We start from the raw sequence: 72,089 nt of genomic DNA, 5'->3' as shown, positions 1-72,089 counted from the left end.
AACCTTATATTATTAGATAATCATCCCTCCCTCTGCTATTGTAAAAAGCACACAGTTATAGCAAAGAAATCACTATAGCAGAGAAACTGAAAGTAAGAATCTTATCATTAAAAAATGGGGGAGGGGGCACTATTAACAATAGAGGGTGTGTTCGGTGATATTTTTGAATTAATGTTAAATGTCCTACCTGTAAAGACGGCATGTGTTTAAGCAGGAGAATGTTCTTATTCTTTGTAATACATGCTGAAAGTAACATTTGGGGGGTTATATATAGAGAGAGAGAAAGAGAACAAATGTTGCAAAAATTTAACAATTGGTAAATCTGATTGAGTAGGTGAATGATTCATTGCACTCAGCTCTCAACATTTCTATAGACTTAAAATTTTCAAATGGGGAGAAAATTATAGACTCTGAATTTCTACCCACCTAGGTTTTAATCCCAGTTTCACCATTTATTAGTTGTGTAATGGTTAGTAAATTAACTTCACTGAGCCCATTTTCTTACCAATAAAATAGAGGCAATAATAGTAAATATCTTACGGAACTGTTTTGAGAACGATTATATGGGATAATACATTTAAGAAATTTATCATAGTTCCTATTGTATAATAAGTGCCTTATAAGGTCAGCTATTATGAATATCATTATACATAAATGTTTGTCTATATTTTGCATTATTTAGGCTATTATAATTTTTTTTTTAGGTTAGAATCCCCAAAGTGCAACTACTAAGTCAAAGTGCACAGGCAGTTTTGAGGCTTTCTGACTGATACTAACAAACTGCTTGCTTTCCAAATAGGTTGGATCAGTTTATATTCAGTCAGCACTGTTTCCAGCACTGGGAATTTTTATTTTTTACAAGTAAAGAGAGTAAATAACTAGTTGCATTAATTGACTGCTATCTTAATATGTCTTAATTATGATCAGTGTCAAATAAATATTGTCAAATCTTACTGCCATCCCTAAATTTGAGAAGCAAATTTTGAGAAGGCTGACATTCACTGGACTTGCTTAAAAATAAGAGAGTAGGATGAGGATTGTTGTCAATTCTTAAATATCCTGAATTTAAAAGTTTCTGAGTGTTGTGTATTGTACCCATTTTTTTCTTGATTTTCCTATTTCTGATTATTCTGCTTTGAAATGAACATTACTTATAATCATTAGTAAGAGAAAAAGGGATTCACTTTTCTCAAAGCAATTTTTTTTGTATTTTATTTATTTTTTATACAGCAGGTTCTTATTAGTTATCTATTGTATACATATTAGTGTGTATATGTCAATCCCAATTTCCCAATCCAACCCACCATCACCACCACCCCCGCCACTTCCCCCCATTGGAGTCCATACGTTTATTCTCTACATCTGTGTCTCTATTTCTGCCCTGCAAACTGGTTCACCTGTACCATTTTTCTAGGTTCCACATATATATGTTAATATATGATATTTGTTTTTCTCTTTCTGACTTCCTTCACTCTGTATGACAATCTCTAGATCCATTCAAGTCTCTAAAAATGACCCAACTTTGTTCCTTTTTATGGCTGAGTAGTATTCCATTATATATATGTACCACTTCTTTATCCATTTGTCTGTCAATGGACTTTTAGGTTGCTTCCAAGACCTGGCTATTGTAAATAGTGCTGCAATGAATATTGGGGTGCATGTGTCTTTTTTGAATTATGGTTTTCTCAGGATATATGCCCAGTAGTGGGATTGCTGGGTCATATGGTAATTTTATTTTTAGTTCTTTAAGGAACCTCCATACTGTTCTCCATAGTGGCTGTATCAATTTACATTCCCACCAACAGTGCAAGAGGGTTCCCTTTTCTCCACACCCTCTCCACCATTTGTTGTTTGTAGAGTTTCTGATGATGCCAATTCTAACTGCTGGGAGGTTATACCTCATTGTAGTTTTAATTTGCATTTCTCTAATAATTAGTGATGTTGACAAGCTTTCCTTGTGCTTCTTGGCCATCTGTATGTCTTCTTTGGAGAAATGTCTATGTAGGTCTTCTGCCCATTTTTGGATTGGGTTGTTTGTTTTTTTTAATATTGAGCTGCATGAGCTGTTTATATATTTTGGAGATTAATCCTTTGTCCATTGATTAGTTTGCAAATATTTTCTCCCATTCAGAGGGCTATCTTTTCATCTTGTTTTTAGTTTCCTTTGCTTTGCAAAAGCTTTTAAGTTTCATTAGCTCCCATTTGTTTATTTTTGTTTTTATTTCCAATTCTCTAGGAGGTGGATCAAAAAAGATCTTGCTGTTATTTATGTCAAAGAGTGTTCTGCCTATGATTTCCTCTAAGAGTTTTATAGTGTCTGACCTTACATTTAGGTCTCTAATCCATTTTGAGTTTATTTTTGTGTATGGTGGTAGGAAGTGTTCTAATTTCATTCTTTTACATGTAGCTGTCCAGTTTTCCCAGCACCACTTATTAAAGAGACTGTCTTTTCTCCATTGTATATCCTTGCCTCCTTTGTCATAGATTAGTTGACCATAGGTGTGTGGGTTTATCTCTGGGCTTCTATCCTGTTCCATTAATCTATATTTCTTTTTTTGTGCCAGTACAAAATTGTCTTGATTACTGTAGCTTTGTAGTATAGTCTGAAATCAGGGAGTCTGATTCTTCTAGCTCCGTTTTTTTCCCTCAAGACTGCTTTGGCTATTTGGGGTCTTCTGTGTCCCCATACAAATTTTAAGGTTTTTTGTTCTAGTTCTGTAAAAAATGTCACTGGTAATTTGATAGGGATTGCACTGAATCTGTAGATTGCTTTGGGTAATATAGTCATTTTCACAATATTGATTCTTCCAATCCAAGAACATGGTATATCTTTCCATCTGTTTGTGTCATCTTGGATTTCTTTCATCAGTGTCTTATAGTTTTCTGAGTACAGGTCTTTTACCTCCTTAGGTAGGTTTATACCTGGGTATTTTATTCTTTTTGTTGCAATGGTGAATGGGATTGTTTCCTTAATTTCTCTTTCTGATCTTTCGTTGTTAGTGTATAGGGATGCAAGAGATTTCTGTGCATTCATTTTGTATCCTGCAACTTTACCAAATTCACTGATTAGCTCTAGTAGTTTTCTGGTGGCATCTTTAGAATTCTCTATGTATAGTATCATGTCATCTGCAAACAGTGACAGTTTTACTTCTTTTCCCCAATTTGTATTCCTTTTATTTCTTTTTCTTCTCTGATTGCCATGGGTTGACTTCCTAAACTATGTTGAATAATAGTGGTGAGATTGGACAACCTTGTCTTGTTCCTGATCTTAGAGGAAATGCTTTCTGTTTTTCATCACTGAGAATGATGTTTGCTGTGGGTTTGTTGTATATGGCCTTTATTATGTTGAGGTAGGTTCCATCTATGCCCACTTTCTGGAGAGTTTTTATCATAAATAGGTGTTGAATTTTGTCTAAAGCTTTCTCTGCATCTATTGAGATGATCATATGGTTTTTCTCCTTCAATTTGTTAATATGGTGCATCACATTGATTGATTTGCATATATTGAAGAATCCTTGTATCCTTGGCATAAATCCCACTTGATCATGGTGTATGATCCTTTTAATGTGTTGTTAGATTCTGTTTGCTAGTATTTTGTTGAGAATTTGTGCATCTATATTCATCACTGATATTGGTCTGTAATTTTCGTTTTTTTGTAGTATCTTTCTCTGGTTTTGGTATCAGAGTGGTGGTGGCCTCATAGAATGAGTTTGGGAGTGTTCCTTCCTCTGCAGTTTTTTGGAAGAGTTTGAGAACAATGGGTGTTAGCTCTTCTCTAAATGTTTGGTAGAATTCACCCGTGAAGCCATCTGGTCCTGGACTTTTGTTTGTTGGGAGATTTTTAATCATAGTTTCAATTTCATTACTTGTGAGCGGTCTGTTCCTATTTTCTATTTCTTCCTGGATCAGTCTTGGAAGGCTATACCTTTCTAAGAATATGTCCATTTCTTCCAGGTTGTCCATTTTATTGGCATAGAGTTGCTTGCAGTAGTCTCTTAGGGTGCTTTGTATTTCTGTGGTGTCTGTTGTAACTTCTCCTTTTTCATTTCTAATTTTATTGATTTGAGTCCTCTCCCTCTGTTTCTTGATGAGTCTGGCTACAGGTTTATCAATTTTGTTTATCTTCTCAGAGAACCAGCCTTTAGTTTTATTGATCTTTGCATATAAATTAAATCTATCTGGTCTATTGTGTCATTTAAAGCTTGTGTTTCCTTATTAATATTCTGTCTGGATGACCTGTCCATTGGTGTAAGTGATGTATTAAATTCCCTACTATTATTGTGGTACTGTCGATTTCCTCTTTTATAGTTGTTAGCAGTTGCCTTATGTATTTAGGTGTTCCTATGTGGGGTGCATATATATTTAGAATTGTTATATCTTCTTCTTGGATTGATTATTATGTAGTGTCCTTCCTTGTCTCTTGTAACAATCTTTATTTTAAAGTCTATTTTATCTGATATGAGTATTGCTACTCCAGCTTTCTTTTGATTTCCATTTGCATGGAATATCTTTTTCCATCCCCTCACTTTCAGTCTGTATGTGTCCTTAGGTCTGACGTGGGTCTCTTGTAGATAGCATATATATGGTTCTTGTTTTTCTATCTATTCATCGTGCCTGTGTCTTTTGGTTGGAGCATTTAATCCATTCACATTTAAGGTAATTATCGATATGTATGTTCCTATTACCATTTTCTTAATTGTTATGGGTTTGTTCTTGTAGGTCCTTTTCTTCTCTTGTGTTTCCCACGTAGAAAATTTCCTTTAGCATTTGTTGTAGAGCTGGTTTGGTGGTGCTGAATTCTCTTAGCTTTTGCTTGTCTGTAAAGGTTTTAATTTCTCCATTGAATCTGAATGAGATCCTTGCTGGGTACAGTAATCTTGGTTGTAGGTTCTTCCCTTTCATCACTTTAAGTATATCATGCCACTCCCTTCTGGCTTGTAGAGTTTCTGCTGAGAAATCAGCTGTTAACCTTATGGGAGTTCCCTTGTATGTTATTTTTTGTTTTTCCCTTGCTGCTTTCAATAATTTTTCTTTGCCTTTGATTTTTGCCAATTTGATTACTATGTGTCTCTGTGTGTTTCTTCTTGGGTTTACCCTGTATGGAACTCTCTGCGCTTCCTGGACTTGGGTGGCTGTTTCCTTTCCCATGTTAGGGAAGTTTTCGACTATTATCTCTTCAAATGTTTTCTCGGGTCCTTTCTCTCTATCTTCTCCTCTGGGACCCCTATAATGAGAATGTTGTTGCATTTTATGCTGTCCCAGAAGCCTCTTCATTTCTTTTCATTCTTTTTTCTTTATTCTGTTCTGCAGCAGTGGATTCCACCATTCTGTCTTCCAGGTCACTTATCCGTTCTTCTGTCTCAGTTATTCTGCTATTGATTCCTTCTAGTGTAGTTTTCATTTCAGTTATTGTATTGTTCATTTCTGTTTGTTTGTTCTTTAATTCTTCTAGATCTTTGTTAAACATTTCTTGCATCTTCTCGATCTTTGCCTCCATTCTTTTTCCGAGGTCCCAGATCATCTTCACTATCATTATTCTGAATTCTTTTTCTGGAAGGTTGCCTGTCTCCATTTCATTTAGTTGTTTTTCTGGGGTTTTATCTTGTTCCTTCATCTGGTACATAGTCCTCTGCCTTTTTATCTTGTCTATCTTTCTGTGAATGTGGTTTTTGTTCCACAGGCTGCAGGATTGTAATTCTTCTTGCTTCTGCTGTCTGCCCTCTGGTGGATGAGGCTATGTAAGAGGCTTGTTCAAGTTTCCTGATGGGAGGGACTGGTGGTGGGTAGAGCTAGCTGTTGCTCTGGTGGGCAGAGCTCAGTAAAACTTTAATCCGCTTGACTGTTAATGGGTGGGGCTGGGTGGGGCTGGGTTCCCTCCCTGCTGGTTGTTTGGTCTGAGAAGACCCAAAACTGGAGTCTACCTGGGCTCTTTGGTGGGGCTAATGGCAGACTCTGGGAGGGCTCACACCAAGGAGTAATTCCCAGAACTTCTGCTGCCAGGGTCCTTGTCACTTGGTGAGCCACAGCTGCCCCCCGCCTCTGCAGGAGACCCTCCAACACTAGCAGGTAGGTCTGGTTCAGTCCTATGCGGGTCACTGCTCCTTCCCCTGGGTCCTGATGCACACACTACTTTGTGTGTGCCTTCCAAGAGTGGAGTCTCTGTTTCCCCCAGTCCTGCCGAAGTCCTGCAATCAAATCCCGCTAGCCTTCAAAGTCTAATTCTTTAGGAATTCCTCCTCCTGTTGCCAGACCCTCAGGTTGGGAAGCCTGACATGGGTCTCAGAACCTTCACTCCAGTGGGTGGACTTCTGTGGTATAATTGTTCTCCAGTTTGTGAGTCACCCAACCAGCAGTTATGGGATTTGATTTTATTGTGATAGCGCCCCTCGTACTGTCTCACTGCGGCTTCTCCTTTGTCTTTGCACGTAGGGTATCTTCTTTGGTGAGTTCCAGTGTCTTCCTGTCGATGATTGTTCAGCAGTTAGTTGTGATTCCGGTGTTCTCAAAATATGGAGTGAAAGCATGTCCTTCTACTCTGCCATCTTGAACCAATCTCCTCCCCAAATTTTATATATAAAAATACATGTGATGGGTGGGTACTCAGATTGCAAGAAGACCAATGGGTTTTCTACATAGGAATAAGGGGTCGAAGCCTGTGTGAATATTGAGAGACAAAGCTTAAGGATTGGAAGGGAATCGTGCTTCACAATTCCATGGAAAGCTGAGACCAGGATACACTTTAGTCAATCTGACATCAGGGAGGGCACCCCAGGGGAATGGCAGGTGTGTGTGTGTGTGTGTGTGCATGCACGCATGCACATGCTCTTGCTTTTGTTTGTATATGGCACTGTGCAGCTTGGCTGAAGGACACTCCTTGACTGACCACATGACAGTGGGAGGGAGCATTATCCCTCACTTTGAAAGGGCCTGCAGGGCTGTCCTCAGCAGTTAGCTGGTGCTGATCATGTTCCCATGTAATTATCTCTGAGGCTATTGTTTTGTAGGTCATCCTCAAAGGATATCTAAATTCCTGCTCTCCCAATGAGCACTGAGGGTGACTTGGAATGATTTACAGCCATGGATTCTCATAAATAACTGAAAATGGAAACCTTAAGAAAATACTGGAATTTAGGAAGTCAACCAGAGGATGGGGGAAACGAGATTTCAAAGGACTAATATAAATATGATCTTATTGGTATTAAGCTGATGAAACCTCGGACATACTAATTATGATTACCTTATAGGGTGGTGGTATGTAATATTAACTACCCTGCATAGAACTTTGACACTTCAACTTTCCTACAGGTCATACCTTATGATGACCCACGAGAGCTAACAGAACATTAGGCACAGACCAGCAAACAAAGATGTAAATTCACCAGCATTCCGAGCTCTTTGTAACATTGCAAGTGTGAGGAAGCTAAGATTGACAGGTGATGTAAACTAGCAGAAGTAGTACTTCCCTCTCTGATCCCTGAACTAGGGAGGGGGGGAAATTGCTGGAAGGAAAATGTTAGAAGCAGCTATGAGCAGGCATTCTAACATACCTCCTTCCCCAGCTTCATAAGTAGTGCTGGAATAGAAGGGAGCATGAGATAATTTCCCATGTAATTTGGGGGGTTTCAATGTAGTTTTGACATCTTCGATGGCGGTTTTTCTGCACACACAAAAAATTATCCAGAGGCTTCTTCTTTTTTTAAATTACTTGTGTCATTGATATTTCAAATTAAATCCTAGCTCTCCGTTATACTTTGAAGTCCAAATTTAAAATTTTATAATTTTATTTATTTATATGTTTATTAATGTAGCAAATTTTAACACTGCTTTTTAAAAATCTATTTATTTTTGGCTGTGTTGGGTCTTCATTGCTGCACACGGGCTTTTCTCTAGTTGCAGTGAGATGGGGCTACTCTTCATTTTGGTGCATGGGCTTCTCATTGCGGTGGCTTCTCTTGTTGCGGAGCACGCATTCTAGGCACATGGGCTTCAGTAGTTGTGGCTCCTGGGCTCTAGAGCGCAGGCTCAGTAGTTGTGGCACACAGGCTTAGTTGCTCCTTGGCATATGGGATCTTCCTGGAAAAGGGCTCGAACCTGTGTCCTGTGGATTGGCAGGTGGATTGTTAACCACTGTGCCACCAGGGAAGTCCTTAACATTGCTTTTAAGGGAGATTTTACAACTTGGTTAATTAAATTCTCTTAAGCACTTTAAACTACATTTACAAATTTAATACATTCAAATTTCTCTTTAAGTTCTTTGTCTAACAAGGAAAACTTCCCAAGTACCAAAGCATATCTTGTAAATCTAATGAATGAAACATACACATAGCATAGTAATTATAACAAATAAAAAGTCTCTTAAGTCCGTGCGCCACAACTACTGAGCCTGCGCTCTAGAGCCGGTGCTCTGCAACAAGGGAGGACACCGCAATGAGAAGCCAGTGCACCGCAGCAAAGAGGAGCCCCCGCTCGCCTCAACTAGAGAAAAGCCCGGGTGCAGCAACAGAGACCCAGTGCAGCGAAAAAGAAAACAAACAAACAAAAAAGTCTCTTAAATATTCCAACATTGTTTTCACACTTGGTCACTCTTATACTTTCAACCTAAAACTTTAAGTCTAAATCAATAATTCAATTACATATTTAAATTGGAAGCATGAAGTTGATTTTAGGTGCTCTAATATTCTAAATTCTCTTAAAGATTAAAAGCAATTAAAACAATAAATGTACAGTAGCTACTCCCAAATCTTACACAAAATATTAATATTATAATTTGTAGTTTTACTTCCATTTCTATTTTTAGTTCTCAAATGTGGTCCCAGTAATAGAAGCATCAGCATCACCTAGGAACTTGTTAGAAATCCAAATTCTCAGCCTCTGCCCCAGACCTTCTGAATTTGAAACTCAGTCATGAGGCCCAACAATTTGTGTTTTAATAAGACCTACACGTGATTCTGATGCATGCTAAAGTCTGACAACTGCTATATTTAAACTGAAAGTTCCTCAAGGGTAAGGCATTCACCATAAAAATAATTAAATTATCCTAAGCATCTGGAGTTACCTTCTCAGGTAAGTTTGGGGTTGAATTTTTAGCTGGTGGAAGTTGCATTTTAACGAGAGATTTTTGTTTTGTTTTTTTTTTTGGCCAGACAGGAAATTTGGGACATTAGGTATCTTGGGTGATTTTTCTAATGACAATGGGTTACACATAGGGACCTCATGTAAACTAGCCCATTATCCTTAAACATAGTTATTGCATAGCCCCCATCTGTTGTACTCAAATCACACATTAATTAGTTATCAAATCTGATTTAAGTTTGCAGCTCCTATCCAAGCATCTGTGCCACTTGATTAGATTCAAGTAATCTTTTTCTTGCTTTGTCCTCATCTGGATTCATTTCATGTATTAGTAATTTCTTCACTGGTAAGACTACAATTCCTATAGGTATTTAAGTGATATCCACTTTTTTTTTTTTTCGGTACACGGGCCTCTCACTGTTGTGGCCTCTCCCATTGCGGAGCACAGGCTCCGGACACGCAGGCTCAGCGGCCATGGCTCACGGGCACAGCCGCTCCACGGCATGTGGGATCTTCCCGGACCGGGGCACGAACCCGTGTCCCCTGCATCGGCAGGCGGACTCTCAACCACTGCGCCACCAGGGAAGCCCCTCCACTTTATTTTTTAAGCGATATGCACTTTGCTTCTGTCTAAAGTTTTTGTGTCTCTGGACTCAGCATTAAAATCTGCTAATAACAGAAAGTTTCAAGAGGAAGGAGGTGGCTTGTGTGTGTTGCTTTCATCTGAAATTTTGTAAAGCAGGGCTCTGTAGAGGTACCCCGAACGAAAATTAAGGGAGGGGAAGTGGAGCTGGTGTCATGTCATCCAAAGGCATTATTTATAGTAAAACAAAAATAATGTGGATGCGGGAATTCCCTGGTGGTCCAGTGGTTAGGACTCAGCACTTCCACTGCTGAGGCCCGGTAAGATTCCTGGTTGGGGAACTAAGATCCTGCAAGCCACGCGGCACGGCCAAAAAAAAAACAAAAAAAAAAGTAAATGGTACCCATCAGGGTTGTGCAACAAAGCAGCCCTGTGTCTGAGCAGGAATGGGCAGGAGACCCCAAATTTCCCCTGGCTCCTACTGCATCCCCAGTAGGTGTTAGAATTGTCTAAGAGAATATCCACAGGCCTGCCAGGAAAAGGGTCACCAGGACAGGTGACCATGTTACAGAGGATGAGGGCTAGACTATGCATTGTGTCGTTAGGAAGAGAATGTGGCTCATCTTAGAAGGAATTCCAATTCAGGGAACTGATATCTGGTTGTCATTCCTGGGAGGGTTGGTGTGGCATGTGCTGAATGACACCTGTAGAGAAGAGCTGACAAGATGAGATACATCTGGAATAAATGACCAGCATATGACCAAGCTAGAACAAAACAACAATAAAAGAAGAAGAACAATAAAACAAGATAAAATAAGCAAAACCCATGAAGAAGTGAGGAAGTGAAGAAAGGAAGGATGAAGGGAAGGAAACATACACACACACAAACACACGCACACCCTCAGATGTGGAGGTCATGCAGTGTGTCAAGCACACATAAAGGAAAATATTCCAAACCTGGATACAACTTAGTAAAAGTTGTGAACTTCAAGGGGAAAGAAAAACAAATTCCTAAAAGTTTTTAGAGAGAAGCAATAGATTATTTACAAAACTGAGAGTCAGAGTGGTTTTAGTCTCCTACACAGCTTGGGATACTAGGAGACAACATAGGGCAAAGTTTCAAAGTTCTTAATGGAAATGCTGTCGAACCTAGAATTCGATATTCACATAAATAGTATTCAAAAATGAGGGTACAGCAGAGACCTTTTCAAACATGCAGTGAATTTTAGAAAAATTTGTTTTGCAAGACAAAGTCAATCAATTGATCAATCAATCAAACTCATTAGAGAAAAAGGGAAAGAGGAAGACATAGAAGACAAAAAGCAGTGATGATAAAACAAAACCTGTAAAACTTGTAGTTAAATTCAACACCTAGGTTAAATAATATTTGGTGGGATGGTAATTCTTTTGTTAAGAAAGGATTTCTGAAAGTGTACAGACATAGTGTAAAACCATTAATAATACAATTGACCCTTGAATAACACACATCTTAACAGCATGGATCCATTTATAGCTGGATTTTTTCCAATAAATAGACAGCCCTCCATATCCTTGGGTTCTGCATCTGTGGATACAGAGGGCTGACTATGGCACTTGAGCATTTGTGGATTTTTGGTATCTGCGGCAGGTGCTGGAACCAAACCCATTCGGATAAGTAATCTCAATTAAAATTCCAAATAGTTTGAATAAAACATGGGTAAGAGATTGATTATATAGTTTTAGCACTAAGATATTTTAAATTCTAGAGTTTGATTAAAAAATTTAAATGTATGTATATTTAAATGGAAGGGTAATACATTCAAAGATTAATACAGTAAATTCTTTCATTCATTCAATAAACATTAGTTGAATACTTGTCCCATGCCAGGCACTGGGCTCAGTACAGGGAATACAACAGGAATATATGGACTTTCTCACAGAAGCCTAGGATACGTTTCAGTGAATCAGGGACCTGACATGGGGGCTCAGGGTGCTGCAGGAGCACACAGGAGTGGTACCTGACCCAGACTTGGTGAGAGGTGGGGGGGACAACTCATTCCTTTAGGAAATGAAGGCTAATATGAGATCATAAAAAGTTATCCAGCAAAAGAAAGAAATGTATGCCTGAGGGTGTGACAATGAAAAAGTTCTTGGTGATTTTAAAGAACTGGAACATTTTCAGGTTGGCTGGAATATAGAGTTTAGTGGGATGAAGATGCATGTGATGATGCTGGAAAGGCAAGCGAGCTGGATCATGCCAGTCTTTCAATAACAGCCACTGAAACATTCTTAAGCGCAGAAGAGAGTGGCTTGATAGATTTGCGTATCAGTGAGTTAACTTCTGGTTAAACACGATAGAAATACATTCTTTTAAATCTCCAAAAGCAATAAAATTTTGCTGTGAAGAATTTATTTAATGTAACTTGAGTTTATAATTTTGGGTGCAGTTCTTAGCTCTGTCACTTACTAGCTGTGTGATCTCAAATATATTACTTAACTTCTTTGAGCCTCAATTTTTGTCTTATAAAAGAAAATACTGATATCTTCCCTGTAGGGCTTTTGTGAAATCAAGAGCTGCAAATGAGAATTTAATATGAAAGCATTAAGCAAAGTGCCGGCGGTATGCTGGATCTTTTGTTCCAAGTAGCATAAGTTCAACCTTAACTAGGTGAAGTCAAAGGGAGGGAATTGTAAGAGTGCCTTGGCGAGTCTCCCAGAAGCCAAGGGTGAGCATGAGCTCACCCTTTTTGAAAACTAAAGATCTGGCACCTGTCATCTACAGTTGGTTTTCTTCTCATCCCCTAGGGTCTGAGATCTTATTGTACCCACCAAAAGCTTGGGGTTGATGTTTCTTCTGTTCAAGGTAACAGTCTGACTTGTAATTTCTTAATTTCATTTCTAAGTTTCTTGGATGGGATTCTTCTTTGCTCATCTTGGTCTTGTGTGTATTCTCTACCCAGATGACCGTGTCAGTGAGTGTGTTCATGTACTAATGTGGGGATGGGGATGGGGCTACCTCCCAGGAGAGGAGTAATTCTTTAAAAGGAGATATAACAGTCAGACCCTCATAAATTAGGGTAATTCAAGAAAAGTTTCTAAAAAAGTGACTCCAGTTAACCCTGGAAAAATGCAAGTTTGAACTAGGCAGGTCCACTTATACACAGGAGGAACCACAGATACAGAGGGCTATACACTTATTAACCCCTGGATTGTTCAGGGGTCAATTGTAATTACAAAAATGTGGGCAAGTTGTGGAACCATAAGGGATCATGCACAAACCTGGGTTAGCCACATCTGTAGACTGTTAAGGATGAGAGGAGGGAAAATTTACCAGGTTCCAGGACACTTATATAGCTCAGGCTGCCTTAAAAGGAGAAGCGACCTGTTTGGAGATATGGCCAGCTCAAGGCAACCTCAGGGAGAGGGAACTGAGAAATATACGCTTGACCCCATATCTTCTCTCCCATATCCTATCTGAGCTCTCCATTGGTCAAAATCACGTGGAAGGGCACAGGAATCTACTGATGTCATTCATACAGGTCAGCCTCCTGGGGCAGACAGTAGAGTGGAGATGCCTGCCTCAGAGAGCTGTGGGGCAGACACAGTAGTTAAGTGTCCACTACATTACTATATAGCATATACTTTTAAAATTTTAATTGCTGTCTTCCAAAGCAAAACCCACATTATATTCAGTGTATGTGTGTATATATAAATATATATTCTATTTGGATACTGACTAATTTCATCTATTGACTGCTAGACAATAAACTACATTTTTTAGAAATAAGTGGTAAAAATGTCAGTTATAAAACTACAATGGTTGGCCTTTATTGAGTCCATTTGAAGTAGAACCTCATTTGTTCCAATCCCTAATACTCAAAATATCAATGGATAGACTTTAGTTGCAAACATGAGTCTTTAAAGGCAAGTGCATTAAGACAAATGTTTGTAGGAAAATGTCACTTTCTGAGCAATTTCATTTGTCTTGGCTAACACAGCTTGTATATGAGTGAATGCTGAGTGTTTCAGAGTTTCAATATAGACATTTTTGAGACTCCTAATTTCTCATAACTTAGCATCTAAATATTAACTTCAATTAATTTGGATTGCTTAAAAGTATAAACTTCATTATATATTTGGGAAAAATCTATACATTCTGTGACTATTCTAAAAATAATGAATTCTTAAGGGAGAATGGGAGAAAAAAGCCAGAAAGCTTTAAAGTGATTTCTCTTTTGGAGTAAGCTGTATGAGAAACCTAAAACTGCCCTTTCCTTCTTTTTAACTGATAAAAATGCTAGGCATGTAAGTTAGGAATGCTAACAGGGTAGAAAGATTTTTTTAAATTGATCTTTACAGCTGCCACAAAAATGAAAGGTGAAGTCATGACAAGAACCACTAAATGAAATACATGCAAGTAATTCAAAAAGAAAAATCTTATCACTCTAATGGCCCTTGGTTGGATTTGTATATAAACAAATGGAATTAGACATGCAACAATATGGAATGATATTTTAAGATTAAGAAGAGATTCAAATTTAACAATCTATTTATTCACTAGCTTTTACAGTTTAAAAAATACTCTCTTTTTTCCTACTCTACCCTGGGGGGTCGTCCTTAACTCTAAAAATACATTCCCACCTTCAGCCTTTGAAGTTTGTAAACACTGAAAGGATAAAATGTGGCATTTTCCTCAGACCAACTCTTGACATTTAGGAATCAAAGTATATATATATATATATATATTTGCTGTACGCGGGCCTCTCGCTGTTGTGGCCTCTCCCGTTGCGAAGCACAGGCTCCAGACACACAGGCTCAGCGGCCATGGCTCATAGGCCCAGATGCTCTGCAGCATGTGGGATCTTCCCAGACCGGGGCATGAACCCGTGTCCCCTGCATCGGCAGGCGGACTCTCAACCACTGCGCCACCAGGGAAGCCCCAAAGTATATTTTTAAAATGTTTCAGGCCAACCAGATTGCAGAACCCTGGTAAGGAGAGGGCAATGTTATTCCTTGGGAACAAGGAAGGAGTCTTAAACACATAGTCAATTATAATTGCTTTACTGCCCCAGGTAGTAGGAGCTCCAGACTTTCCTGGAAAGCACTGACATTATTTAGGGTCATGTTTCTTAATGTAAATAAAAGTAAATCTGACTTTTATATAAAATTAGCTACTTACTATTTTTTTTTTAAACTTTAAAAGCCAGGAGACATTGTAAAGGATGTTGGCTTTTCAATATCTTCCAGATGTTCAAAAATTCGTAGTCTTGCTCATTCGGATGGACCACCCAAAGACAGTGCCAGAATTGTGTGATTCCATCATTAAAAGAATGCCAATTAGTTGAGCTGCAATATCTCACTGTACTGGGGAGGATGACTAGTTCACAGCCTTCAGTAAATAGTCATTTGGGTCTGAACTGGGATTACCAAGGAGAGCAATGGGCTGATGTATTTTATGCAGCCTGACTCGTTGTATAACAGGCAAAGCAATTTAATGAAAATGGTCCTGAGCTCTGGTTTCATTCAAATGAAATCTTTGATTCCGGTTACTTACAGACTATTGTGTTAAACTTTAATCAATTCCATTTAGGTCTGCATAAAAATAGGGGTACATGATCAGTTTTACCATATAAATAAAATACAATGCATTTATAAAATTAAAACTGTGAGTTTTGAAATTTTTGAACAACATATGATGTGAGAAAATGCTCACAATATGTAACTGAATTACAAAATTGAGAAAAAAAATAATATTTAGAGTCAGATCCTAGCTTTACTAAAATATAGTTTAAAATTTACTATAAACTAAATTTATAAAAATAGAAACTGTTTATGTGGTGAGGAGAGGAAAAACTTTCTTCTTTATCTGTATACTGTAATTTATTTTACAATGAATTAATAGAAATTATTTTTATAATCAGAAAAAAATAGATAAATGTTTCCAAAGCAAAAAGAAAAAATTTCTGCAATGGCAATACATGCAGCCCATTTAAAAATGTTTAATCATTCTAGGTAATTGTTTAAAGAATATTTGCTACAGATAAACAAGCATATCAACTATTCTACTGGAATTAGGGCCTATATTAGAAAAAGTAAATGAATGTTGCTTATAACTAAAGACAGCAGTATAGAAGCAGCCCACTGGTTTTTTGGCCTGTGACTCATAACCAATCATTTCCTTATTCAACATTAATAAATACTCCTAAAATTACTATTGTATTAAGAATAAGAAAATATACTTGTGTACTCCTTGAAAAATGCAAAGTCCAAAGCCATGTGACTGCTTCTGTTTTGTGAGAGCAGTCCATAGTGTCTTGGTGTGCTGCAGACATCCTGGAATACAGCCAACATAAGCATATTGGTCAAGGCTACACTGAGCTGGAAGCTGGTGCGTGGGTGGGCTTCAGGCCGCCAGACACTGGGACCTTCGTCTATTAGCCTCCAGGCCCGGATATAGAGGATGCTGTCGTCCTAGGACTTTTCACCTTCTGCTCTCTCTGCCCTAGAGTTTAGGGTACCCAGAGGACAGTGGAAGTAAGACTGGCATCAAAACATCTTGATCAAAAATGATGACAAGTTCTCCTCAGACTCCACTGCTTTTGGAGAACAGCCTCCACACAGGATGTATTAACCTGGTTAAGCAGAGCCACAGTCATAAGAGTTACTTAAATCACTTCTCCTGTTCAGCTTTGTGATTCTGACCGTGTGGCTGACAGGGTCTTGGTGCTACGGCCTGGTGTCAGGCCTGAGCCTATGAGGTGGGAGAGCCAAGTTCAGGACATCTGACCACCAGAGATCTCTTGGCCCCACGTAATATCAATTTGCGAGAGCTCTCCCAGAGATCTCCATCCCAATGCTAAGACCCAGCTCCACCCAATGACCAGCAAATTCCAGTGCTGTACGCCCCAGGTCAAACAACTAGCAAGACAGGAACACAACCCCAGCCAATAGCAGAAAGGCTGCCTAAAATCATACTAACTACACAGACACCCCAAAACACACCACCAAACACAGCCCTGCCCACCAGAAAGACAAGATCCAGCCGCACCCACCAGAACACAGGCACGATTTCCCTCTACCAGGAAGCCTGCACAGGCCACTGACTCAAACTCATCCACTGGGGGCAGACACCAAAAACAACAAGAACTACGAACCAGCAGCCTGCGAAAAGGAGACCACAAACACTGTAAGTTAAACAAAACGAGAAGACAGAGAAATATGCAGCAGATGAAGGAGCAAGGTAAAAACCCACCAGACCAAACAAATGAAGAGGAAATGGGCAGTCTACCTGAAAAAGAATTCAGGGTAATGACAGTAAAGATGATCCATATCTTGGAAATAGAATGGAGAAAATACAAGAAACGTTTAACAAGGACCTAGAAGAACTAAAGAGCAAACAAAAAATGACGAACAAAGCAATAAATGAAATTAAAAATTCTCTACAAGGAATAAAGAGCAGAATAACTGAGGCAGAAGAACGGATAAGTGACCTGGAAGATAAAACAGTGGAAATACCACAGAGCAGAATAAAGAAAAAAGAATGAAAAGAATTTAGGAGAGTCTTAGAACCTCTGGGACAACATTAAATGCACCAACATTCAAATTATAGGGGTCCCAGAAGAAGAAAAAAAGAAAGGGACTGAGAAAATATTTGAAGAGATTATAGTTGAAAACTTCCTTAATATGGGAAAGGAAATAGTCAGTCAAGTCCAGTAAGTACAGAGAGTCACATACAGGATAAATCCAAGGAGAAACATGCCAGGACACATATTAATCAAACTATCAAAAATTAAATACAAACAAAAAACATTAAAAGCAGCAAGGGAAAAGCAACAAATAATATACAAGGGAATGCCCATAAGGTTAACAGCTGATCTTTCAGCAGAAACTCTGCAAGCCAGAGGGGAGTGGCAGGACATATTTAAAGTGATGAAACGGAAAAGCCTACAACCAAGATTACTCTACCCAGCAAGGATCTCATTCAGATTCGATGGAGAAATTTAAAACTTTACACACAAGTAAAAGCTAAGAGAATTCAGCACCACCAAACCAGCTTTACAACAAATGCTAAAGGAACTTCTCTAGGCAGGAAACACAAGAGCAGGAAAAGATCTACAATAACAAACCCAAAACAATTAAGAAAATAGTAATAGGAATATAAATATCAATAATTACCTTAAATGTAAATGGATTAAATGATCCAAACAAAAGACACAGACTGGCAGAATGGATACAAAAACAAGACCCATATATATGCTGTCTACAAGAGACCCACTTCAGACCTAGGGACACATACAGACTGAAAGTGAGGAGATGGAAAAAGATATTCCATGCAAATGGAAATCAAGAGAAAGCTGGAGTAGCAATTCTCATATCAGGCAAAATAGACTTTAAAATAAAGTCTATTACAAGAGACAAAGAAGTACACTACCTAATGATCAAGGAATCAATCCAAGATGAAGATATAACAATTGTAAATATTTATGCACCCAACATAGGAGCACCTCAATACATAAGGCAAATGCTAACAGCCATAAAAGGGGAAATTGACAGTAACACAATCATAGTAGGGGACTTTTAACACCCCACTTTCACCAATGGACAGATCATTCAAAATGAAAATAAATAAGGAAACACAAGCTTTAAATGATACGTTAAACAAGATGGACTTAATTGATATTTATAGGCCATTCCTTCCAAAAACAACAGAATACACTTTCTTCTCAAGTGCTCATGGAACATTCTCCAGGACAGATCATATCTTGGGTCACAAATCAAGCCTTGGTAAATTTAAGAAAATTGAAGTCATATCAAGTATCTTTCTCAACAACAATGCTATGAGACTAGATATCAATTACAGGAAAAAAACCTGTAAAAAATACAAACACATGGAGGCCAAACAATACACTACTTATTAACTAAGAGATCACTGAAGATATCAAACAGGCAATCAAAAAATATCTAGAAACTAATGACAATGAAAACACGTTGACCTAAAACCTATGGGGTGCAGCAAAAGAAGTTCTAAGAGGGAAGTTTATAGCAATACAATCCTACCTCAAGAAACAGGAAACATCTCAAATAAACAACCTAACCGTAAACCTAAAGCAATTAGAGAAAGAAGAACAACAAAATCACAAAGTTAGCAGAAGGAAAGAAATCAAAAAGATCAGATCAGTCATAAATGAAAAAGAAATGAAGGAAACCATAGCAAAGATCAATAAAACTAAAAGCTGGTTCTTTGAGAAGATAAACAAAATTGATAAACCATTAGCCAGACTCATCAAGAAAAAATGAGAGAAGACTCAAATCAATAGAATTAGAAATGAAAAAGGGAAAGTAAAAACTGACACTGCAGAAATACAAAGCATCATGAGAGATTAATACAAGCAACTATATGCCAATAAAATGGACAACCTGGAAGAAAAGGACAAATTCTTAGAAAAGCACAACATTTTGAGACTGAACAAGGAAGAAAGAGAAAATATAAACAGACCAATCACAAGCACTGAAATTGAGTCTGTGAGTAAAAATCTTCCAACAAACAAAAGCCCAGGAACAGATAGCTTCACAGGCAAATTCTATCAAACATGTAGAGAAGAGCAAACACCTATCCTTCTCAAACTCTTCCAAAATATAGCAGAGGGAGGAACTCCCAAACTCATTCTATGAGGCCACCATCACCCTGATACCAAAACCAGACAAAGATGTCACAAAGAAAGAAAACTACAGGCCAATATAACTGATGAACATAGATGCAAAAATCCTCAACAAAATACCAGCAAACAGAAGCCAACAGCACATTAAAAGGATCATACACCATGATCAAGTGGGGTTTATCCCAGGAATGCAAGGATTCTTCAATATATGCAAATCAATCAGTGTGATATACCATATTAACAAACTTAAGGATAAAACCCATATGATAATCTCAATAGATACAGAAAAACCTTCTGCAAAATTCAACACCCATTTATGATCAAAACTCTCCAGAGAGTAGCCATACAGGGAACCTAACTTAACATAATAAAGGGTTTGTAACATAAAATATTACAAACCCACAGCCAACATCGTTCTCAATGGTGAAAAACTGAAACCATTTCCACTAAGATCAGGAACAAGACAAGGTTGGCTACTTTCACCACTATTATTCAATATAGTTTTGGAAGTTTTAGCCACAGCAATCAGAGAAGAAAAAGAATAAAAGGAATCCAAATCAGAGAAGAAGAAGTAAAACTGTCACTGTTTGAAGATGACATGATACTATACATAGAGAATCCTAAAGATGCTACCAGAAAACTACTGGAGCCAATCAATGAATTTGGTAAAGTAGCAGGATACAATATTAATGCACAGAAATCTCTTGCATTCCTATACACTAATGATGAGAAATCTGAAAGGGAAAATAAGGAAACACTCCCATTTACCACTGCAACAAAAAGAATAAAATACCTAGGAATAAACCTACTTAAGGAGACAAAAGACTTGTATGCAGAAAACTATAAGACATTGATGAAAGAAATTGAAGATGAATGAAACAGATGGAGAGATATACCATTTTCTTGGTTTGGAAGAATCAACAGTGAGAAAATGACTATACTACCAAAGCAATCTACAGATTTAATGCAATCCCTATCAAACTATCAATGGCATTTTTCACAGAATTAGAACAAGAAATTTCACAATCTATGTGGAAACACAAATGACCCCAAATAGCCAAAGCAATCTTGAAAAAGAAAAATGGAGCTGGAGGAATTAGGCTCCCTGACTTCAGACTATACTATAAAGCTACAGTAATCAAGACAATTTTGTACTGGCACAAAAACAGAAATATAGAGCAATGGAAAAGGATAGAAAGCCCAGAGATAAACCCATGCACATATGGTCACCTTATCTTTGATAAAGGAGGCAAAAATATACAATGAAGAAAAGACAGCATCTTCAATAAGTGGTGCTGGGAAAACTGGGCAGCTACATGTAAAAGAATAAAATTAGAACACTGCCTAACACCATACACAAAAATGAACTCAGAATGGATTAAAGACCTAAATGTAAGGCCAGACACTATTAAACTCTTAGAGGAAAACATAGGCAGAACACTCTGTGACATAAATCACAGCAAGATCCTTTTTGACCCACCTCCTAGAGAAATGGAAATAAAAATAAACAAATGGGACCTAATGAAACTTAAAAGCTTTTGCACAGCAAAGGAAACCATAAACAAGATGAAAAGTCAGCCCTCAGAATCAGAGAAAATATTTGCAAACAAAGCAACTGACAAAGGATTAATCTCCAAAATATACAAGCAGCTCATGCAGCTCAATATCAAAAAAACAGACAACCCAATCCAAAAATGGGCAGAAGATCTAAACAGACATTTCTCCAAAGAAGATATACAGATTGCCAACAAACACATGAAAGGATGCTCAACATTACTGATCATTAGAGAAATGCAAATCAAAATTACCATGAGGCATCACCTCACATCCGTCAAAATGGCCATCAGCAAAAAATCTACAAACAATAAATGCTGGAGACGGTGTGGAGAAAAGGGAACCCTCTGGCACAGTTGGTGGGAATGTATATTGATACAGCCACTGTGGAGAACAGTATGGAGGTTCCTTAAAAAACTAAAAATAGAAGTTCCATATGACCCACCAGTCCCACTACTGGGCATATACTCTGAGAAAACCATAATTCAAAAAGAGTCATGTACCACAATGTTCAATGCAGCAGTATTTACAATAGCAACCTAAGTGTCCAATGACAGATGAATGGATAAAGAAGATGTGGCACATATACATACAATGAAATATTACTCAGCCATAAAAAGAAACAAAATTGAGTTATTTGTAGTGAGGTGGATGGACCTAGAGTCTGTCATACATAGTGAAATAAGTCAGAAAGAGAAAAACAAATACCGTATGCTAACACATATATATGGAATCTTAAAAAAAAAACTTTTTGAAGAACCTAGGGGTAGGACAGGAATAAAGACACAGATGTAGAGAATGGACTTGAGGACACGGGGAGGGGGAAGGGTAAGCTGGGACAAAGTGAGAGAGTAGCATTTACGTATATACACTAACAAATGTAAAATAGATAGCTGGTGGGAAGCAGCTGCAGAGCACAGGGATATCAGCTCAGTGCTTTGTGATCACCTAGAGGGGTGGGATAGGGAGGGTGGGAGGGAGACGCAACAGGGAGGGGATATGGGGATATATGTATACATATAGGTGATTCACTTTGTTATACAGCAGAAACTAACACAACGTTGTAAAGCAATTATACTCCAATAAAGATGTTAAAGAAAAATAAAAAGAAATGTAAGGAAAGAGTTAAGAGCTGGGAGTATAGATAAAATAGAATTGTCCATCAGTTTGTAATTGTTGAATCTGAGCAGTGGGTACAATGGGAGTTCATTAAACTTTTCTGGCAGCTTTTATAAGTGCTTATAACTTTCCATAATAAAAAAAAAATTTTAAGGAGATACAGAAATGTGCACAAAAATAAAACGTTTCTTGAACTTATTTTAGCTGGCTCTAACAATCACATCACAATTTCAAGCTCTAATACAGCCAACACTTTAAGGTATGAAGAGGCTTGACCTTTATTATTTTTTCTTTCAGATATAAATTTTCTTTGCCCTTTCTAATCTTGTAACTAATGAGCTCTTCAGTTATACTTATCATTAAGTATTTTAAAACCAAAGTTCCTTTCAGGATGACCCTTCAAAATGCCCTTTATCATCACCAATTTGCTTCTCAGCCTTACTCCAGCACTGCTAGTACCTAGAAGTAAACAGCCTTATACAATTGGTTGTAAAAATGTCCACTTTGAAAAGTGAACTCTGGTGTCTAAATATCACAACAACCCTTCAAATTCCTTTATAAATTATTCCAAATGTTGTCTTCTTATTATGGTAGCATATTCTGTACTTTTGGCTTTGCTCACTGAAAGCAATACTAGGTCTTTGAATGAGGAGTCTACTGTTCTTTCTTTTTTCCTTTCCTTACTCAGTAGTATTACTATGAGAATACTTATTCACTCTTATTCAACAAATATTCAGGACCTACTGAGTGCTCTGAGGAGAGTATGAAAAGGAAGGCAATCATTGCTTTAAATTTGATCAGATCATAGGAAAGAAAAATATTTTTAAAACTAGGAAGGATTAGTAAGTTAATAATAATTTAGTCTGAAGTATATGTAAATTTAGTTAATACTAAATGTTCTAGATAACCTTTGGAAAAAAACCAATCTTCCACAAAGTTTTAAAATTAAATTATTTCAATTGATGAAGATGAATCAGAACAACTTTCAGGGCAAAGTGAAACAGTACTAGATTTAAAAATGGAGATCAATATAATGTATGAAGCAACTCCTGTTGTGCAAAAGTGCTGGATAAGGCTTATTGGAATGAAATATAATGAAAAAGGCTTCATTCAATTAGATCCATTGGATTGAATGGATTGACTGGGTTGCTGGAGTTGAACTGATTGGGTTTAATTTAAAAAGAGAAGAGCCTTTTCTGGGAAATAATGAGAATAAGAGGATGGGTAGATATGAGACCACCAGAACAAGGAGCTTGAGTTTGGCTCATTAGATCTTTAATAAGAGCTGTGCATCCTTAAACTATCATTCACAAAATTAAAACTATGATTCAAATTTAAATTAAACAAATAGTTATTGAACACATTCTAGCAGGCACTATTAACTTTATAATTCTGGTTAAGAAAAATTATCTCAGTGGCTCTTTTAGGATGAACTTGAAGAGGAACAGACTGAAGTGACAGAGTTCAATAAGAATGTCATTGAGTTCCTCCAGGCATGAAATAAGAAGGTTCTGATCAAGCAGTGAAAAGCAGACTGCCAGGATTTCAGTAACTTGACCCCTATTGTTGAAGACCAAGTCCAACCAAATTTATACCAAATTCTGTTTTATATCAAGAAATATTAAAGTTCTAATGTATTAATATTAAAGTAGCCTTGCAGTCAGTTTGCTTGGTGAATATTTTACACTTGTCACCTTCTACCACAAGCATCAACAATAGAAAATAAAATAAATCACCCATGTTTTCCTTTACTGTCCAACAAGCAGAATTATTCAATAGAGAACATTTTTTAACAGTGTAGTGAGTTCCCAAATGGACCATAACCCAGAATGTCTAGATAGTTGATCCTCCGGCTTCAGGCTCCATTCCTATTTGCATCTATTAATTTGCAAAGGGTATTGAAGTCTTCTGAGAAAAGAACTCAAAATAGTTTGCACTTGTAGTTGAAGCAAAAAGAAGAAGGAAGATCTAAGAGATCCTAACAAGGAGTACTCTAGAGTTTCTGGGAGACAATTCATTTTTGAGGAAAAAGTCCTTAGGCATAGTGGGTTGGACTGAAGTATGTCTGAAGACATTTATAGTTTATAGTGTAGCCTGGTAGTTAAGTCAAAACCAGCCATCCTGGGGTGTATGTATTACTAAAGAAAAGTCAGCAAGCAGGACTAAAAGAGGTGTGTATGAATAAATTCAGCAATACCTTGGTGCCCAGTGTCTCTCCTTAGAAACAGTGGAGGGGACCAATTTCTTAGACCTTAAAATACTGGTAAAGGCAGGCCTGTGGAGGCAAGACAGAGGAAACAGCAACCAAATGAGGCATCAAGCACTAGTCCAGGATGAAGGGACAATAAAGCCAACAGCAGTTTCAGGGAGCTTCAAGAATTTGCTAGATAATCTTGGGGGTCTCCTAAAGTTACAGCAAGGAAAGGAAAGCTCCAATAGAAGTCTAATACAAGTCTGCATACTTGTATTAGAGACTATCAAAACAGCAAGATTCTGATTAACACAAAGCTGCCAATAAGGTGAACAAGTGAGGAATAAATTGCAGTTGTATCACAAGATCCTAATCCCTTCATCTCTCAGAGTAGACAGAGCCCTGGGCAGCCAAAGCCCCACCCTCCACCCCAGCAGGAGAAAAACACCTTCATCTCTGGCTGCTCCAGGACAAGGCACTACTTGCAGCCAAGGAGGTGCTCTATCACCTGGCCAGATGAGAGCCCCAGACAACGGGCCTATGGAGCTGCTGGAGGGGTGTTCTAGGAACCAAGAAGAAAACCGGAACGAAGGCATGGGGGAGTTCAGGGTGGGATGTAGATTGAGGATGTGGGGCAGGGCCTAGGTCTAGTAAGTGCAGCTGCATGCAAATAGCAGGGTGCCTCTCTTCACATGTATGGGATAATGCTCTCTGTGGGTGATGTGACCTTTACTAGTGACATCCAAGCCAGTGACTGCCCCAACAATGTGTGCATGTCCTATAAGTGAGAACATCATCAACGCTTCGAAATGTTTAATACGAAAAATTCTATTGCATTCACAATCTGCTCACATTATTCCAAGAAACTGCCATATTTCACTTGCTAATAAAAGAAAGAGCTGTAAATTTGTTTAAAAATAATTCCAAATCTTGTGCATTCTTGCACAGTTGTGAAAAAATTTTATCACTGTCCGTTGGAACAGTCTAGATGATGAGGGAGAATTTAATTGCTTTATTCAACACATATTTATTGAACATCTATTATATGCCAAGCATTGCTCTGGGTGCTGAGGATTCAGTAGTGAAAAAAAGAAACAAAAATGTATGCCTTCTTGGGATAGGTCAGCAATGAACACTTATGGTATGTATGTATGTTGCCTATTGTCCACTGGTCTCTCCTCCATTTATGAAAAATTTGATTACCAGACTCATAGTCTTCCTTTCCAATCCAAATCTGCCATTATCCTGACAGAATCCAATGCTCAACATGAGGGCAATTCAGCCAATATTCTAGCGTCTCACCTCCTTAACCATGTCATGTTTAATGACCCTCAATTCTACTCCACTGGCTTTATTACTTCCCATATTCCCACAGACATACTGTTGAAATGTGTCACTACCAGAAAGTAAAATTGCTTATTCAGATGTCCCAGTCATTTATGCCAATCGCCACCTATCCTTCCAGTGTATTTGCCCAATTACTCTCACAACTGATCTACAACCTCATAGGTAGAACCAGTCCAGAGTTTCAACCATTCTCTTTCAATATCCAAAACTCTTTGGTCCCATGTTTCTTTCATTCCTCCCATCTGGCAAAACGTCAACCTAGAATTAATCCATGTGTCTGCCTTCCCCAATCCTGTACCCAACAAAGCGCAAATATCAGACAGAGCAAGAAATATTTACAGGAGAGTGACTAGGCAAGTTTATAGAGTACAGGTAGAGGGTTATTCATAGGAGAGTGGAATTACAGGAGAGAATGTGTTATAAACAAGCTTCAAAGCTTTTCCTAATGAATTTATTGGTTAAACTAAAGGAGAAAAAAGGACTCATTCATTCCCTCCGTACTCATTAAGAAATTTGGATAATTGTAACTAGTACCAGCTAAAATTTCACTTTGCTCCATCCAAAACATAGCTGATTAGGAAACTATCGAAAGTGATTAGCCTGATTAAAGTTGAAGGCCAAGAAATTCTTTCCAGAGAATTATAAAACCACTTTATGGGTAAAAAAATACATTTATATGATTTTTTAAGACATAGCCTAGGGGCTTCACTGGTGGCACACTGGTTAAGAATCTACCTTCCAACGCAGGGGACACAGGTTCAAGCCCTGGTCCAGGAAGATCCCACGTGCTGCGAAGCAACTAAGCCCGTGCACCACAACTGCTGAACCTGCGCTCTAGAGCCCATGAACCACAACTACTGAGCCCATGTGCCACAACTACTGAAGCCCGCGCGCCTAGAGACTATGCTCTGCAACAAGAGAAGCCACCGCAATGAGAAGCCCGTTTGCAACGAAGGATAACCTCCTCTTGCTGGAACTAGAGAAAGCCCACGCACAGGAACAAAGACCCAATGCAGCCAAAAAAAAAAAAAAAAAAAGACATAGCCTACTTTCTGCTTTCCTGCCCCTGTCAGCAATGTGACTAGAGGCACTTAAAAATAATAAAACTGCACTTTTAAAATTAATGTTCTAAGTCAACTTGTTACTAAAACAGGCAGCCTTTTCTCCCAATTAGGATAATGTAGACTTGTTTTACTGCATTTGAAGAGGGTTTCTGCAGGTGTGGTCAACCATAATTAATTTAGATTTTCAAAGTTATTGAGAATGCTATTCATTTGAGTAAAGATAATCATTAAACAACATGTTAAAAGTTCTTTAGTTTCATTGTTTTTAGGTGATGTTGTAATTCTAAAGTGAGGAAGTTGAAATTTGTTCTTAACAAGAAATAGAATAATGTTCAAATGTGCGTTGTCCTTTACCCAGAGACACCAAGAACCACTCCCAACTATATCTGCATGCAACATATTTGCAACCACTGTTGCATGAAATCTTATCTGAAATCTGTTGGAAAAACCTGTAGAGCCAGTTCCTGAGCCTCTCAAAAAAAAAAATAATCAGCCACAGTACCTTTAATGTAACCAAAAACAGTATTCTTGAGTTTATTCTCCAGTCTTGACCACTATAGAAAATTGGCTATTTCTACAAAAAAAAAAAAAATCCCTTTCAAAGGATATAATTTACCATTATTAAAGACATTTGAAAGAGTATACTCTGAGGAATAATTCTAACAGAGATTTCAAACATATTTTGAACAATAAGAGTATCATTTAAATAAATATGTATCATCCCAGTGAGGCTGCTTAAGGAAGTAATACCCAGTGAGAGGTCAAAGTTCTAATGTATTTATAAAAAGGTCATATCACTGGATAGTCACACTTTTTATTTATTCAAAAAATACTTATTGAGTACCTATTTTATGCCAGCACTGTACGAGGAGCTAGGTCTACAGTGGTAAACTGAGATAGTCTCTACACTCATGGAGCTTAAAGTGTAGTGGGGCAAACAGACACAGGTGAATTAGCAAAGAAATAAAGTATAAAAAGTATGTGCTACAAAGTGAAGGAACAGAGTGAAGAGGTAAAGGATTTCAGTGGGGCTGTCTCCAGACAGATTGGTCAGGGAAGTCTTCTTAAAGGGCGTTACATGTGAGCTGAGATCTAAAGGCTAAGATGGAGCCAGTCATTTGAAGAAGGTGGAAGCTCTGAGGTCCAGCCTGAATAAAGACCCAAATGAAGGAAAGGCTGATTGATTCCAAGGAACTGAAAGATCATGACTGTGGCCGAAGTGCAGAGAGATAGAGGAGAGATACGGGACCAGTGAGGCAGAGGTGACCAGGCTATGCAGAGCCTGGTGTACCTTGGTTAAGAAGTCACTGGCACAAGGATGTATGCCAATTTTTTTTAAAAAAGGACTATAAAATGGTCTGTGCCTGTTGATTAAAGGTATGTAAAATGCTTTGCAATTATAAAGAGATCACAGAAATACTGAAACCATTTGTGTTTGAAAATACTTTAGTATTTTCTTTTAGAATTGGTTAACCAAATAATACTATGATTACATTTAGATAAAGCAATGTTTTACTGTAATGTGCCTGAAACTCTCATTCTCTTAACTAAAGATTTGCTTTAAAATCTTGGCTACACTAATTGCTTTAAAATCTTGGCTACACTAATTGCTGATTGCTGGCTGTAGCAAACCCTGTTGGCATTTCACTTACGTTCTGTCAATCCCTCTTACTAGCGCTGGCGATCAAACCTCCTGACTTTATGTATTTTGTTGCTAACTGCTCATTATGGAAACCTTAGATTTGCCCTTGGACTTTGGAGCTACCTACAGGTGAGAGTCAGAGGGACCCAGGAGTTTGCTGTCTTTCACAACTTGTGCTGAGTATAAACACCTAGTTCATCTTCCCTGGAATGACAACACTGTGAGGTGCAATGTGTACTTCAGAGCCCCAGGGGTGTTAGGCTGAGACCAGGACTTTTACTGGAAAGCAAACCTTTGGCTGGCTTCTTCCCCCAGTTCCTTCCTGGATTCTCTTGGGAATGTTCTAGCACACCAGTTGAACCCAAATCCTCAGCTCAAGTTCTTTTTAAGGAATAACTAGATATAATCACTCCTTAATTTATACATGCAAGCTTTTATTTATTCACCTACGCATTCTTTCACCCATCTTTATTGAGCCCTTACCAGGCAGTGTGCACCATGCAAGGCAGTTCTTGTATAATGAAAAGAGGTGTTTTAGTCTACCCCTACATCTAAGTATAACACATCCTAAGTTAATGACCTGTATTTGATTAATCAAATAATTATTATTTGATTAAATAATTTAATCAAACCTGTATCTGATTAATCAAATAATCTGTTTTATGTGATTAATCAAGTTAGTTAAATGAAGTTATTTGTACTTGATTATATTTAATCAGCTAACCAAAAGAAGAAGGTACAACTAAAGATGTAATGTTTTCAGAAATGTCCATACTCTAAATTGTTCCTGAAATAAATACATCTAACCCCATGGGGCTGGCCTCTAACACTTGGAAAATTCATGTGCCTAATTAGTGAAACATTCATACACACACACATTCACACAAAGATTCATTCACATACACACTTGTATACTCTCTTACATTCACATTTGTTCTCAATCTTTTTCTCACCCTCTCACATTCACAATCTGCCAAAAACTTACTTACACGTGCTCTCTCTCTCTCTCTCTCTCTCCTTCCACATTCTCTGATGTATTCATTCTTTATCTCTCTCACATACTCTTTACTGAACACTCACCTATACTTTCTCCCTTTCATGCTGATTCTTATATATACTTTCTCTGGCATGCACCCTCATACTCTTACACTCTCACATGCTCACACTGTTCCACAAACATATTTTCCCACAGTCTCACACTCATTCTCATACACTTATCACTCTCTCTTACATACTCTTTTACACACCCAACTCTTATACTCTCATACACAATCTTTCACTTTTTCACACGCACACACACACACACACATACACATGCTACATATTATGGTCCTATTTTCCTAGTTTTAAGTAAATGCTTTGTGAAATAGTTGAAATGGAAATAACGGAAAGGGTGAGAGTAACACATCCATAAGTGGGATTTCACTAGTTTTAAACTACATTCTGGTTCTAAAACATACATAGTGGTAAACCCAGCAACTAAGTGATGCTGAGTGTTATAGAAATTTTTTAGAAGAGGCAATGTAATCTCTCCAAGGATTCTAATTCCTAATCCCTCATACAATTATGAAACTGAAAAAGACAAAAATCACCATTTTGAACAATCCTCTTTTGTAATAAATGAAGAATCTGAGACGCAGCCAGGTTACGTGATTTCTCATGATTTAAATAGTTAAATAAGCCACTACGGAAATTAGTCTTGGGCAACTGTTCAAGTTAATTATACAACACAGTGATTAAGAGTGTGGCTTGTGGAGTCACACTGCCTGCATTGGAACCTCTGCCCTATCGCCCATTACCTATTTCCTGTAGGCAAAATCACTTTCCTAAACTTCAATTTCTCCATCTGTAAGAATAGTATAAGAGTATCTACACATAAGGTTGCTATAAAGGATAAATTAGTTAATCCATGGAATGTCCTTAATCTAGTTCTTGGTTCATAAAAAATGTTCAGGAAATATTAACTATATTACCTACCAAATATACATCTATTTTCAAGATGTTGCTTTAAATTACATCAATTTTTATCAGTTAGGAAAGTAGGTGGAAAATGCACTCTATCTAAAGTTTCTGTTCCCAGAAATTGTACAAGAGTAATGGACCTTATCCTACAAGGAAAAAAGAAATCTCTCTGGGAAGGGAATGAGAGCCACCGGGACTGTTTCAGGTTCTTCAAGGTACCATCTATAGTATGAATCCTGAAAGTTATAGAAATGAATACATGACACTACCTTCTTGAAAGCAGACTTATAACATCCTTCCTGACTTTTGAATCAGACTCAGATGGTGGCCTCAGGGGTGCACCAAAAGGCACATTGGGTCAGATTCTGGAGAATTCAGAAGAAACTGGGAGGTAAGAGAAGAGGGAAATCAGTACTGGCCCACACAATGAGAGTGATAGAAAATAAAATTCTTGATTGTGAGATAAAAAAAAGCAGAGAGAGACATAATATACATGACTTAGAATTTCATTATAGTAAATTATTAAATAGAAGCCCCTTAATAATATGTATTTTTAATTTTGAATGAATTATTAGAAAGCAAAAAATAATAGAGTGTACTTTTTTTTTAAATTAAAATCTTACCATTCCCATCTACTCTGGTTAGAATAATCTAGCACATTGTTTTGATATCACAATTTACATTCTGGATGAGGGTAAAAACAACTTTTTTTCTTTATTAAATTCTTTATGATAATATTACTGAAACACTATAGTTACATATGTTTTTGCATTCTTTCTGAGTGACAAATAGCATAACAAAATTGCCCTCATTCTTAATACAGACTGTCAAGACTGGAGTCTAGTTTTCATACTGACTAGAGGTTAGCGAGGATTGTGGCTAGACTCCCCTAGTTATGCCATGGCTTTTATGTATGTCAGTCTTAGTATTCAGCGATTATACCACCCAACTAGCCCACAAGAGCACTGTGCTCTCATCTACCGCTTCTGCTTCTGGGTGTTTGTTTTTATAAACTACTTTATTGAGGTATGATTGACATACAAAAAGCTGTATATATTTAATATATACAACTTGATGAGTCTGGAGATAAGTTTACATCCATGAAACCCTCACCACAGCCTAAGCCATAAGTATATTCATCACCTCTTAACATTTCTTCCTGCCCTCTTTATTATTTTGTGATAAGAGTACAACATAAGATCTACCTCTTAGCAAATTTTAAAATATACAGTATAGTGTTATTAAGTACAGGCACTTTGCTACACAGGAGATCTCTAGGACTTATTCATCTTGCACAAAAGAAACTTTGTATCCTTCAACTCAGACTTCTCCATTTCCCCCATCCCCAGCCCCTGGTAATCACCATTCTTCTCTCTGCTTCTGTGAGTCACATTTTTAGATTTTAGGTAAGTGGTATCATGTAGTATTTGTCCTCCTGAGTCTGGCTTATTTTACTTAGCATAATGTCCCCAAGGTCATTCATGTTGCAAATGGTAGGATTTCCTTCTATTTTTAAGGCTGAATAATATTCCACTGTGTGTATTTACCACATTTTTTAAATCCATTCATCCATCTATGGACACATTAAGTTATTTCTATATTTGGGCTATTGTGAATAATGCTACAATGAACATGATGAGGGGAGGTGCAGATACAATCTTTGAGATCCTGCTTTTAATTTCTTTGGATATATAGTTAATTCTAGGGCACACCTGTATACTTATGAATAAAGCCTGGAGAGCTGTCGGGGTGGGAGGATGCTGGATCAAGAAAGCAGGGGAAGTACTGCACGTGGATGGAAGGCTTAGTCCGGATCCTCATAAAGAAAGTGGGTAGAGAAAAGGGTCACCCCATGGAATCCCAGTATTTGGAATGACTTGTCTGTTTTGAGTGATGTGAAGAAAATGGAGACTTAGGTCTGGAGCTTCAGCTACTTCTATCTTGGGAGCCATGAACTGCATCCCAAAAGGAAGTGTCATTCAGTAAATGGCTGATATCACAGCAGCCTTACCAGGGCAAGAACACTATGGTGACCAGCGTCCACCTTGTGCAGAGTACACTATTGTGTGAAATCACATTGAAATATGGCCTACATTTCACATTGTAATTTAGAATATAATCTCATTTTTTGTGTTTTGACATAATTTGAATGGTTGTAGATGGACTAAAAAAAGTTGGTGCAAGATAAAGGGCTACAGAGGTCAGCATGTTCCCTGCATGCCATGTAAAGTCACTTTGGGAAAAACATGAGAGTGTCCCAAAGAGTGTCCACGAAAAAGTCTTTGCTTAGAAACCTCTACTAATTAGCTAATGACATAAATCAAGTTAAATGCATAACCAATATAATCCCAACCCATTATTACCAACAGTAAAGTAGGTGTCTGTGGAGGAAGGATATGAGGATGCAGGTAAATTTAGTTTTAAGCTTTGTTTTCTCTGTAGTCCTCTCTTTTAGGCACATTGTCTGCATAGATAAGCAGGCACCCTGTCCACCTCCATCCTACAGGAAATAAGTACTTAATATAATTCAAAAGGACAACAGACCCACCAAGCAGCACAATCCAAGGTGAGGTCTCCTGTGCCACAACTGCAGGGCCAGCCATAGAAAGCTCTGAAGAGAGCAAGACTGTTCCCACTTCAGGGACACATAGATGGGGACAAGCAGATGTAGGACCAGATGGAGTTGTGTGATTCTGTCTTATCAACAGAATCAGCAAAGTGGGAATTTCAGGGGAAATTACTAATGGAAAAAGATCTGTTCACTCCCTAGCAGGAACATGAGGAAGTCCATTATGGAAAGTTGTAATTAACTCTTGTGTCTCGAGACACAAAAATAATTGCGGTCCCACTAAGAGTATTATCACCTCCCAGTAAGCCTCTGGATTCATTCTGTTTTTGTGGAAATGGGTCCTCTCAGAATAAACAGAACCCTATTCTAACTTTCCTGTAAGACTGCTCCTTGTGCTGATCTGTCTCTTTTATGACCCTAAAATCCAATCTGACTGCATCTACTAACATTTTTTCCCAATTAAACCTGAAGGAAACATTCTCATGAAAACGTAAGGCAAGTCTGGTAATCTGGCTTCTGTATTTTTCCAATCCTCAAAATGATAAAACTTTGTTCTTTCTTTTGAGTGTTTTCATTCAGTCATCCAACAAACATTTCCAGAGCTTTTCCTATATTTTAGGCTAGAAGATAGATCCTGCAATCCCAGTGATAAATGAGTCAGTCTCTCCCTTCAAGGAGCATGCAGTCTTAATTTTTCCATGTCCAGCTGATTGATAATGGTTCCTCTAAGGTCCCACTTCTCACTGTACTGGCTCCCTACATAAAGGGGTTTCCATAGAGCATACTAGCCATTAATGGTCTATTCTGAACTGTGCAAATGCATTGCTCATCACATTGTCCCAGCCTGTTTTCAATTCTCCTCACCACCAACTTCATTATTAGTTCTTACATTTCCATCCAGCCCTACCTCCAACAGGTCTTTGAAGAAAACTGCTATGTTTATGACATTGTTTTTCTCAATAATAATTGACAATTATTGTCCTCCACCCTGACAGCACTGCAGTCTTAGCTTGTGTCAGGTATGCCCTTGCTAGTTCATAATAGTTCATACATCTGACTTCAACCTCAAGGATACAGCCCAGAGACCAGGAAATTAACTATCAACTCCAAAATCTTCTTTGTTTCTCTCAGCCAGGGCTGTCCCTAGGGTATGTGAATCCCCCTGTTTATGTAAGCAATTTTATTTTAAAAGGATTATAAAATCCTTGGGTCCATGTGAAGTATGGTTATTTATCAATAAATATTTAGAAACATGGGTAGAGAAGTCCTTAAATATTTCTTAATTGCCCAGTCAGAGAAGATTCTTCATAGTGTTGAGGCAACATCTATTCCTGTTCAGGTCTGAGAACCATCTTGTCATGTTCTTTATTGTCAAATGTGTCATTCCTATCTAATTTCATATCTCCCACTGTGAGAAAAAGGTAATAGTGCTGTTACTACCTACAATACCACGGCCTTCAGAACTTGTTTGCATGTAAACAACATAGATCTTGTTGCCTCTACAGTTCACTGATACTACTTATTTAATTCTTAGGAACCAGTTCAAGATGAGAGGAGCCTGGGATGACCCCGGAGGATCAAATCCCAGAACATTTCTGAGCATCTGGTCTTCCTAACCTTACAGAGTAGAGGGACTGAGAGTGCCCCAAAGAGGAAAAATAGGGACAAGGACTTACAAAAATTTCTGTGCACCTGATCTGGAAAGTGCTCACTGGCAGCCCTGTTCAGTTCCAGGCTATGAAAGGAGACTTAGAAAAATTTTTATAAAGGCTCTACCCAAAGTCCAGGGTCCGTGGTCTATGCCTCAGGGATAGAGGCCATACTTGCCTAAAAGGCAGTACTGCTCAATGGGATCAGAGAATGCAAATAAAATTCTTAATGATTTACTTTATCATCCCAAACACTCTGAGGAAGGCAAAATCTACAATCACTATAGCCTTACTTCACTACTCTTGATTTGGCAAGAAAAACAGGACTAGGGAACTATAAAGTGAAGAAGGCAAAAAAGGGAGCAAGGTAATGGGAACTTGATAATAAGCTATGAATCTACAAAGAAATAACAGAAAAGGAAGAGGTCAGTAAATTATAATCATGCTAGAGAGAACAAATATTACCCTAGAAAAGATATTTCTCCCATAATCCAATATCTCTTTTTCATTGTTCCAGGTCCTCTCCACATCCCAAGCAAATTCATTATTTTAAAATTATTAATTTGAAAGTTAATTTTAGATATTTGGGTATTGCTGCATTGAAAAGATAATTATTTTTTCAGTCATACCAGAAGGAAAAGCTTCTGGAGTTGGACAAAGCTGGGCATACCTGCCCCAAGCAGTTTTTACTGGACTAGCGTCCATCATCTACATATCTTTCATGGAGAGAGAATTACAGTTTGAACATTGTTTTTTCTTTCTTCTTTCTATTATTACACTAAAGCTAAATTTTAACTCACTTAAGAATTATACCTAATTTGCCCTTGAAATTACTTTAATGCCATTATTATTTAATGTTTTCTATTTTAAATATTTTAGGTGTATTAAAGTTCTATACTTACCACTGCAAACAGACTACCTAATAACCCCATCATTTTTATATTATAAAAGATGATTTAAATGCCCATAAAAGGAGGTAAAATTACATTTCCTCAAAATTTAAGATAAAAATATCACACACTAAACTTACCTTTTTTGTTCAGTGTGAAGAAATTACCATTTTATAGCTCAGAGCAACAAGAAGAAAACCATAAAATTAATACATGAGGAAACAACAATTTTCCTATAATTTTTCTCCCTTTCAGTAATCGATATTTCAACAAAAGTTTCTGGATTTATTTTGGATGTTATGATGTTTAGCCATTGAGATGGATATGATATTTTTTATTTATACTTGATAAATCTATAAAATGTATACCTGCGCAAGACCATAGAGATCATACAGCCCAATCTCCACTCTGTCCATGGGAAAACTGAGGGTCTGAAAGATTTCCTGGCTTGCTCTCCCCAGGAGGTCTGTGACAGAAATTGGATACAGATCCTGACTCCAAGACTGGTACACTTCTTTTTAATCTATCAAATAAGAGACAGACAGTTTGTGGATATAGAAAAGTCAAAAAGTATCTACAAACTAGAAAAGTTAGTAAGTGAATTTAACATGACTACTGATTCAAAATTTATATGAAAATTGGCTTATTTCTACAAAATGGAATTTTGATTGAGATTATGTTGAATCAATAGAGTAATTTGAAGAAAACTGATATGTTAACACTATTGAGTCTTGCAATCTATGCACATGATATATCACTCCTTTTATTTATGTCTGATTTCTTTGAGCAGTGCTTTGTAGTTTTTAGTGTAGATTACATATCTCTTGTTTTATTTATTCCTAAGAATTTTATAATTTCTGATCTTGTGTTAAATAATGTTTTTAAAGTTTTATTCTTCAGTGCTTATTGTTAGTATATAGAAATAATTGACTTTTGAATGTTGATTTATATTCAGCATACTTGTTAAATTCTATTGCTAATTATTCCAGTTTTTTGCAGATACTTTTGGATTTTCTATATTTACAATTGCATCACCTATATTTCATGGCAGTTTTGCTCCCTCTTTCCAATTTTTATTCTTTTCAAATTTTTCTCTTACTCCAATGACTAAAATAACTAAGACACTGCGATTACAAGTCGTCATGGTATACATCATTTTCTTCTCAACTTCAGAAAGAAAATTTTACTATTTCACCACTAACTACAATTTTAGATGTAGATTTTTTTTGGTAGATAATCTTTATTAAATTAAGAGCATTTCCTTTTATTATTATTTTGCTGAGTTTTTAAAATAGAGAATGACTGAATTTTAACAAATGCTTTTTACACATTGATTATGTTAATGTGGTGAATTACACTGATTAATTTTCAAATATTAAACCAATCTTTCCTTTCTGGAATAAACTCTTCTTGGTCACAATATATTATCTTTTCTTCATATACTGCTGAACTTGATCTGTTAATATTTTGTTTAGCATTTTTGTATCTAAGTTTACAGATATTGGCTTATAATTTTCTTTTCTTGTGTCCACATAGAGTTTTGGGATCAGTATATCTTGTCCTAAAAAGAAATAAGGGAATGTCCCCTTTTTTTTCTATTTTCAAATGTTTGTGTGAAATTGCTATTATTTTTTCTTTTTAATATTTGAAAGAAATCATCAGCAAAACCTTATAGGCCAGGAATTTTTCTTTGCAGGAATGTTGTTTATATTCAGATTCAATTTATTTAACAGATATAGCACCATTCATAATATCAACTTATTTTTACATCCCTGTAAGATCTATAGTAATAGTCCCTTTTACTTTCTTTCTATTGAACAGCTGTTTTCTACCTTTTATTTTCTTAGCCCATGTTTATGGAAGTCTGTCAATTTTATTAATATTTTCAAACAACTCATCTCTAGCATTTACAATTTTTCTCTGTTTCATTGACTTGTTCTCTTTATCTTTCCTCCCTTCTTCTTTCTTTGTATTTTACTTGCTCTTCTTTTTCTAGTTCCTGGAGATGGAAGCTTAGATAACTAAGTCTTAATCTTTCCTCTTTTCTATTTATATTTTTAAAGCTATAAATTTCCCCCAAGTCCTGCTTTAGCAGGATCCCACAGGCTTTAACATGTCATATATTCATTATTAGTTCAAAATTTTTTCGAATTTTTTTTCAATCTTTATGCCTTTTGCTTTTCTTGTCTTATTGCACAGTACAAGCTTGAACAGAATCAGTGGAATACACATACTTGGCTTATTCCTGATATTTCTATAGCTTGAATATCACTTTTGTTCACACCTCTCAGGGTCCATGCCATCCCCCCAAGACCTCCCCATTTTCACCTCCACAAAGGCAAAACATCAGGGTCATGGGCAGTGTGCCCTCTGCCCACCCATGTAGAGTCCAGAATTTAGGGCCAGCACCTAAACCAGGGATCAAACCAAACTATTCAGACCTTAACTGCTCCTCAGGGTGGATATGGCTCAGCCCAGGCCCAGAGCCACATCCTGGGGGTCTGGGTGGATAGAAGAGAAACATGGAGATCAAGAAGCTATCTGATATCTCCCAAACCCTCTGACCAGAGTCAGTTTCATTGCACATCTATCTGGGAGTCTAGTCCAGATAGAAATGTTTCGTCTATTCCTGATTCTTGGTGGTATCTTTTTTATTTTTGAAGTATAGTTTACAACATTGTGTTAGTTTCAGGTATACAGCAAAGTGATTCAGTTATATATATATATATATATATATTCAGATTCTTTTCCATTACAGGTTATTACAAGATATTGAATATAGTTCCCTGTGCTATGCAGTAAATCCTTGCTGTTTATCTATTACATAGTGGTGTGTACCTGTTAATCCCATACACCTAATTTATCCCTCTCCCCCTTTCCCCTTTGGTAACCATAAGTTTGTTTTCTATGTCTGTGAGTCTGTTTGTTTTGCAAATAAATTCATTTGTATCATTTTTTTAGATTCCACATATGAGTGACTTCATATAGTATCTGTCTTCCTCTGTCTGACTTATTTCACTCAGTATGATAATCTCTAGGTCCATCCCTGTTGCTGTAAACTGCATTATTTCATTCTTTTTTATGGCTGAGTAATAGTCCATTGTTTATATATATCACATCTTTTTCTAATTTTTTTTTTTTTTTTGCGGTACGCAGGCCTCTCACTGCTGTGGCCTCTCCCGTTGCGGAGCACAGGCTCCGGACGTGCAGGCTCAGCGGCCATGGCTCACGGGCCCAGCCGCTCTGCAGCATGTGGGATCTTCCCAGACCAGGGCACGAACTCGTGTCCCCTGCATCAGCAGGCGACTCTCAACCACTGCGCCACCAGGGAAGCCCTCTTTTTCTAATTTTAACTGTTATTTCTTTTCCATGGATTATTTAGAAATGTGACACTTAATTTTTAAGAATTTATAAATGTTCTGGTTGCTGTTCTGTTACTGGTTTCTTGATTAATTCCACTGTAGTTAGAGGCTGTATCTGTATGATTACAATCCTTTGAAATTTGTTGACACTTGCTGTTCTGTTTAGCATGAGGTCTGTTTTGGACTTAAGAGTTGATGCTGGAATGATTAAGAATTTTGGGAATGTTGGGATGTGATAAATGTACTTTGCATGTGGGAAGGACATGAATTTTGGAAGGCCAGAGAGTAGACTGTTATGGGTTCAAATGTGTTCCCCCCCACCCCAAAAAAAGAGGTGTGTACTCTCCAGTACCTCTGAATATGACCTTTTTTGGAAATAGAGTCTTACAGAGGTAATAAGTTAAAATGAGGTCATTAGGGTGGGATCTAATCCAATATACTTACTGTCCCTATACAAAGAGAAAACTTGGACAGAGAGATAGGCACTATGTGAAGACAGCCATGGGGTGACAGAGGCAGACATTAGATTGATGCAGCTGCAATCCAGGGAATGTCAAGGACTGCCAGCAACAGCCAGGAGCTAGGAAGAGGCAAAGAAGAGTTCTCCGCAGAGTTTTAGCGGGCCCTGCCAATACCTTGATTTCAGTTTTCTAGCTTCATAACTATGAGACAATAAATTTTTGTTCTGTTTTTTAAGCCACCCACTGTATTGTATTTTGTTATGGCAGCCCTAACACACAAGTACAACAGTCAAGTTAATTGTTCATCTCAATGGAGTTATTTGCCACTCAAGTCAAAAATCATGTACTGAATTTACAAAGTAGAAAATTGGCTCAAAATCGGAGACTGATTCAACTAGACAAAACAATATTCTGATGTCTATGTCCATCCCAACTAGACCAGATTCCCATCTCTAGCAAGTGGAAGCAAAGATACCACCTCAGCTGCCTCCCTATGAGCACTGTTTCGTTTTCCACTCAGCTCCTACACTGAGGCATTTTCTATTGATATATATTTGGGGATGCTAGGTAGGTGTTTCTATGAATACAGGTGAGGTTTGAATGTTTGGGTCTGAAACGTGAAGAAAGTTGAAGAACATTTTCTTCATGATGGAGGGATGAAATAGGGATTCAACTACCCATGAGGTTTCCTCTCCTCTCATATTCCCTGGGTTACCCCAACTTCCCAAACCTGGGCCAAGTTAATCTCCCCACCTCAAGACTCTGTCCTCCTCCCAGATCCTGTGTGAATCATAACTTGATTTCACCAGACTCTGACAAATGTATTGTGATATCAAGTCACTCTTGGTTCTAGGCTCAACCCCGACAGAGCATTTCCAGGGGTGACCATTGCTTTGATCTCTAACTCACAGTTTACCCCAGGGTAACCAGTCTCCTGCCTGGGATAAATCATCCAATGTGCCCCATCTACATTTCTACTCTGGTCTTCAGAAGGCAAAAGCACAGTCATACGGTTCATGTCAAAGTAATCTACCTTGCCTGGTTTGGTACTTTGTAGATGTAACTTGTAATGCTCACAAAAGCCCTAGTGTACAATTTATTATTCATGTTCATGACAGGTGTCAACTAAAGCTTATGAGGCTTAAATTATATGCCTTAGCAATGCAATTAGCAAACCATGGGGCAAAGATTCAAACAAAGAACTGCCTGTAACAGGGTCAGAGAAGCACGAAGAAAACATGTAATGCTTGGTTTCAATAGCCTCTTAGGGATGCTTAGTCTCTTTCAGTCTTTCAGGTCTCCTCACCTTCTCTCTAGTCTTCCCCAGGTGTCATCTGGGAATGGCTCATTGGATCCTTTGTTGGCATAGGAAGAGAGTCTCTTATTTATACTAAGTGCCCTGTGCAGCTCTCTTTGCTCATTTTTTTTTTCTTTGGGGTGGTGGGGCTGTGTTGGGTCTTTGTTGCTGTGCACGGGCTTTCTCTAGTTGCAGCAAGCGGGAGTTACTCTTCGTTGTGGTGCATGGGCTTCTCATTGCAGTGGCTTCTCTTGTTGCAGAGCATGGGCTCTAGGTGCTAGGGTGTGCAGGCTTCAGTAGTTGTGGCTCGCGGGATTTGTTTCTCCACGGCATGTGGGATCTTCCTGGACCAGGAATCGAACCCGTGTCCCCTGCATTGGCAGGCGGATTCTTAACCACTGCACCACCAGGGAAGTTCCTCTCTTTGCTCTTAATCAACTCACATTTCCTTGTTTGCCTGGTCACTAGTGACCCCACTGGCACCCATAACTTATACATACACTAGAGAACAAACTCATGACCTGTTCTCCTTCAGCTTGCTTAGGGCTCAGGGGTTCTCCCTACTGGCCTGAACTCAGCTCTCAGTGGTGTTGCAAACACACTTTGGGCTGGCTGTGAATCCTAGGTAGTTTGCCAAAAAGTCCTTGGATACTGCACTCACTACACTTTTATACTTACAGTCACTATTTTTTCTGGCAAGCTCCCCACCCAAACTCTTGGCTAACTTTCTGTCTTCATACCTCAGAGGAATCCTAGGATTTGGGATCCCTATTTCTACTACATGAAAAACAAAGTTGGCTCAGAGGAGCTACAATGAGGCCTGCCCTCTGCCAGTACCACTCCTCTAACATGGATGCAATCTCCCACATGTTGGTCCAGGCTCTTTACAATACAATCTTAGCCTAGAATTTCAAATATCAGTTGGTGCAAAAGATGCTCTGCTTTACAGTTTCTATATGTCCAGGACTTCAGTCAATCAGGAGTAGTCCATGTCTCATCTTCACCCCTCTATTCCCATAATTCCTTGCACAAGAATGGTATGTTTCCCCTTCCTTTCTCAAATAGACTCCCCTCACGTTATACCCTTCTTATTCCTCTGTGAACTATTTCTATGTCTCCTTCTTAATGATGGAAGGGCTATACTCTCTAATATTATGGAAGAAACTATAATCTAGATGGTCAGGCCTGGCTCTTGATATGTTAATGAACAAGTATCAACTAGAATGCCTTCAGTGGCAGATAACAGACAATGTCAACTCAATTTGACTTAGACATTAAGGAAATGGCATTATCTGATGTGATTATTCCCAAGGTAGGGCCATTACAGGTTGGTTAATTCAGTGCTCGACTGTATCATTAAAGACAGTTTCCCTACATCTTTCTGTCCTGCCATCCTTAGCCAGTTGACAGCCACATGACAGCTGCCACCATTTAGATGTCACAGGAAAGTGCAGTACTATCTAGTGGCTGAAGATAACTGCTTTTTCCTCTGTCAGATTTATTTATTTTTTGTAAACTTTTAAAAAAACTCAAGAGTAACATACATCAGCAGCACATAAGAGTTATGGTTGCCTCACATTCTTGTCAACCCTTGTATATTCACTTATGTTTCATTACCCATTCTAGTGAGCACCTCAATGTGGGTTTGGTTTTACTTTTGGCATCCTGAATAATAATTAGTTATTTAATGCTAATTAAATTAATGCACAGTGCTTCCTCTATAATTATTTTATATACTACATGCCTATTTAAACCTACTCTCACTAACAACCAAATGATATAACCATTTAGCTAATTCACGCATTCAATTAGTTGCCAAAGCAACATTACTGGGACTTTTTATAGCAAGGAAAACCTTGATCAGAAGTATCTTCAGCATCTCACTTCTCAGAAGTGCATCATGCGCTTATACCTAAAACTACTTTTTGGCAAAGGAAAGGGAACAGCATGATTGGCTCAGACCTGTCATGTTTCTTCCCTGTGCTGGTGCAGTCACATATCTTGCCTAAGAAACATGGCCCAATAGGGTAATTGAACCAAATCAGGTTCTGTTAGAACGGAGAAGGAAAAGTTATTGGTTATTGAATAGGCAAACAAAAGTGCACACTAAAATGCTAAAGGAATTATTAAACTCATTTTCTCTCTTAATAAATTCTAGGTTTCATAATTATTTTCTCTACTCGAAACCTTATTTTGTTAAACTAAAGCTAATGACTGCTTTATTAGGCAAATGGATGAATCAGACTAACTAGTCAGAAGATCACGTACATGCAAATGCAAAAGAGAGAAAAACATTAATGTATCTCAAACACAGTTTTCCCACTGACTTAAAATCAGTCTGTCACCAAAATATTATGAGCTATAGTCTGAATTTCAAATGAGGTAACATTTGTTAGATAATGTTGACTTCAGTTTTTGTTTCAGCTGGCTAATGACCAACATATATTTGGAAGTCAGCAAGTTTGTGTTTATCTATCTAATGCAACATTTGGCTGGTAGCAGTGTTATTTGACTTACAAGGAGAGTTGTTTTTTTTCCTGTATGACACTTTGGTTCTCAGCCAGCTGTTTAAGTTAATTATAAATTTTGCTATTGATTATCAAAAATCACGTGTTCCAGACTTTGGCTATAACACATATGTTTGTATAGCCATATATATTTCTATTTATGACTACCAGAAATTCAAAGAAAGGTAAAATCCCTCAAGTCAGGGGTTGAATCTTCTTCATTCCCCTGATAAACAATAAAATCCCTCACATCCCAATAAGGTATGATTTTCTTTTGACAAAAATTTTCCATTTAAAAAGTAACTAACTTAAAAGAATCTTTTTTGATATATTATTTATTTTATCAATCAAAGTAAATACCTTCATGTTTAAAAAAGCTCAGGTGTGAAAATTTAAAGAACATATTAGGTTTATTCTATAATTTCTGTTTTTTGTTAAAAAGATCCTAATTTAGCCTTTTTATAATGATGTAGTCATCTAATAAAACATACTCTCTTAAGATTTAAGGATTTAACCACCATTTTCCTTAAATCTCCAAAGTAAATTTGATAGGATTTTATAAATTAGTTAACAATTGTAATTACCCTTACTAGCTAATTAATTGGCTTTACTTAAATAAACATTAAGCTTAGTTTGTTGGAAACAAACATGTTATTCAAATCTAATTTTGGATAAGGGCATTTACAGACAAAAAAGTGAAACTACACATGCTGATGAGGTCAAGGACCAGATCTTTCCAAATTTCTCTTTCCACACATGTCAGCAAACAGCTGGAGGCTAACAATAGTAGAGGTTGTTCTTTTGACCCCTTTAAAAATATAAAAGGCTATACTTTGAGAAGGCAAAGAAAATAATGCATTAAGATTTAAACTCTATATCTGTTTCAGGCTCACCCCAAGCTGCTGGTAATAGTGCCTTCCTCCTGAGAGTTCAGCCCTAGCCAGGCCCTGGTCCAGTGCTATCAGGCCTGGTGGTTCTCTTTGGGTCTCACTTTAGCACATAGAAGCATCCTTCAGTGAACAGTGGCCTTGTTCCCCAAATGACTGGTGAGCTACATGCTTCCTCATCAACCCCCCATCACACTTGGAGGACCCTAGAGCCTGTTTTGGCTTAACTTTCCACCCTGAACAATATGGTCCTGTCCCTTTCTCCTAATTCCTATAGACACTTTTTCTCCAGGGCTGGACCATGCTTTCAGATCCTTCACCTCATTTCAGTCAGGCCTTCCTTTATCCTCACACTCTAGATACCAAACACCAACAAGAATTATGGCCATTCTAAAGCCTCCCATTGACCCAAACCCTGCCCGCTCTGAGCAGAACCTCTCAAACCTTAACCTCTCTTAGATCTAACCTGATTTTGATGCTTTACTTCAGACTATATTTTACACTGTTTGCCTTCCACTAATGACTAGTTTTCCTCAGCCTCCACCAATTAATTACTAATTCTGTCCTGTCCTCAGGTCAAGCCTGTTGCCCTAGAAGGAAATTGTATTATACTATGCAGGCAGGCAGGGCTGCTAATGACAAAGGGGTAGAGTGCATATCAGAACACTTGCAGTTAGCTGATGAGTTGGTGCAAAGAAAGCCAGTGACTATATCTAAAGCAAAAACCTTTTTTTTTTCCTTTATTAGCATAACTGGATTTTTTTTAACCATAGTTCTAACTTTGTTGCTAGAGCGCAAACAGCTGGTAGGGGGACTATAACAAGAAAGGAGGCTTAAAGAAAGCTGTGATTTTTTACAGTTTTTCTAATAAATGTGTGATACAGCCAATCTGGAAGCACAGGAAAAGAACTGAAAGTGAATGAAATGCTACTTTGGATGTACTGAGGTCTCCTCAACAATAATACGGTCAGAAGTTTTTTCACTATGAAGCACTAGACGTAATAATAAGAGTTAGGTTAGGTTTATTAAACTTTATTAAGCAGGCACTTTACATGTACTAGTTAATCCCCATAATTCTCACAGAATCATAGGAGATCAGTGTTTTTTATAGATGAGGAAACTGAGTCACAGAGAATTTAAGGATCTTATCCAAGGTCACACAGGCAATTAAATGGCAGGGTAAGAATTCAAACCTAGGAAGGCTTATTGCAGGGTGATCTTAAGTCAACAGAAGTCAAAGTTAAGTCTCATGTAGAAATAAATGCACAAATTCCTATGTACCCTGTTTCACATTAAAATATTTCCAAAGGAATTTAGGAATAGTCTCCATTTTGTGGCTATATAAAAACACAAATTTTAGAAATTTCTTGTCCTTCGTTAAATGATCAACTTAAGGTAGGATTTGAGTGAAACATACACCCTTGCTTTTTTTCTACTACCCTATCCTTAAACATTTAAGTACCATCAGTACTGTTCACTAGGTTTCCAAATAGACAGATGCTAGGAATTTCAAACTCCCTAAATCCTTGATCAACTACTTAACATGGCTAATTCTTGAAGGGTCAAAGCATGGTAGATATTCTGAGAAAAAGAAACATTGTTACCAGTTAGAACTTGGTTTTCTACCCTGATGAAATTGGCTGTACCACTTATGACCTTGGGGATCCCTTTTTCCAAGTTAGAGACAGACCAAATGTCCTCTTTAGTCCTTTCCTCCTGAACCCCACCCCATTTTACTCTTTGAAGTCCTTGCTCTACAAAGGTGAGGAGGAGGATGCAAAAACTAGCTCACAGAAAGAGCCTTTTCTAAGGGCTTGAGCAGTGCCCTTCACCTGTCCTTCCCCTTGAACTCTGTCCTAATCCTCAGAAGTCTTTCCAGATCAGAGTCCCAAGAATACCCAGCTTCAGACTATCCCACTGCACCAGACTCTGTTTACAGAAGACACAGAGCACAATAATATGTGAAGCAATCACCAAAGAAGATAACACAATGAGGGAAGTATCTAAGAGAGTCTGCCACTTGAAAGACAACATTTTTAGAACTCTGCACAGCAATTTGACCCAGTTATGTCTGACAGAATTATTCTCCTCAGAAAGACAAGGTTATGCTGTAGTAACCTAAAATCTTCAGGGGCTTCTAAGAAGAAATGTTTATATGTCCAACGTAGGTCAGACACAGGTAAAGAAAGAAAAGAGAAACATAGCCATCCTCAAGCTGGCTCTCAAAGTTTTTGCTTCCATGCACATTCTGTATGCTAAAAAAAATCAGGTGGTTGCTCCTGAGTTCAAAGGGCAAGAAAGTATAATCCTTCTGTTGGGATGGGTACTACATACCACACAATGCCAACGGAATAGGGAACTGTAATTCGCCTCCAGAGAAGGGCAGTAAATATTTTGAGCAAAATTACAGTATACCACAGGTTTTGGTTTTTGTCTATTAGTGTATTATTTATTTTCTATGCTGCATAACAAATTACCACAAATTTAGCATCTTCAAATAATATACATTTTACTTTCATAGTTTCTGTGCATCAGAAGTCTGGGCACAACTTATCTGGATTTTCTGCTTCAGGGCTTCCTAAGCAGAAATCAAGGTGTCAATCAGAAATTTGGTCTCTCTAGAGCCCTGGGGTTCTAATCCAAGCTCACATGGTTTTTGGTAGAATTCAGTTTCTTAGAACTCTAGGTCTGAGGCCCTCAGCTTCCCCAGGCCATGCTCAGCTCCTTGCCAGGTAGGCCTCCCTATAGAGACAGCCCACAATGTGGCAGCTTGCTTCTTGTAAGGAAGTCTCTAGAGCAAGGCTGCAAGGAAGACAGAGTCCTATAAAACATAATGTAATCATGGGAGTGACACACCATTATCTCTGCCATCTTCCACTGCTTATAAGTAAGCCACTAATTCCATGCACATTTAGGGGAGAGGATTGTAGAGGGGTGTGAGTACTAGGAGATGGAGATCATGGGGGTCAGCTTAACGTCTGTTTGTCACAGGAGGTAGGGTGGGAAATGAATGGGGAGTCTTAAGGCTCCCTCTAGATAATAGACCATGTTGTTAATGTATACTTTAGACATATCCCAAGTATTACCAAAAACATACCCGTACACGTAAGATTACTTTATTTAGACATTGAAATTATAGCACCAGTTTTATTTTAACTCCATAATATTTCCCCTGCCCTGAGGCTGCTATTTTTCATTTAGTAGGAAAACCATTTAAGAAAATACCTGGTCATGATATTGATGAAAACCATCTTTCATGCTCTACTTTTATCTCACTTTCTAGAAGAGGACTGTATTTCTTTTAATATGTACCAACCCTAAATGTAGTCACATTCTAAGGTCTTTTTCATCTGCTCCCTGTGAACTATCAATTAGCATTTCTACATTAGTCACAGATGATGTGTGTCACTAGAATAGCTAATAAATACAACCTATGCAAAGCAGCTTCTATCAAAATAAGAGAGAATGCCAAGCTCCTGGTTTCCACAATTAGCTTATATTATGTGTATACAAGCCAAGCAGCTCAAATAAAAGGCACTGCCAGAGAACATACCGAATGAAAATGTTTGCTTACCAAAAAGAAATTTCTAAATGTTAATTATGACCAATGTGCTTTTTCCTAAGACCAAAATAAGTCTGCAAAAGACTTTCAAATATAAGTTGGCAACACTAAATCTGGCCATTTGTAGCAGTTTATGGTATGTAAATCATGAGGAATGTTTTGACTAAAATTCATTTCAAAGGAAAATGCAAACATTTTCCAGAGCATAGATTGTGTTGTATTGTAGTGTTAATCAAATGCCTGTTGGATGTATAATGCTCCTCTCACACTGTAATAATAGAAGTACCCTTGTCTTTCAACAGAGTTTCATAATAAAATAATACTGTATTTATACACAGCTGCTAGACGTCACTGGCAACACCAGTGACAATGTAATTCATGACCCCAAAGGGTGCATGTTGTTCTTGTTCTCAAAGACACTAGAAGGTAGCATGACAATCCCAACAAAAACTGGGCTTATAAGCAGGTCAGAATATGCTCAATCTGACTCATAACTAAGGACTAACTCAAATCATGAGATAACTTTATATCTAATACAGTGTCAAAGATCAAAGTGTTTGAAAGTGCTGTGTGGGCCATGGTTTGGAGAAATAGGTATTCTCATATTTGGTTAATGAGACTAGAAATTGGGGCATCCTCCTTGGCAGGCAATGTGATAATATCCATCAACAAATTAAAATACATATAATCATTGACCTAGGAGTTCTGCCTAGATTTAAGCTCACATAACAGCATAAAGACATTTTCTCAAGGATAACCTACAAAAAATATTATATAGTAAAAAAACAAAAACAAAAACAAAGCACAGATGTGTGTACATAACGTGGTCCCACTCATTTAAAGAAAGCGGGGGGAAAATTTATATGTATGTTTGCATACATATTTTTTTTCCTGGAAGGATAAACAAGGACCTGTTAGCAGTGGTTATCTCTAGCAAAGGGAGATGAATTATGGAGTAGAATTACACATTACTTTTATTGTATAGCTTCTAGTACTATTTGAAATTTTTATCATTCTATTGTTTCAATGACAAATAGAATAAGAAAATGAAACCTACTTCAACTGAATGAATCAGGTATACCGAAAGTCATTTCTAATTAAAATTATGGAGTTCTATTTTGGTTTCTTGGCCTTCCCATATTTTAAGTGTCCTTAAGAGGCAAAATGAGTGATAGGACAGTTGCCACTCAGAATGCTAATTCCTTTCTCTGGCATTCTGAGTGATATTAATGCTTCAGACACTATTCCAAGCTAGCGTGACCTCAAAAAAATTCATCTTGTTGGGTTCAGGGTCATTCTCTGAAGGTGAAAAGGTTGAGGTTCTGAGATTGAGAGCATAGTCTGGGATGGACCCAAGCCTGTATCATATCTCTGCAGACGTTAAGAAGTCATTTGTTGAGGAAGAAGTCAAGAACCCTCTAAAAATGTGATTAGGAAAAACTGCTTTGAGAAGTTTCTTTATGCCCAAAGGATAAGGCAGTCCTAAAACTGGATTCCCAGAGTTTGAAGTCCAAGAGTGGACCAAAAAAAAAAAAAACCCCTGAAATTCTCAAACCTACCTCAGTTTGATCTATTCGCTTACTCTTAAATCATATTCAGACTACCCTCTGGTGGTTAACTGTAGAAAGAGATTCCTTTCTGTCCAACACACTGTGGCCCTTGATTCAGACAAATGGGACTTGATTTATTACACAATCAAACTTCCAAGAACTGAAAAACACAATACAAGTTTCTACCAGGCAGGGAACAAGATTCCTAGTATGGCAGTATGAGTGGAGGCTGAGATGGAGAAGACAATTATTGGCAGGAAAAGTTTATGTTTTAGACAAAATGTTTTTAAATGTTTCCCTGATTTACAAAGGCCTCTTCTTCTGGTCTCATTCTCCTTTCAAATGCCACAATTTTTATTCTACTTAGTGCTGTATGCCCCAGCCTCTCTGAGCTGCATCTGATTCATTGGCTCTAATTTATACTCACATGGGTTGATAACATGACACCTTGTTGTACTCTAAGTCACCAAAGATACATAAGCGCTACCTCATCTTCTAAATTACCTAACACCCTTAGGAAGAATTTGAATCTTGTGGTCAGAACCAATCCACTTGTATTTGTGTCACTAGAGTTGGTGTCCTCTGAATTTAGTGTTAGTATAAGCATTGGTGTCTGAACATTGTTCCTAGAATACATGGCATCTTTATATAAATATCAAAATATCTACGGGCTTCAAAGCAGCATGTGTTAATAGAAAGATGAAGAAATATATGTTTGCAGATTCTACCAAGTCTCAGCTATTTGTTCTGCTTTATTTCATTTTAGTGAACCTGCTACACTCCCTAAAGAGCAGACTGCTTGAAATTGCTTTTTCTCATCTGATGCTGGAATGAGAAATATGTTTTGATATCATTGGAAAATCCCTACAGAGTTAGAAGATGGAGGAGAAGGGGTCTCCCACATTTCCAGGATTTAAGATAAGCTCCTCAGAACCTCCTCCCTTATCCTGGTGCTTCTCTGTCTTCATTTTAAAAGAAAAAATTGAAATGTAGTTATTTTTTCTCTTTTGACTGAAGTATTATTGGTTTACAATATAATTAGTTTCAGGTGTACAACATAATGATTCGATATTTTTATACACTATGAAATGATCACCACAATAAGTCTAGATACCATCTGTCACCATACAAAGTCATTACAATATTATTGACTAAATTAATTATGCTCTACATTATATCCTGGTGACTTACTTATTTTATAACTGGAAGTCTATTTCTCAGTCTCCTTCACCTATTTTTCCCATCTCTCGACCCTCTTTCTCCTCTGGCAACCAGTTTGTTCTCTGTATCTGAGCCTGTTTCTGTTTTGCTTGTTCACTTTTTTGTTTTTTTACATTCTGCATATGAGTAATATCATACAGTATTTTCTTTCTCTGTCTGACTTATTTAACAGTATAATACACTCTGGGTCCATGTTATCACAAATGGTAAGATTTCTTTTTTATGACTAATCATCTATTGTATATATACCACTTTATCCATTCATTATCAGTGGACACTTACATTGATTCCATATCTTGGTCATTGTAAATAATGCTGCAATGAACATTGGGGTGCATATATCTTTTAGAATTCGTGTTTTCTTTTCTCTCAGATAAATATCCAGAAATGGAATTGCTGAATCATATGTTAGTTCTATTTTTAATTTTTTGAGGAAACTCCATACTATTTTTCATAGTGGCTGCACGATTTACATTCCCACAAAGAGTGCACAAGGGTTCCCTTTTTTCCACATCCTCACCAATACTTTTTATCGCTTGTCTTTTTGATAATAGCATTCTAACAGGTGTAAGGTGATATCTCATTGTGGGTTTGATTTGTATTTCCCTGATATTAATAATTTTGAACATCTTTTCATGCACCTGTTGACCATCTGTATGTTTTCTTTGGAAAATTGTCTATTCAAGTCTTTTGCCCATTTTTTAATCAAATAGAGGGTTTTTTTGATATTGAATTGGGCGAATTTTCATATATTTTGGATATTAGATCCTTACCAGATATATGATTTGCAAATATTTTCTTCTATTCAGTAGGTTCCCTTTTTATTTTGTTGATGTTTTCTTTTGCTGTGCAGAAGCTTTTTTAGTTTGATGTAGTCCCATATGTTTATTTTTGCTTTTGTAGTTCTTGTGTGAGAAGACCAAAAAGAATAAAATAGCTAGGAATAAATTTAACCAAAGAGGTAAAAGACCCATAATCTAAAAACTATGACATTGATAAAAGGAAATGTAGACAACACAATTAAATGAAAAGATACACTGTAATCGTGGATTGGAAGAGTTAATATTGTTAATATAACCATACTACCCAATGCAATCTACAGATTCAATGTAATCCCCATCAAAATACCAGTGGCATTGTTCACAGAACTAGAACAAATAATTCTGAAATTTGTATGGAAACACAAAAGACCCTGAATAGCCAAATAATCTTGAGAAAGAACAAGGATGGAGAGACATGCTCCCTGATTTCAAATTATACTACAGAGCTATAGTAATCAAAGAAGTATGGTACTGGCACAAAAACAGACACATAGATCGATGAAATAGAATAGACAGCCGAGAAATAAACCCACAATTATGGTCAATTAATCTATGACAAAGGAGACAAGAATATAAAATGGGCAAAAGACAGCCTCTTCAATAAATAGTACTGGGAAAACTGGATAGCTACATGCTAAAGAACCAAACGACTACTTTCTTACACCATATACAAAAATAAACTCAAAATGGATTAAAGACTTATATGTAAGAGCTGAAACTATAACACCCCTAGAAGAAAACATAGGCAGTAAGCTCTTTGACATTGGTCTTAGCAATATTTTTTGGATCTGTCTCCTTAGATAGTTGAGATTTTTAAAAATAATAAAGTAGACTAAAAGATAACATAAAAAATGGATAAAAGTTTTGAAAACCAACAGCTAAAATTAAAACTACACATAATCAAACAATTTAAAGAATAACTCTTGACCAAGAAATGGCTTTTTGATGTATTTAAATAGCCAGAAGGTGATTTGCATTTGTCTGCATTGTGAATATAGGATATTCTGATTGACAGAGTTTCTTGGGGAGATCCTGGGCTGGGAGCTTTCCTTTACCTCATGGGAAAGGTTCATGCCTACAGAAACAGGGGTATATTCATACATTCAGATGGCACAACCAACCTCAAACCAGTAATCAAACACCAATAATCAACCTCAACATTCTTCAAACTAATCATCAGCTTATGGAAAATACAAACTCTCTTTCCTCCCACAATTCTTTCCATCTTCTTAGAAAGTCAAAATCTATTAACTGACCCTTATTAGGCATTGAAACAAGTTCAATTGATCACTGGTTGCATAGTGTCAGGGTCACCATCCACAGCCAAGGCAAGTATAGGAACGGAAAAGTGACTTACGAAACTTTACGAAATCTGAACCCAGTCTCTCTCTGACCTCATTTCTTGCTAGTTTCTCCCCTCTTGCTCTGCTCCCACTAAGCTTACCTTCTTGCTTATCTTCTCACACACCAGGCACACTTCTGCCTCAGGCATCTTCACTTGTTTTCTCTGCTTAGAATGCCCTTTTCAGGTATATTCATGGCTAGTCCTTCTCCTTCAAATCTGGCTCAAATACCACCTTAACATCACTATTCCCTTCCCTCGCACTCCTGATCCCCTTACCTTAATCTATTTTTTACTTAATACTTACCACCTTCTTAAATAATATATAATTTAACTATTATGTTTATATATTCCTATCCACCCCAACTCCCCCACCCCCCCACACACATTGTAATGTAATCTCCACAAGGGCAAGAGTTTTGTCTGTTTTATTCACTGAGGTATTCTCAGTGTCTAGAAGAGTGTCTGACACATGATAAATACTCAGTAAATTCAATGTTGTTCAAAGAATGAATGAAGACATTAACATTGCTCGGCAGATCAGTTCCTTTACTGTGCAGTGTAAGAGCAAGTCCAGGTAAAAGAGACACAGCCCTGGGTCCAGAGTTGCCAAGTGGTGTACAGAGGATATATGGAATGGCAGAAGTGAGCAAGGTCAAAAAGTTAATGTAGCAGATCTTTCTGGAGTCTTTCATAGAAATTTCTAGAGTAAATCTAGGACAGGTGTTTGTCTACTGCTGCCCAAAGGATTTTTCAGTTTTAAATCTAGAATATCTCTAGTCTACCATCTAGTCTAGTCACCCTGTCCTGCACAAACATTGCCTCTGGCTTAAAGAGATTTCAGTCATTTTCTGATTATAATCCCTCATTTCCCATTTCTCCATGAAGTAATAATGCCTTCTCTGAAAGGATAAGGACCCTGAGGGTAAATCTAAATAACCCATTAATTTGAAAGTTGGTCCCATTCATTCTCATCAGCACTTTCAACCTCAGAGGACACCACTCTGATATTAGCAAGAAGACCTGCATCATTTATATTCAGTTGATTAGGTTCGGAGAGTTTTAACCACTCTCTTCCATTCTCTCAGAATTATTCTGTGACATACCTAGAATGTCTACCTTTGCGATGAGTGCTTTTCTGCTATGGATGTATGCCTCTGTCTCTTATTTGCACACAAGTTACAGAATAAATTTGTGTTTTCACCTTCTCCCTGCATCACTTATAGGTTCATGACTCGCATTCAACTGGTAATCAAAAACAATATTGCTTGAATGTTAAATCTTCTTGGCAACTGAGCACAATGAAGTATCCTTTACAAGGAATTTTCACAAGAAATGAAATATGTTTTACCCCATCAATTAATGAGATTATAAGCTCCTTTGAATAAGTGACCATGCTTATCTTGCTTATCACTGTATCCCTACATCTAAGATGCCTGGATCGTAACAGGTGCTCAGTAACTAGTTTTGAATAAATGAATGAATAAAATTATGACATGGTAGTTCTTCTTACCTATAAATCTAGCCCAAACTCCAATTCTACACCCTACTTCATTAGCTGTATTTCACTCATAAAGCTGAGCTTCACAAGATGGTGAGTATATTCTTTCCACACCTTAAGACTGTTTCTTAATGCAAACACAGTGATCACTAGAAACTCAATTAATATAGAGGAACATCAGGCTGTCTCCAAATGATTTAATTTGATTCTGACATAGAATCTTTAGGAGAACATCCATTATTTCAAATACCATATTGGCCTGTTTTTAGATGGATCATTGAAGCAGCCTAGGATGTACAACAGAGCATTTTCATAAATATATCATGTTCTTAAACCGTGAGCTTTCTCCAGGACACCTTCTGTCAGCTTATAGGTCATGGAAGCAGCAAAGCATTTTATGGATTCATTTTCATTCCCGTCTATCCATTAGGTGTGAATTAGACAACAAATCTGGATCTGTTTCTTGGCTTAAATCTTTTTGTAAGATGGTATTGACACAGAGTTAAGAAGCCAGAAATAGACTCAATTTCTTATAGTTAAGCATAACTATTTATGGATGATGATTTTTCACTGATTCACTATTTTTAGTTATAATAAAATATTCTGGCCATAGACTCACTCAGAGACAACTTAAAATCAGAAAAATAATTTTAACTTTGATTTAATTATTTAGTTTATTACTGAAACTAACTGATGCCACTTCACAGCCTTAGAGGTTTTTGCAGTAAAATAATGAAAAAATAATAAAACCCAAAAAGAATTATTTTGTCAGAGTCCTATTCTCATAAAATCCTATGAATAAAACTTTTAAAGGTAGTTTGACTTACATAGAATTAATTCAACCAGGAAAAAAAACATGAAATGTGACATCAATACTTTGAGCTATGAAAAGGTGCTGTATGAACTAATTTTTTAAAAGAGTTATGAGTTGCTATTAAAATAAAACTGAACTATCCATAAAATTATGGCCAGTATCAAGAATCACATAAAAAGAAGAGCAATAGGCATTTTCCTCTTTGATTTTTCTTTGACTTTTTTCCATTTTATGGAAAAAAATGGAACTTTTTTTCCAGGCAAACTTTAGAATCAAGGTACATAAAGAGTCCCATTGGGATCTTTATTACAATTATTACTTTGAATTTATAAATTCACTCAAAACTATTTGATGTTTTTACCATATTGAATAATCTACACCAGGTACGTGTTATACTTTTCTGTTTTTCAGTATTTTCTGTATCATTCAGTACAAGTTTATATTCTTTGGAAAGTATGTACCTTGAACATTTTTTGTTGAATACATTCATAGGTATTTTAAAGTTTTTGGTGTTATAGTGAATGGACTCCTCCTGCAAATACACAGAGATATAAGACACAGCAAATTACATTTGAATTCTAATGTTCTTAGACCTGATTATCAATGTGATTCATCAGGTCAAGTCACGATCCAGGAGTAGTTTTTCAAGCTCATCTTTTTAACTGCATTAGAAGATGATGATCCCAAGAAAATATCCCAAGAAAATAACTGCATTAGAAGATGATGATCCCAAGAAAATATTCAAGGACTTCCTGATAAGAAACATATGTGCAATCTAATAATGTTTATATTTATCTTGAAACAAGCAGTTGTAAGACAGAAAAATGAGAAATAACCTGAGATAACTTCACAGAATATCCAATTACACAGAGTCCATTGTGATGCACTAGTTTTCAGAGCCAAGGCAAAAGGATGGAAGGGCAGTTTTATCCCAGCAATAGCTGCCAACAATTTTATGAGGTACACGCAGAGATAGCAGCTTTGAAATTTCAGTTTTATTCATCTCCCCAAATCCTGTGTTAAACACCTGTGGACTGAGTTTATCATTGCAAATGATAAATTGCAACTGTAAACTCAAGAAGATTACTAAAGAGACAAATAGATGACTTTTATTAAAAATAAGGTTTATGGATTGGGAACACAATTGTGTTTATCAAAAAAAATTATTTGCTGAGCTTTCGTAGAAACAGAATCTGTTGCTAGACATTTTTTCTCCATATGCTGTATGTCTCCATTTCTTTCTCATTTAGATTTACAAGTCACATCTTCCACCTATTGAGTTCACTGAGAAGCCCAGTCTTTTCCAACTCTTGTGAGATGAAGCAGGCACTTCATAGAGCTCCAAGAATAGTTTGTCCTATTTAAGAAACACCAGATGGAACAGCTAATGCCATGCCTTGCCTCATCTGTACTCTCAATGTGGCACAACTTTAACTTTCTATCAAAACCAGAAAAGTCTTTACCTTTATACAAAGAGAAAGGGGAGAAGCATCTTTAGATTCTCATCTTCTAAGAGTTGCATCATGTCCTGGATCCCTACCCAGGATCAGTTTCTAAAACAGTAATATCATCAGGATTTGTAATTATTAAATAAGTAAAATTTTAAGCAGGGATTTGGATAATGGTGTTAGGCTGGTGTTGACATTTCAGTGCTAAGTTATCTATAGAAAATCTAAAAGAAGGGAAAAGTAGCATATAACTAATCTATTAGCAGAATCAGAAACACTGAGGTTTCTGATGGCAGCAATCATGTAGAAGGAAAAATGAAAACTCCAACTGTTAATTGTCCTCCCAGAACACCAGTTTTCCCTTCTCCTGAATGTATAAATCATATATCTTCATTCAACTTCTATCAGTGTTTAAGGAAGTTATAATCAAAGTTTACTTTCACTGGAGACACATGTGCTGAGGGAGGATGTATTTAAAATATATAAATGACTATGTTAGAGAAACCTGAAATAGAGAGTATCTTAAACCAAAGGTCCAGCCCTATGTGGTTCCTGCTCTAGAGGTGACTAAATGACAGATGGAATTAATAGAATAAAGTGCTGAGAAATAAAGGTCTTTCTTAATTAAAATTTTCCCAACAGAACCCTGATATTACCAGTTGAACTCAATGTTTTATCTGGCCATCTCCAAATCAGCTACCATTGTCACATACAATTTATGATGTTTCCCTGGGGAGAAGTTGTTCCCTTGCATCAGTCATTTGCACAATCAGCATTTTATAATCAAGAGCATAGTTATCAAATAACAAAGAAATCAAAGGTCATTCCTTATCAGGAAAATTTTGGAGTTCCTTGTTACAGACTTCAGAATACCTAATAAGGCAAGGTGTCAGTTACCAAGATTTAGTAATAGCTGTCCTTCAGAAAACAGAGTTGACCTCATACGCCCCATCTGTAAAATGAAAATAAGTTAGACCTACTCCTCTCAGGATACAACAGCTGGCCAGCCTCTTATATGTGCTTATTAATGGAACACATGTATCACAAATTTCTCCTTCTACTAAGTCCATCTCCTGAAATCAAAGGTGTTGTGGAATCAAATAAGCGAAGGAATATAGTATTTCAGACTTTCATTTGAAGTTATTTGAAGGGGAAGAGAACTAGTTTAATTCACAGTTTGGTCTTTCTTCATAGATATGCTGATTAGAGTGAAGTTGACAAGAGATCATGGGCTATACAGAGATAAAAGAGATCTCAAACCATGAAGTGTTCATATATTAGATGAGCAGGCCCCTGAACCACCAAATTTGATTACAGCCCCAAAGGCATTATCTTCCAGCAAAACTGCCACTCTTAATTTTTTGTAAGTTATTCTTTATTCTAGATGACAGTTTTTAGAAATAATATTTTGTCAAATTTGATTTTTTTATCATCTACTGATTCTTCATGTGTAAGAATAAAACATGGAGTATACTGTGTTAACAGCTAAAATTTAAAGGAGGTAAGGTAAAGCACAGATGGTGAAATATATTAGTCAGGACAGGGTAGTCTATGCTGTGGTAACAATACACCCTAAAACATGAGTAGCTTAACAATGATTCGTTTGTTGTCTACATCACAAACTTGTGTGTTGGAAGGATCTCCTTGGTGATTGTCATAAATTGTTACTCAGAGTTCTTCCATCTTGAGATACTGACATTTTCAAAACACATGAACTTTTTACTCACAATGGAAGGGGAAGAAAGAACCAGGATGAGGAACAAAAATTCCCTTTTTAAAATATGTTTTATTGAAGTATATATTTGATTTACAATGTTGTGTTAATTTCTTCTATATAGCAAAGTGATTCAGTTATACATACATACATATATTTTTCACCATGGTTTATCTTAGGATATTGAATATAGTTCCCTGTGCTATACAGTAGGACCTTGTTGTTTATCCATTCTATATGTTATAGTTTGCAACTACTAACCCTAAATTCCCAGTCCATCCTTCCCCCACTTCCCTCCGCCTTGGCAACCACAAGTCTGTTCTCTATGTCTGTGAGTCTGTTTTTATTTCATATTTGTGTTGTATTTTAGATTCTACATGTAAGTGATATCATATAGTAATTGTCTTTCTCTGACTTACTTCACTTAGTATAATTTCTAGGTCCATCCATGTTGCTGCAAATGGCATTATTTCATTCTTTTATAGGGCTGAGTAGTATTCCATCATGTGAGTGTACATATATATCTTCTTTAACCATTCATCTGTTGATAGACATTTAAGTTGTTTCCATGTCTTGGCTATTGTAAAGAGTGCTTCTGTGAATATAGTGGTGCATGTATCTTTTTAAATTAGAGTTTTGTCTGGGTATATGACCAGGAGTGGGATTGCTGGATCATATGGCTACTCTATTTTTAGTTTTTTAGGTCTTCTGCCCATTTTTTGATTGGGTGGTTGGGTTTTTTTGTTATTGAATTGTATGAGCTGTTTGTATATTTTGGAAATTAAGCTCTTGTCAGTCGCATCATTTACAGATATTTTCTCCCAGTCTGTAGGTTGTCTTTTCATTATTTTTATGGTTTCCTTTGCTATGCAAATGCTTATAAGTTTGATTAGGTCCCATTTGTTTACCTTTGTTTTTATTTCTATTGCCTTGGGAGACTGACCTAAGAAAATATTGGCATGATTTTATGTCAGAGAACATTTTGCCTATGTTTTCTTCTAGGAGTTTTATGGTATCATGTCTTATATTTAAGTCTTTAAGCCATTTCGAGTTTATTTTTGTATATAGTGTGAGAGTGTATTCTAATTTCATTGATTTACATGTGACTCTACAGCTTTCTCAACACCACTTGCTGAAGAGACTGTTATTGCCCCATTGTATATTCTTGCCTCCTTTGTTGAAGATTGTCCATGGGTGTGTGGGTTTATTTCTGGGCTCTTTATTCTGTTCCATTGATCCATATGTGTGTTTGAGGGAAAAAAAAATTCTTGATTGATTCAGTCCAAAAGTCACATGTGTGACCTCTACTACCAGAACATAGCAAGAAGGCTGGGAAATGCAGTCTGCTTAATGCCCAGAAAAAAGAAAGTAAACACAAGTCACTGTCTCTACCACAAGAGGCATGGGCTTTGGAGTCAAACAGCTGAGGGATTGATTCCCATAGCACTTTGGACAAGTTGCCTAACTTCCCCTCACCTTAGTTTCACCATCAATCACATAAGAATAGCAAAACTCCTTGCAGAGCTGTTGTGATGATTAAATCAATAATCTGCATAGATTATCTAATTTAGTGTTCAGTATATGACAGCCATTGTTACTACTATTTAAATAGCTCCTGGTTTTCATAACTGACCCTGAGACTAGAGCAGATTTTAAGTTTAGGACCATCAGATCACAAGACTGTTCTGGCCTTTGAAATCATCCTGTGTAGATCTGAGCTTGTGAACTTTCAAGCTTACTTCCCCAGATCAAACTCTTTACACACAAATATCCACCTTTCATGTACTACAGCCCTGTCTTCTCTGCTTTTTAATGAATGCTTAAATTGTAAAATTTCTGAGGCTTTTAACATGATTGTTAGCCTCTGGAGTTTTGGTATTTGCTTTTTTATTCCCTTGTTTGTATCTTTCTTTTTTTTCTTACTTTTTTTGGAGCAACGGATTGAAAGCATTAGAGATAACGTTCTGTTGATCAAATGCCTCTTTCGTACTGAAGGTTTACTATGTTCTCAGAAACTAGTCAAAAAAAATTCAGAACCCCTGAATGTCTTAATAAGCAATGAGACCTAAGTGCCAGCATTTTTATTCCTTCCCTTTCTAGCTTTGCCTTCCCTCCTTAAAGAGCTCAATTTAATGCAGGTAAATAAATATACCTTCCACACTAAGCGTTGGGGATCCAGACACAGAAGAGACACATCTATCTTCCATCTTTCCAACTCCCTATTTTGAAACAACTAAATAAGTCTTACCAAAAAAAGTGGATGAGAACTCTGGCATTGCTTTTTCTCATTATGCCTTTAAGATTTGATTCATACTACAAAGATCTGTCAACACAATCATTCAGGTGGCAAGAGAGACAGCAGCTGCTGCCTAACTAGGAAACCGATATTATTCCTGCAGTATGTGCCATCCTGCAGAGCTTGGATTAACTCAAGATGGATACTTTCTCTCCCGTGCTTCTTTACAAATTACTTCTGGTAGTACCAGAGGTACTGCAAAGAAGCATTCAACACCGGCAAAGAAGTTATTTAAAATGAAATATGAAGCATTCTGACTGCTTCTGGATTATCTTTTCTGTTTCTTGATGAATTTTTAAAAACGAAGTAGCAGTTTTTCTTCTATTAGAGTTCCTGAAAATGTGCTTGTGCATATATCAACCACGGTCAAGAGGAAACTGTTGAAATATTACCTTAGGAAATAGGAATCTATCCACTAGACATAGTCCTTCTTGTACATCTAGTTAGTATTTTTTTGTCATAACTCAGAAAAATTCTGACTCAAGCATGTTCGACTTCCACAATGCATCCTGGAGTCCTCCAGTACCTAGCAGACCACTGAGCTCCCAGCTACTGTTACTGCAAACCCATCCCTCTCTTTCCCCACTACCTACCTACCTACCTACCTACCTACACACACACACACACACACACACACACACACACACACACACACACACACACACACACACACACACAGGAATGAGAATTCAAAATACTCTACAGACCATCTGACAATTGCCTAATGCTCCAGGGCAGTGAAGCCATCAAAAATACTCAAGGACCTGGTTTTCAGTAGAGCAAGGGCAATGAAATTATATCCAAATTTTCCTATAAATCCAGTGTCTTTAGCTTCTCCAATTCCTGAAATCACCTTGCACCTTAAATTTTGCCTTATATAAGGTAACTCTTCTGGATCCCTGTAGACATCTCTAGGAGCTGTTCCTAGTTATCATAACTGATTTCAAAACACCTAATCAAAGTGGCAAAAAAATTTTCTCATTATTCCTGATCTCCCTGTGAAGGGAGTATGAGGTCACAAATGTCCAGAAATTATTGAATCTTCTCCTCTCTGCCATTTCGCTCCTTTAGAGCCTCTTTATACTCATGTGAATAAGAAAAAAAACAAGATAAAACAGGAATCCTTTAACTTTGCTATGTGTTAGTTGCTAAGAAAGCACTTTGATAATGAATTTAAATCCTGAGTAGATTTTATAATGCCAGCCGCCCCTGACTCCTCTGAGCATGGAAAGTTTGAAGCCAATTCTGACCACATTCTAACTAACTCTGTTATTTGCCCATAAATAGTGTTATATTAGGATCAGATCCTGGAACCCAAGATAATAAGCATAGCAAGCAAGAGCTACTCTCACCATGTACCAGCTATTTTTTAATGGCCCAGAAAAGAAAGGGGTCTATTTAGCTGCATGTCTTAGCTCATTTCTCCTCTCTGAATCTTAGTTCTTTATCCACAAAATGAGATATTCCTGACCTATTCTTCGGAGTACATTAGGCATGAATCAATGGTTTCATCTATTATATTCTGCTACCTTGTTTCTGGGATAAAGTGAAAATAGTAAGGAATAAAAGAGGTGAGTGTTAATGAAGTTCATTGCACACATAAGGAGGAGATGATTACTGGACGAAAGTACACAAGAAAAACTCTGAGTACCGATGAATGACAGGCTCCATGTGTTCACCAGGGATGGCCCAACACAAAGAATGTGATTTAAGAAAAACCATGGAAACCAAAATGCCCCAATGCACCTCCCTCCATCAAGCTGTCCCTGGTACCTCAGTTGAGATCTTGAGCCCTTTAAATATCCAAGCATACCTGAGCAAGGTAAGTTATATAGTAATGCCTTGGCTTTATTGGGCTTATCAGAAAACTGGACCCTTTCAGAACTCATGAATCGGTTCCAGAAGGTTTTATAGTGGAGAAGGCAGGACCCCTGGCCCAGAGGAAATGTGTAGCTCCTAAAAGGGCTAAAGACAGGATGTGGTTTGGTGGGGAGAAGAAACAGAATAAGTTACCAGAAAACTGGATATAAAGGAGGGACCAGATCACAAAGATACAACAAAATTCCAGATACTACTGACAGAGGAGAAGGATAGGACCTCCAGAGAGACAGCCTTCAACCCACTGGTCTAAGGTATCTAAATGCAAGATCTTCCAAGGACCCAACTGATGCTAAAATATGACTGAAGCTTAAATGTACAGTTGGTGGTTCAATGGTAGCTGTAACAGAGTACTTCAAATGCAGGGAGTTAAATAGGTAATTCTGTCACCACTTCACCTAAGGCTTCCGCTATTAGAGACGACTAGAGCTTGAAAGTAGCCCCCTATGTCAATAGGTATTTTCGCCCACTCCTTTCACTGAACACCTCATCACCTTCTGTGATTCTATAAGGATTTCTGGGCTAGGTTTCTAAAAATAATACTGAGAGATAAAAGCCCACCTCATTTGTGGCCTTATCCTTTCATAGCAAGGGGTCAATTAAAGAATTCAAGCTAATATTTAAAACCAATGCTCTAAACATACCAGAATGAGGAACAGAAAGGAAAATTCATCTTTCCACTAGTTTTTTTTGGATCTTTCTATATATGAAATAGTAGTTAAGGGTTTTTAGCCAGGATCATTTTTTAGTTCTCCCATGTGTGGGGGAAATTTTCCCATGTCCCAGAGCCTCAGGCAAACAAGCAGACCCTCAATGGGCTAGGGCAATTCTTCTATCCCTAATCAAGATAGTCTCACAGAACTCACAGCTGAGTTCTGGACTCACTATATTGGTCCTAAGGTCTAATAATAAATAAGAACAAGAGCTAGCATTCATGGAGCACTTATTACATGCTAAGTGACATTCTAAACACTGTATATCTACTTACTCATTTAATCCTCATTGAAGATTGCTGGAGTAGCACCATTCATAACTGCATTTTCCAGATAAAACTGAGGATAACTTCGGTAACTTGCCCAAGAACAAAGAACTAGTAAGTGGTGGAGCTGTGATCTGAAAAGAGCCAGACTGACTCCAAAGCTTTACCGCCTTGCTGCTCTACCTCCCATTGCTTATACCTGCTGCTAAGTTTCCTTCAAGGGACTTAGAGGGGACCTCTTCTTTGGCCAAAAAAAAACTCCAGTGAAAAGTAGAGCTAATGTTGGATGTCCTTGGGTACCATTTTCCAAAGAGTATCCTTCAGAATTCTATTCTCAAGGACATCAATTCACATGCTGTTAAAAAAGGAATATCTGTTGAAATAAGTTTGGGAATGCTGAGTACTATATCCTCTCGCAGAGAGTTCTAATTCACATGAGCATTTAAAAGGTGATGAGAAGCCCTGCAGTAAAGAAATCTGTTTAACTTTGTTTAACACAGCATGTGTCAAGCATACTTGACATTGTTGTTAACCATGCATCAGTTAACATTCTAGAGAATAACATTTGTGGAACATCCACTTGGGGAAAACTGGTCTAGAGCCATGACAACATACTCAAACTATTCTAAACATGGCTTATGGGATATGTAGACCCTGATCCCTGAATGGAAACTGAGAAATTACCCCTTCCCAGGTGACTTTAGAGGATCCCAAAGAGTAGGATGCATGGTATTATGGCAGCATCTGGAGATAATTTTTTTTTTTTTTTTTTTTTTTTTGCGGTACGCGGGCCTCTCACTGTTGTGGTCTCTCCCGTTGCGGAGCACAGGCTCCGGACGTGCAGGCTCAGCAGCCATGGCTCACGGGCCCAGCTGCTCCGTGGCATGTGGGATCTTCCTGGACCGGGGCACGAACCCGTGTCCCCTGCATCGGCAGGCGGACTCTCAACCACTGTGCCACCAGGGAAACCCTGGAGATGATTTTGACCCCAAGGGACATTTGGTAATGTCTGGAATCCATTTGTTGCAACTACAGTTGGTACTGGCATCTAGTAGGTAGTGACCAGAAATGCTGGTAAACATCAAACAATGCAAAGTACAGATCTGCACAACAAAAAATTGTAGGGTCCAGAATATCAATAGTGCCACTATTGAGAAAGTCTGCCTAAAAGGAAATAACTTCATCTATCCCTGTTCTGTACTTAGGCAAGAACCTGACCTTCTCCACTAGACTATAAATCCCAACAGCAAATAGCCAAGTCACCAAGACATGGCACTATTACCATTATACAATAAACACTCTGAATATCTGTTGACTCAGTGTCTAGGCTAAAGGATCCTTCCTTAGCTTCCACAGTGTCTTTTCTACTAGAATCTCAGAGCTCTGGGAACTTCTAGCTGAAGGAAACCCCTGAGACAAGCCACTCTGATTCAGGGAAACTGGCTGAATTGAATCTTAGTGGGCAACAGGAGGAGATGCTAGATTCAGGGCTAGTGAGCACATTTCTGGGCATGCCCCATAGTCAGAAGAAACGTCTGAGAACCTGTGCCTACCATTAAATGCATGGGCTGGCCAAAGCGACCAATTAGAGTTTGTTTGTTCTAGAAGAATGGTTTTCTCCCTGACTTTGAGGTTCTTAGGAAGAGTTTCTCCAACCCAGAATAAATGGGAGACTCTGGCCCCCTGGGTTTGGAAGAAACAGATTAAAGCCAGATGTTAAGGAACTTGGCAAATAAATAAACTGAATGGAAATAAACTAGATTGTGTCCTCAGAGCCCCCAAGAATAATGTTCCATTCTTTTGGGAAACCAGATAGAGGCCTAGGACAGGTAGATTTTGATACTTTGAGGTCATGCTAGTACACAGATCCTCCTTCAGGATTAGGTACACAACAGTGTTCTTGGTGGCCACAGATTCCCCCAAACTCAGTACACATATGTTCATAATGGACTAGGTTTCAGCCTCTGAGCATTTAACTTCTTACACATTCCAAGTTTGGAGTAAATGCACTGGGAGCCATCTGCCACTAAGCGTCTGGTTGGATTTGGACCTAATCCATCTCTGCCAGGTGCCTGACAGTCACACACACTGAAAACCTCAATGCCAAAATTACATGTGAATCAAGGACCTGAAGTTCCAAAATGATCCAATTAAGAAATATTTTTAGAACTGAGCTTAATTTTTCTAAGGCTTAAACTTTAACGATTATTATTACATAATCAGTGATCTTTGAAATGAAATCCAATTGAATATACTGTTTAAACTAGAGCATTTCTCACCATAGTTTGGTAACTTTGTTAATGTAATTAAAATATAGCTAGCCATACTTTTTCTCATAATATAATTTTTAAACATCATTTTCAGCATTAGTATTCACAAGTCTGGTTAAAATTAGTAGATAGCTGGGAAATATTACTTTGTTGTATTTTGTTCCAGTGACCAAATACATGAACTACAGCCTTGTACACAATGTCTTTTCAAACTGCTATCCAAGAGCACAAAATCTGCAAACCATCCACCCAGCACCGTAAGAGGTGACCAATTTGTCTCAAAAATAGGATTTTAAGTTTTTTGAGGAATAAAACCATTCCTTGCACTTCTTTATATCTACAGTGTGCATAATAGGTATTTATTATATAATTCATAAAGTAAACCTAAATTTCATCACCCTATGACCTTACTAATAAAAATGGGAATGATAGCAAATACACATTGTGAACCTTCTGTTTACCAGACATTGCATTAAGCACACTTGACATATGTAATTTTCCCATTAATCATCTGAGAGAAATTCTGACATACCCTATTTTCCAAACAAAGCAACTGAGGATTGGAAAGGGTAATAAATTTTCCCAAGGACACAAAGCTAGTAAATGGCAAACTGGAGACACAAACTCAGATCTGTCTGACTTCACATTAGTACCATGTGGTAACCGGTTATGCCACTGGAGCTCCCAGATTATCTGTCTGACTTCAGAGCTCATTACCTTAATTACTGTTTTTCCCCATCCATGAACACATCCTTCTTCTGGTCTTCTATTAGCAATAGGCCTTGTGGGGGAGGATTGTTATATATTCAAGAATTCCAGGAGGTGGCCAAAATGGCAGAGTAGGAAGACCTTGAACTCACCTCCTCCCATAGACACACCAAAATTACAACTACTTACAGAACAACAATCTATGAGAATGACCTGAAAACTAGCAGAAAATATTTTCCACAACTAAAGATGTAAAGAAGAAACCACTACTAGAATGATAGAAAGGGCAGAGTAGGTCAGGACCCACAGTCCTGGGTTGGCAACCCACAAATGGGAGGAATATCACAACTGTGAAAGTCCTTCCCAAGGAGAGAGGAGTTCGAGCCCCACATCGGGTTCCCCAGCTAAGGGAATCTGTACCAGCAAGATGAGCTCCCAGAACATCTGGCTTTGAAAACCAGTGGAGCTTGTGTTCTGGAGAGTCAGAGGGCTATGGGAAACAGACACTCTGCAGTTAAGGCAGTATGCAAAAATTCACATGCTTCAAGTCCCAGCCCAGAGCAAGTAGTTTGAAATGATCCTGAGTAAAACTCACTTGCTGATTTTAGCAAGCCTCCTGGAGAGGCAGGAGGCAACTTGGATTCCCCCTTGGGGCAGAGACAATGGCAGTAGCCATTTTGGGGAGCTTGTTCTACCACGATGACACCTGTGCTGGAAAGTGCTATTTGAGAATCCTCCCTTCAGGCCTAAAGCACTGGGAACCCAGGCCTGCCTGCAAGCAGACCAGCACCAGCCTCAAGCTCCACACTGAGTGGCACAGACAGTTGTACTGGGACCTGGCTCTGCCCACTAGCAGGTCAGCACCCCAGCTTTATACCACCCCAGGCTGTGCAGCCAACCACATGAGAAGCCTACTCCATGTTCCAGAGGGTCCACAGCTACCACACGTGGCATGGTCTCACAGACATATGGCTGGGGCCAACACAACCTACCAGTACACCCAAAGTAGTTGACCTTGCCATAACAGATGGGTGCATGCAGCCACATAAGGGGCACCACTAGAGAATACAGCTCTGATGACCAGAGAGGAACATAGTGCTGGGGCCCATAAGATATCTCCTACATAAGGCTACACCTCCAACATTGGGAAATGTAACTGACATGCCTAACAAACAGAAATAAACACAGAGTCTTAGACAAAATGAGGAGACAGAGGACTATGTTGAAAACAAAAGAACAAGACATAACCTCAGAAATAGAATTAAATGAAGTGGAGATAAGCAATCTACCCAATAAAGATTTCAAGATAATGATCATAAGGAAGCTCACCAAACTTGGGAGAAAAATGATTGAACACAGTGAGAATATCAACAGAGGTAGAAAATATAAAGAAGAACCAAAGAGAGTTAAAGAATACAATACCTAACATAAAAAGTAAGCTAGAAAGAATACACAAGTACACAAATAGATTAGATGATACAGAGGAAGGGATCAGCAAAATGGAAGACAGTGTAGCAGAAATCACCCAAGCTAAACAGAAAAAAGAAAAAAAAAGAATTAAAAAAAATGAGGATAGTTTGCACTTGGACAACATCAAATGCATTAATATTCTCATGATAGGAGTCCCAGAAGAAGGAGAAGAGAAAAGGACAGAGAACTTATTTGAAAAATAATAGCTGAATATTTCCTTAACCTGGGAAAGGAAACAGACATCCTGGTCCAGGAAGCACAGAGAGTCTCAAATAAAATTAACGCAAAGAGGTCTACACCAAGACACATTATAACTAATATAGCAAAAATTAAAGATAAAGAGAGAATCTTAAAAGCAGCAAGAGAAAAGCAACTCATTACCTACATGGGAACTTCCATAAGACCATCAGCTGACTCTTCAGCAGAAATTTTGCAGGCCAGAAGGAGTGGACAATATATTCAAAGTAATAAAGGAAAAAATCTATAACCAAGAATACGCTACCCAGCAAGTCTATCACTCATTTTGAAGGAGAGATAAAGACTTCTGCAGACAAGCAAAAGCTAAAAGAGTTCCGTACCACTAAATTGGCTTTATAAGAAATGTTAAAAGGACTTCTCTAAGCAGAGAAGGAAAGGTCACAATTAGAAATATGAAAATTATGAAAGGAAAAACTTCATTGGTAAAGGAAAACATACAGTAAAGGTAGTAGATCAAACATTTATAAAGCTAGTAGAAAAATTAAAAGACAAAAGTAGTAAAATCATCTATAGCCACAATAAGTACTTAAAGGATACACAAAACACAAAGATGTAAAATATGACATCAAAAATATAAAACAGGGGGCGGGGGAGTGGTCAGAAAAATGTAAGCTTGTTAGAATGTGTTTTAATTTAAGAGATCATCAACTTAAAATAATAAGAATATATATGTTGTCATATATGAACCTCACAGTAACCAAAAACCTAAAATAGATATACACACAAAAAAGAGAAAGGAATCCAAACATAACACTAAAGATAGTCATCATATTTGAAAGGAAAAAGAGCAAAAAAGAAGAAAGGAACAAAAAAGACCTCCCAAAACAACCAGAAAACAATTCACAAATGGCAATAAGTACATACCTATTAATAATTACATTAAATACAGTAATAGGAGGGGATTTAAACACCCAACTCACATCAATGGACAGATTATCCATTTAGAATATCAATAAGGAAACACTGGCCTTAAATACACATTAGACAAGTGGGAATTAATAGGTATATATAGAACATCTCATGCAAAAACAGCATAACACATTCTTTTCCAGTGCACTTAGAACATTTTTCAGGATAGACCACGTTAGGCCACAAAACAAGTATCAATAAGTTGAAGATTGAAATCATATAAGCATCTTTTCTGAACACAATGCTATGAGACTAGAAATTAACTATAATTTTAAAAAACTGCAAAAAACACAAACGTGGAGTCTAAACAACATGTTACTAAACAACCAATGGGTCACTAAAGAAATCAAAGAGGAAATCAAAAAAATACCTGGAGACAAATGGAAAAAGAAACAAAATTTTCCAAAATCTATGGAATGCAACAAAAACAGTTCTAAGAGGAAAGTTTATAGCAATACAAGCCTACATCAGAAAATAAGAAGAATCTCAAAGAGTTTACACTAAGCGAACCAGAAAGAAAAATAAATAAAACTCAACATCAGTAGAAGAAAAGAAATAATAAAGATCAGTGGAAATAAAAAGAGATTAAAAAAACAATAGAAAAGATCAATGAAACTAATAACTGGTTCTTTAAAAAGATAAACAAAATTGATAAACATTTAGCTGTGATCATCAAGGAAAAGAGGACCCAAAAAGATAAAATCAGAAATGAAAAAAGAGAAGTTACAATTGACACCATAAAAATATAAAATGTCATGAGATTACTATGAGCAATTATACTCCAATAAAATGAACAACCTAGAAGAAATGGATAAATTCCTAGAAATGTACAATCTCCAAAGACTGAATCAGGAAGAAATAAAAAATATGAACAGACTGATACCAGTAATGAAATTGAATCAGTAACAAAAAAATTCCCAACAAACCAAATTCCAGAATCAGACAGCTTCACAGCTGAATTCTACAAAACATTTAAAGAAGAGTTAACACCTTCTCTTCTCAAACTATTCCAAAAAATTAAAGAGGAAAGAACTCTCCCAATGTCATTCTATGAGGCCAACATCACCCTGATACCAAAACCAGACAAAGACATCACAAAATTAAAAACTTACAGGTCAATATTCATGATGAACATAGATGTAAGAATTCTCAACAAAATACTGGTAAATCAAATTCAATAATACATTAAATGGATCATACCCATGATCAAGCAGGCTGTAACTCAGGGATGCAAGGATGGTTTAATATCTGCAAATCAATCAGTGTGATATACCACTTTAACAAACTGAAGAATGAAAATCATATGATCATCTCAACAGATGCAGGAAAAGCTTTTGACAAAATCCAACATCTATTTATGATTTTAAAAATGCTCAACAAAGTGGGTGTAGGGGGAATATATCTCAAAATAATAAAGGCCATATATGACAAAACCACAGCCAACATCACACTCAACAGTGAAAAACAGAAAGCATTTCCTCTGAGATCAGGAAAAAAAAAAGGATGTCCACTCTCACCATTTTTATTCAACATAGTATTGGAAGTCCTAGCCACAGCAATCAGACAAGAAAAAGATATAAAAGAAATCCAAATTGGAAAGGAAGAAGTAAAAAGACACTGTTGGCAAATTACATGATATGATACTATATATAAAAAAATCACAAAAATGTTACCAAAAAGCTATTAGAAGTAATAAATGAATTCAGTAGAGTATCAGGATACAAAAATAATGTACAGAAATCTATTGTATTTCTGTACACTAACAATGAGCTATCAAAAAGAGAAATTAAGAAAACAATCTCATTTACAATTGCATCAAAAGAATAAAATAGGGGCTTCCCTGGTAGCACAGTGGTTGAGAGTCCGCCTGCCGATGCAGGGGATGCGGGTTCGTGCCCCGGTCTGGGAAGATCCCACATGCCACGGAGCGGCTGTGCCCGTGAGCCATGGCTGCTAAGCCTGCGCGTCCAGAGCCTGTGCTCCGCAATGGGAGAGGCCACAACAGTGAGAGGCCCGTGTACCACAAAAAAAAAAAAAAAAAAAAAAAAAAGAATAAAATAACTAGGAATAAATCTAACCAAAGAGGGAAAAGACTTGTACTCAGAAAACTATAAGACAATGATGAAAGAAACTGAAGACAACACAAAAAAATGGAAAGGTATACTGTGCTCACAGATTAGAAGAATGAATATTGTTAAAATGGCCATACCATTCAAGACTATCTACAGATTCAATGCAATCCATATCAAAATAACAATGGAATTTTTCACAGAACTAGAACAAAGAATTCTAAAATGTGTATGGAAACACAAAAGACTCTGAATAGCTGAAACAATTTTAAGAAAGAAGAACAGACCTGGAAGTATCATGCTCCTTGATTTCAAACTATACTACAAAGTTACAGTAATCAAAACAATATGGTACTGGCACAAAAATAGACACATAGATCAGTGGAAGACTAGAGAGACCAGAAATGAACCCACACTTACATGGTCAATTAATCTATCACAAAGGGGGTAAGAATATACAATGGGGGAAGAGAGCCTCTTCAATAAATGGTGTTGGGAAAAGTGGATAGCTACATACAAAACAAATAGACTGAATTACTTTTACTTTCTTACACTATATACAAAAATAAACTCAAAATTAATTAAAGACTTAAATGCAAGACCTGAAACAATAAAACTTGTAGAAGATAACATAGGCAGTACACTCTCTGACACTGCTCTTAGTAATATTTTTTTTAGCTCTGTCTCCTCTGGCAAGAGCAAAGAAAGCAACACACACACACACACACACACACACACACACACACACACACTAAAACATACAAATGGGACTACCTCAAACTAAAAATACTGGCACAGCAAAGGAAACTATCAACAAAAATGCCACCTACTGAATGCAAGGAGATATTTGCAAATGATATATCCAGTAAAGGATTAATATTCAAAATATGCAAAGAACTCATACAACTCAACATCAGAAAAACAAACAACTCAATTAAAAATGGGCAGAGAGGGCTTCCCTGGTGGCGCAGTGGTTGGGAGTCCGCCTGCTGATGCAGGGGACACGGGTTCGTGCCCCGGTCCGGGAAGATCCCACATGCCGCGGAACGCCTGGGTCCGTGAGCCATGGCCGCTGGGCCTGCGCGTCCGGAGCCTGTGCTCCACAGCGGGAGAGGCCGCAACAGTGAGAGGCCCACATACCGCAAAAAAAAAAAAAAAAGGGCAGAGAACCTGAATAGACACTTTTCCAAAGAAGCCATACAGATGGCCCACAGACACGTCAAAAGATGCTCAACATCACTCATCATTAGGGAAACACAAATTAACACAATGAGCTACTACCTCACATCTGTCAGAATGGGTATCATCAAAAAGACAACAAATAACAGCTTTTAGCAAAGATATGGAGACAAGGGAATCTTTGTGCACAATCTTGGTGAGATTGTAAATTGGTGCAGCCATTATAAAAACCAGTATGGAAGTTCCTCAAAAAATTAAAAACAGACTGCCAAATGATCCAGCAATTTCACTTCTGGGTATTTATCT

Source organism: Orcinus orca, chromosome 7 (genome assembly GCF_937001465.1).
Source record: "Orcinus orca chromosome 7, mOrcOrc1.1, whole genome shotgun sequence".
Classification (NCBI taxonomy): domain Eukaryota; kingdom Metazoa; phylum Chordata; class Mammalia; order Artiodactyla; family Delphinidae; genus Orcinus; species Orcinus orca.
Note: the sequence above shows the minus strand (reverse complement) of the source record.